Raw genomic sequence first — 61,863 nt, forward strand, 5'->3', positions numbered from 1 at the left:
CCAGCAGACCTGGGCTTTGTGCCCTCCACAGTCCTGGCTGGCACTCCACTAGGAGCCATAGACCACCATCATCCTGGGCACCACTGTCCCGGAGAGGTTCAGTGTTTCTCTGATACATTATCTCATCATCCCGTGGACTCACCAAGTCCGGAGCCCAATGGACCAAGTTCAATTCACAGCATCTCCAGTGAAATGTGTGGCCCCAGCACGCCCTTCACCACTGTTTCTCTCAGTGACAACGGATACACCAACCAGCTGTCACAGCCCTCTTCAGAAATGAGTGAAGGCACTGTTTGGTAATCAGGCTAAGACCGAAATACTACAAATGCAGTTTGAAGGCAAACCCTTAACTTTATTTCATATATCAGCTATTTATTTATAATTATTTATGAATATTTATTTATTTATTTATTTATTGTATTTCATTATGCTTTTTTTATTTTTATGTTGGTTATTTATTGACGGGCCACGTATTAGATAGTTTGGAATAATCTGTGTGAATTGGCTCGTTAATAGGTTCGCAGTGCTGGGCCTCACTGACTAAGCAATAAACAAATACATTAATACTGCTGAATCGTATTTTAGTGTTTACAAAACCTTTTCCGTCATGTACAGTACTGTGCAAAGGTTTTAAGCACATTTAATGCTTATATTCTTTATCCATTATACAAGAATATCAACTGGCCATAAGCCCATTCTGTATTCAGTTTTTTGGCCCATGCTAGCTGGAATAGACAGTTAAGAAGATGGATGTATGGATGGACAAGGCAATGGATATCCCCAAACATTCACACAGAGTCATAAAGAACTTCAGTGACAAGAACTACAAGGAGTTCTGCAAGATGCTATGGCCCACAGAGATCCCTCGTCTCATTGTGCTGTATTTATATCAGTCTAAGATAGCAAGAAGCGATGGAAACAACTGAGACCAGCCTAAATGCAAAGAAGAATTGTGACCATACATTCAAAATGGCTGGGAGAAAGAAAAAAAAGAGTACCCTGATAAGCAATGGTAAGTGCACCCATAAGAATCTGTGCTTTTTAAAGGAAAATGGTCATACTCAGTATTAATTTGAAACTTTTTTTCTGCTTAGTGCACTTTATGCAAAGTTAATTGATAAAATGTCAGATTTCAATGTCATTTCTAAAAACATTCACATTTTGATATGTTTAAAATTTGCACAGCACTGTATATGATGAAACTGACCTTAAAATTCAAATGTGAACTGTGTGATTGTATTTGTTTTATCACCTTTCAGTGTTTCAGCCAACTTACAAATTCCAAGTATGAGTTTGTGTGTAATATTCATGTTCATGTATTACACATGAACCACCCGCTGGTTACAGATCATGAACGTGATACATCTGACCAAAAACATTTCTCAGGACTGCGGAAACATTGCATTGTTTTTTGTTTCGCTACACCTTTCTTATGAATAATTTGCTGTTTAGCATGTGTTTGCCTTCAAAGTATTGCCATTTTAATCTGAACATTTACATGAGTAGAAAATGATTTGACTGTGACATGATATGAGTCCAACCTGACAGTATGTATAATAATGGGCAATAATGGACGGAAGAGTCAATTGTTTATGTGACACTCAAGTGTTCAGAGGGTTGATTTTGAGTTGTTTTAAACATTTTCATTCTGGCATTAAATGAAATGCCAGAATGAAATAAATGAAATTAAATGGCAACCCATTTAATGCTACTATTTCACTATGCTATTTTGCATACCTCAAAAAAAAACTGAAAACACAATAAACTGTTGCCAAATGAAAGGACATCGCAAACCCTGCCATTTCAGTTGTAAAAAAAACAAAAAACACCTCTAAAGACTTAAACGGCTTTTGTCTTTAAAATGTCAAATTATTTATAACGATAGTATTTCACTTTTCCACAGACGACTTTTTTTCCATGAGATACTTGACCTTTCTTATCCGGTTTGTGAAACAGGCATCACAATGCTGTATAATAAAAGTCCTATTGATGATTGTTATTTGTTTATCACTTTTGGGGGAAATGATGGGAATTCCTTTTTCAGTCTTTCCTGATTTTGTGAATGTTTATTGAACAGGGATTTGTTAACATGTATGTAATCTTTTGAGATTTTTAAATAGACCAAAAAGATTACCAGAGGGAATCCTTTTAGTGTACAAATGTGCATTTAAAATATTTTTGTTGTCCTTTAATAAACACACTCTTATGGAGTCTGATGAAGAAGCCAAAGTGTCAGCAACTGCTTAAAAACTGCTGCAAGATTAGAAATAAGTTCTAAATAACATCAGCAACAATGCATAACCGCTAAAAGAGTTCAGCTCAAAAGTACTTGTATATTTATAACAGACATTGTAAATTTGCTTAGCTTAATCTGTTACACTGATTATGAAGAGCTACTCATTGCCATAATTTACTGTTCTGCTAAATCGGGAAAATTATGACTAAGTGAAATTCTAGGAGGAAATACAAAACGTCTCTTTGAAACTTTACTATAGATTCACCAAAATCAGAGCTGTTGTGCTAATGTGTTTATAGCAACATTATCTAATTGGCATTGTCAATATATGAACATCTTCTTTCCCCCGGTTATGTTCAGTGAGCCTAAGCGACATTTCAAAGACACAATGTTTAAGTAGAAAGTTATCAACTCACATTACATACTGTATATATGTTGGTTTTTCCTTGTGTTATGCAAAGGAGCTTCATAAAATCTTTGGCACTTGTTACTTTGCTAGGTGTTTTCTTGATAATTCAAGAGCTGCAAGCACGTATTTGGATTCGCCGGCAATAAACAATGAGCCTTTCTCCAATGCCAGCTAAGTGACATGTTGCAACATTAACAGGCTAACGACAGAGTGACTATTTTCAAGCCAGGGAAAGGTGAGAGCATCATAAAAGGGGACAGGACGCTGCATAGTGGATCAGTAAGCAGTGAAGCGGGAGACTGAAGGAGCAGATCAGTGGAGCTGATTGGGGGAGGGGTAGAGGAGACGAGCAATGTCACAAGGCATAAACTGCAGGAAAACATGTTTATAAGTTGAAGATTAGATTTGACAGTGGCTAACAAATGTCAACCTGATCACAAAATATTATAAAAAGACATATGAGAAAATGTGGAGCTGAAGCTGGAAAAGAGAGTTGCACAATTGTTAATATGGTTTGCATTAGACTGATGTGTTTGAAAAAAACAAGTTCAGTCTCCCTTTTGCGTTACAACTTTGCGAAATGTTACGCTGAATGTTAAAAGAGTGACATTCAGCGTCATTTCCCCCCAAAAATTCATAGCAGGCAACTTGTGCTTTTAAACACTATTAAAACGATGTGATAAAAACTATGGACTTTGACATAACTGGGCATGTTTTTTGCTTAACCAGACACATGTATATACCAGCTTATGATGATGAGCTTAACTTAAGCTGCTAAAAGAGCTAGATAACATCCTAATGTTCAATATTCATCTAGATTTTCTTATAAATACGTGCAACTTGTCAAGGTTAGTATCAGTGTTGCCTGCTGCTAGTTGGTAAAGTTAATGCTAAATGGTATTTTCACTTATGCTTAACTTCCTATTCACCCATAACCCTTTATCAAGTGTAGAACCCCATGTAGTAACTTTATTTGCATCATAACAACGGAGAAAAAAACCCCAAAAGAGTAAAATGTTCATGTGATATCCTCTAATAACACTCAAATTTTGAATTATTCAGTGAAAATCCTATAAAAGATTGAAATTGTTCCAGTCATAACATTTTCTTTAGGTGAAGAAGTTTAGGACACTGATGAAGAGGCAGGTGGTAGCACAAACCTGAGCTCTTGACCTCTCCAGTAATATTAACTGGTGGCAGTGTTATGCTACTGGGGGTTTGTTTTCCTGGTGCTGTTTGAGTTTGTAAAGGGAATTCTCCCTCAGAATCAGCGATTGAATTGACAATGTTCCAGAGGGCAGTAGGGGCTGAAACATATGCTATCCCCAACTGAACACCTGTAGAAGATTGTGGCCCAGTGTACTGTTCACCAAACACTAAAAACACCAAATGAGAGAAGAATAGTGTTGTAGTAAGGATTCTGAGAGTGGCAGAAGCATTGCCAGGTGCACTGAAGCTGCTCTAGCCCAGCACCTTACCTTTAATTTGTTACCTGTCTGTAGAAATGTACAGCTACTTGATATAGAAATGTAATCCTCAGCAGATAATGCTGCAGTGTGAGGGCTCTGAGATGCAATCCAGAGTTTATTTATGTCATTTAAATGTGCTCTCGTGTCATTTCAGCTTAGTATGAGAGATAGTACTGCTGTTCTTGTTGGCCTGCTCTGCTCTCCCTCGTACTGTGTGTGCAAGAAATTCTAATCATGATGGTGAACTTAACATCAGTTGGCCATTCAGTGTAATTTGGTAGAAAGTTTACCACTTAAAGCATGTCTGAAAATGCCCCTAATACACAATATTATATTTTTTGTTAATATTGATCTTTGAATTCTGCTAATTAACTGCAATTTACAACATTTACACGTTCCCGTTTGCTGTAGCAGATAATGTTATGCTGGAAACGTAATCCCTATAATCTCAAAAAAATACCTTGATGAAGAGAAAGATTTGCAAGTCAAACGTGAAACCAGCAAATCAATTTAAATCTCGCTGACAATGAGAGAGAGAGAGAGAGAGAGAGAGAGAGAGAGAGAGGGTGGGGGGGGGGGGGGGGGGGGGGGGAATAAGACTTAATTGACCTCTAAGCATTGATTTGTGCACTTACCTACCAATTTAACTGCTTTCATAAGTGTCCTGAAAAAAATAGCAAATCAAGCAAGCAATCATGGAACCTGGTGTCCAGGAAATCTGAACTGTATTTTATATATCGGGTATGTTTTATGCACAAAAGAGCTGATGGCTAATTAGCTGCCTACCGCTGACTGGATGGACTGTTTGACTCCTATTATGCCCTGACACTTGAGCTGGGTATCAGCAGCTTGGTTAGATGCCTGCAGCTATAGTATCTTTATTGTTCTTCACAAGACTAGACAATGTTCTTAGACATAATTTGTTGGACCAATTACCAAAAGTTTTTTTTAGTCTCTTCTCAAGGAGCATAATACAGTCACCCATGAAGACTTAGCGTGAACAAATATAACTATCTTACATCCTGTGTATCAAAATTTAAACACCTGAAAACCGAGAAAAGAAAAGAAAAACCCAAAACAATAAGATAAATGCTACCATGTACTAATAATCTACTGCAATTTGAGATGAATCCTTCTGGTCCTTATTTGATTTGAACTTAAATTTAGTATTTTTCTCATTGCTGTTCTTTTTAGCCCCTTTCTCAATCTAGCCCAATTCACAAATTTGACTCTTTCTTCACTTTATGCTTGAGGCTTGGTACTCCAGTTTCTGCATGAAAATCATTCACACATAGAATTTTATAATCAATGCCCACAGTAATAGGATTCCTCTGGCCATGGGCAATTAATACAGTTTTCTCCTTTTTTCCCTCCTTGCGCTGATCTCAAAGCTACGAGACATTGGCTTCTCCTCATTTACATATTTATTGCATTGGACTCAAATCTGGCGAGTGATTGATGTGGAGCCTGCCTTCTGAATTTTTAGCGGTCTATTATTATGAAAGACATGGAGGGGGGCTGCAGCACGTCAGTGTAATTTTGATTAAAGTTGAAGAGGACAGAATCACGAGTGTTCCCCACCTACTCTCTTTTCCTACACTGCTTAATCCGTGAGGCCAAGAGCTGATTTCAGCCTGTTATTGAGCCTGAGGAGTCAACCATTCACAAAAAAAAAAGGCAGATTCACTTGTTAAGATTTTAATCAATGTGTCACTTGCTCCTAAAGTTAATGACAATGCGATTATTTTCAGTTATTAATGGGTCTTTGGAAAACTTTTTCTTTCCTCTCTTCTATTTATTTTGGATCATGTATGTGGCTGTATTGTTCAGAATAATGTTACGAGCAGTATCCATCTGTTCATGAATGAAATAATAAAAATTGTTTTGAAAGCATGATTTTCCTCTGCATAGCAAAGGCTTTTGCACACTGAATTCCTTCAGATTGCTTTGCTGCACAATGCAGACTGAGACAAAGACATGACACTGATGGCTGATCAGATGGTAAGCTTGTATGCTCAAGTGTGAAAAACTCTGCTCTGCATATGGTATATGTGCATACGTGCATGTAATGGGGTGCAGTATGGAGGTGACTGTAGAACAGTTCTCCAGCTCCAATGGATCAGTTTCAACGTTTCATCTAATGTTTGAGCAAGTTTGGGAGATAAAATGTTTCTTGTTTAGTGCAAGCTTTAGCAGTTATAATAAAGTAGCTAACATTCACTCCCATTTTTTGATTAAATGTAAACTCAAACCTTATAAAAGTTTCAGTTCAGGCGAATTTGCCTAAAATCAAAAGCTACCCTCCTTCTCTCATCTATACTTACACCAGCACTCATCTGGAGGCCGGACAGATTCTTGAGAACTTAGATGGCTTTTATCAGTCTGATTTAGATGTAGTAAACTAATGCTGATACATGACATTACTACAAGCTAGCTTGTCAAGCACAGGGATTTCACTGGTTGGCTGCCTTTGTCCTTCAGAGCCAAAGGACGTGCATTATGAGATGCGGTAAACCAACAGTTCCATGTGGAGTTGGCTTTCTATGGTCCACTGATATGCCCTTAATGTATGCAATTTAATGTGACACATCTCTCAAATGGACTCATTGCTGGACTGGACTGATCTTTGCATTCAGCTAAACGGTGCATATCATAACCCATAATGAGTGCCACACAATACACTTCAGTGCAGGCTGTCTTTACTTGAACATATTAATTAATGCATCTTCAGTTCTGGCTTGACGGGCTTTCAGATTCTTTGATGGTGCATCTTGTACTAAACTTCATAACGTCAAATTAGCAACAATAAGTACACATTCCCATAGTAATAAGATGAGGTGACTAAGTCACAAGGAACCTACAGTACACATAGTTCTATAAGTATTTCATTAAATGTAATTAAATTACATTAAATGTAAATCTGTAATTGAGTAATTTATACTTTTTAAAATGTATTTACTTATATTAGGCTATCTGTGTGGTGTACCTTTTATAGTGAGGATTAGCTATAGTTGTGCATACTTATTTTGGTTCAGAGTTTCTACTTTATTTTATTTTTTTATTTTTATTTTATTTTATTTTTTTCATTGTTGTTCAGTTTTCCTTTCATTTGATAGCTTGTTGGCAAAAAAACCCACAGGAAAGTAAAAAATAAAAAGAGCTTTATTTCGTATTACAGTGTATTCTATGGAAGCATTAATAATAATAATACATTTTATTTGAAAGCGCCTTTCAAAACACTCAAGGTCACTGTACACGGAATAAAAAGCAACATATAAGCAAGCAATATTGTCAGTCTTGTGCTAAATGGTGTGAAAGGAGAAAACTTTTTACTTTTGCATTTATTTAAAGCTTCTTCAAAACAAAGATTCAAAGAATAATAAAAGCAACAAATATGAAAAGTTAAACTTAAAAATCATAATAACACAAAATAAATTATAAACAGAAAAAAAGAAGGAAAAACTGCCTTAAAAGTGAAAGAAAAAAATGTGATAAAGGCATTAGCAGTTATACAAAGCCAAATGATAAAAATGTGTGGAATTTAGTAATTGTGGTGTCCTGGCTGCAAAGACTCGATCAACTTTAGTGACTAATTCTTCTAAGTCTTTAAAAGTCTGTAGCAGATGGCGGTCTGTGGAATAACTGTACAGATGTTCGACTTTCCAAAAATTCAAATACACCGTGCATCTAAAAGAGAAGCTGGGCATCCAACAATGTGTGACTAATTCATCACCTGGAGAATCTGAATATCTGTACAAATTCAACTGCAATCAACCTAAAAGCTGGTTAGATTTCAGTCTATAGCTCAAAGCGACCGACCAACAGGCTGAGTAGACTACAGAGCCCTGTAGTCAGAATGGCTCAGACAATTATGTTTGTAGTAGCATTTGCTGAGAGACACGGTAACAGTAGATAGCATCTTTTTCCCGTCCCACCCTTACCAACACGTCCAATATACTGTGAGGATCTATCGCTGCTTCCATATTTTCTATACCAGTTGATGACCTACAGTGATAATTGTGATGTATGGCCAAAGGTGCTGGACCTCGGCTGCTGACCTTTCCACAATCTCATACTGGGGAACCTTTACCATCGACCTCCTTTGCCCCTCCCCATTTTCCACAGATCGTATTCCAGGGGCTCCAACCTTCCTCTCCCCTCCTCCTCAGCCATGTACATATTGTAGTTGGCTCAACGTACGAAGCCCGAAACACTCCAGTGGTTCCATGAATGTTAATGCTGGGATAAAGGAGCAGAGGAGAGGGGAGGGAGGCACAGTACAATGGACAACTTTACCTGGCCTGCAATGCACAGCTATATGAAGCTTCTTCCATGTTACGGTTCATATTGATTAAGCCATGTTTTCCTTGTTATAGTATGTGTGTGAAATATTAAGTGTGTGAGCAGCATTTTCAGGACGAGTCGCAATCACACTCCCCAACCATGCGCTGTAATAATTTCACATTTTGTATACAAAATGTAAGGACGACTTTTTGCTATTTGATCTTTGTGTAATTTTGGTGCAATCAAGATTTTAAAAAATTGCTGCTGATGTGTGCCAAAGTTCACTTCAGTCTTTACCAGGCTTGGGTACAGAGGAAATGGCAGCACTATGAAGTGACAATCACAGAGTGTTGCAAGCTTTTACTCCTGCAGAGGGCTGAAGTGCTGCTTTCCTGCCCTCAAAAGAGGTTCACAACCTCTGTATACCCTGCATTTAAGATGCTCTAAATCATTTATTTAAGTATTGATCTATACATGGATTTGCATTTCAGGAACTGAGTTTGCGTTGAGACACTATCAAAGATTACAAACCACAAAACCTGGGATGCATGGGGAAATATCACTATCGTTCTAATCTCACTATCATGAAACTAAATTCAAACAAAGCCACCAGAGTGACAACAATGTTTTACTTTCTGATATAGGTTCAGCTTCACTGGAAGTTTCAAGACTGCATTTATATTCTCATATGCATTATTCACAATATATAGCACTGTGCAAAGTTTGGAGCCACCTCTCATTTCTTTATAGTTTATTAGAAACATGGGAAATATGTGTGATATGAAACAACAAGCATAAATGGAAATACAGTATAAGTGCAAAAAGAGACTGAAAGTCAATATTTGGTGATGCTCATAGTGCTCCATTGTGTGCTTTTGCAAAGCTCAATTCAATTCAATTCAAATCAATTCAATTTTATTTATACAGCTCCAAATCACAACAACAGTTGCCTCAAAGTGCTTTATATTGTAAGGTAGGCTCTACAATAAGTAGCAAAGTATATTCTGAGTGTTTTCACTGGCAGGGATGTAAAAGTATCCAGGTATGCTTACTGCATTAGCAGTGTGCTTGGGATCATTGACATGCATAAAATGAAGCAGCTGCCAATCAATTTTGTATTGCATCATCGTGGGTAAAAATGTGACGGTACTTTAATGATTTCAAAATAAATGGTAAATGGCCTGTATTTATATAGCGCTTTACTAGTCCCTAAGGACCCCAAAGTGCTTTACATATCCAGTCATCCACCCATTCACACACACATTCACACACTGGTGATGGCAGCTACATTGTAGCCACAGCTGCCCTGGGGCGCACTGACAGAGGCGAGGCTGCCGGACACTGGCGCCACCGGGCCCTCTTACCACCACCAGTAGGCAACGGGTGAAGTGTCTTGCCCAAGGACACAACGACCGAGACTGTCCAAGCCGGGGCTCGAACCGGCAACCTTCCGATTACAAGGCGAACTCCCAACTCTTGAGCCACGATCATACCTTAAGTTTTGACAAAATCCTCAACACCGCTGACTGTTTTATAAATGGCTGTAGACACTCACTGCTGGACCGCTCTCCTGAACACTTTTAGACTTAGTGACATTTTTAACTAAAACAAAAACTTTAATCACTCAATAAGATTTGTTGCCACTGATTTTCAGTCCAGTTGTGTCCAGCCTTTCTTCCTTCTCCAAGAATGGCTTCTTGATTGCTACCCTTCAACTGAGATTATTTCCAATTGAGGCTTCACAGAGCAGTAGATGGATCAGCTGAAGGGCCAGATGCATCTCTCAGATCTTGTGTCAGGACATTTCTGGATCTTTTTTCATCATATCACGACTTTTATCTTAGGCCTGTTCCTTCTTTTCTCCTCCACTTGTCCAGCTTCTTAAAACTGCACCCCATGGTGTGCAGTGTCTTTCCAACAGCATTGTATGATAACACACTTTTTAAAATTGCACATGATGCAACGTGAAATTTTTTTTGTTTTCTTTGTCAGTTATTGAAAAAAAATATTTTCCTCAGTGTGCCTTCAGTATATAAGAGAAACAGGTTTGAAGCCAACATTTATTTCAATACCGTAGGGGAAAAATTAATTAAAAAATGACCACATACTCATAAAATTGATAGCATTGTAGTGCCCTGGCCTGTTATAAATTTGCAGTATGTCTGAAATGTAAAAAGACAGGGAGGGACGCAGAGATGAGATGAGCTCTTCAAAATCCTCTGCCTGGAAAAAAGGGGAGAACAGCTGGGACCTGGCACTCCCTCTGTGTCTGTCTACTCTTTGTCATGGCCAAAAGACTCTTGTTTTCAGGCAGTAATCAGACAGCCCTGGGGCTCTGTAAAGACCCTGTTCTCTTTTCATCTCAACTGTTGCATACACCCTGCTAATTGGAATCCTGCAACTGGGTCACAGGCATTGTCTCTCAAGTGCTGTCAAGTCATTGTGACGCGTGAATGTGGAATTATGGTTGTCTCCGATGCATGATTGAGTCTTCTCATCGTAATGCCTCTTTTTCAGTCTCATCACAGATGTGAATTTTTCCCCCTTTCTTTCACTAATATTTCTTTCTGCCCCCTCCTGTTTTTGTCACTTTTTTTGCGTGACACCAGAAGTAACTGGGTCTTGTCATTTGGGTAAAGATGAATATTTAATTCAACTGTAGTAACATTTAAAGTAATCTTCTTTATTTATTTATTTATTTCCAACAAAGCTTATAACTATATGTCAGCAGATCCGGTTTGCATCCTTAACTAGAGAAAGATCATTACAAGTTTCTGTCAGTTTCATCTACTGATCCTCTTCCCTCCAGTGGCTGACGAGGAACCTGATTTCGCAGTTTGTCAGTGATTAAAAGCAGAATTAATCGGCCTAGCATGCCACTACAAATGAGCAAGAACCCTCTGGGAGACCAGCAAGACCAAGCAAGGCACATTTCCAATTATACTACCAAATGAATCATTTCTTTTATTGGGCCGTCTATAATTGTGGTGGGTATTGGGTGCATGCAACTCAATTTGTCTTACATATTTGTTGGTAACATGGTAATAGAGTTGACAGAGCCAAGGGGATGATATGAAAGAAAGAGCCGGAATAAAAAAAAAGAAGAAAAAAGGGGAGGATGAGCTAGATCCCTCAATATTTGTTTGATCTGCTTCATCCTCCTTAATACTGTTGAAGTTTAAAAGCCAGAGAGAAAAATGGCACTTTAATCATCTGTGGATTGAGGAATGGGAAGACTATCATTTTCAAATAATCAGAAAATGTCTCTCCAGAGTCACAGACTTTGTTCTGACTACTGGAATTAACGAGGCTTCCAGTGATGTGATTATCAGTCGCCGGAATCATCGATACAGAAAAATAATTGACAAATTAAATTAGCATAAATTCTTGAAAACAAGACATTTGTTAAAAAAAATAAATCAAAAAACTTTAAACTAAGTTGGGTAAGCTTTATTTAAAGTTGAAGTTACATTTAGAGCACATCGTCATCAGTGGAGATTATTTTCCGTCTTCAATTAGGAAACATCCAGTTACTTAGAAAGCAGCTGGGAAGCTTGTCAGTACAGGTGTCAACACACACACACACACACACACACACACACACACACACACACACACACACACAGAAAAGGCACAGCAATAACTATGAAGCCATTTCACATTGCCAACATTGGTATTCAGCAGGGCATTATAATGACACAATGATCCAAAAGTCTAAATTTAACAATGTAGTGCCCTTTAGCCGTTGTTATTATTAGCATTATGTACTCAGTTCCTAACAACAGGTTGTCTTTCTATCATAACACAAATACAGTCGAATATGTGATTCAGAAGACTGGTTTAAATGGTAAAAATAAAAAACATTTCATACACCAGACGTAAAAACTTCAGCAACAGTTGATTACAGTTAAAATGTAACGTATATGTGAACAGTAGCTTTTATCATTTCACAGACATTTTTAAAAGATTTGGCCATTTGATTGTTAATTCAAATACATCTCTTTAGAAAAAAAAACCAGAAACTCAAACAAATAAAACATAAATTTAGAACAAGCTTAACTTAAGACTCAACAGCTGTTGAGGAAAGAGGAAAAAAGATCTTTCTGAGCAAGCTTACGTTTTAAACTCCGTCTCCATTTCGTATTCAAGCTTTCGTCAACTCTCCGTGCGTTACTGTTTGTTTCCCTTTGTGCATTTATGTTTGCACGTATGCTAGATGCAACATTTCAAATGCAGGCTTGATTCTGGCTGCAATGTAAGGGAACAGTAAGCACTAAAGTGCCTCTAAAGCAGCATTTACTGTGTGAAGGGGACAGCTGTGGTTTTGTTGTGAGGCGAGCTGCCCATTGCTCACTGCAGGGTAACTGTGCAATAGCTGGGGTTTAAAAGGGACCTTTCTGCTGCTCCCTGCTGAGCTCCCCTGTTCAATTCTGTCTTTGTTCAGTAACTAAGTGCTCCATGCTTAGGAGTGTAAAAAAAAAAAACCTTTCTTTCTAACTCCTCTATCAATGTGTCGCCACTGTTGAGCTGGTCATCAAAATGCTTGCAAATCTTAGCAAGCGTATGTCACAAACCTAGGTGTCTTTTTAAGAACAGCGTGTTTAATTTATACTTGGGAACACTCCAGTTGAAAAGCATGGATTATCATGGAAGCATAGACATCCTCTCGAGTCATCTGTGTAAACTCCAAACGTATTATTAAATTAAATTCACTAGATATTTCTACATTGTCATTCTTTTAATTGCTCTTCAGTACAAAACACATGAATTCATCTTAAACACTAGCACATGTGTACTGCCATTTACAAAATGTTATAAATGATGTCAGTCAACTCTTGATCACTGAGAATCATTGCCAGCGGTTCATTAACAACGTGGCTGCTGCCAGCGGTCATCACGCTGGCTCCTCTAGCCTCAATCTCCAGATCAGGTTGAACCAGGCTCTGTTTAGGTCTGACTATGGCCTAAGCTGGGCTTTAAGCCAAGCATGGGCAAAGACAGGCCCCCACTAGGAGGATGCTGATGTCTCCATAGTGGACAGGATACGTACCACTTCTGCTCTCTGAGTAGGTGAGATGTGCTGGGTCATGTGCACAATAGAATCCATGGCAACCTCTGGATTGGCTTGAACAAGGCTGGGAGAAAAAAAAGAGAGGGAAACAAAAGAAAATGAGCCTGTCAGGTGGGCGAATGAAGGTTAAGAAAGGAGAAAATGAGCTATTTAATTCCAGCACTCAGCAGCAGTTTGCGCTGTTGCACAGCTTTGAATGATCACCTGCGAATCTGCTTGAGGATGTGGTCTCTGCGGATGTACTTGATGTTCTCGTCAATGACTGATCTTGCACCCTCTTCTTCAGCTAGCTGCCTCTCCAGCCATGCCACCACTTCTTCATTGTTATCCCACAGATAGGCCTGCAGAACACAGAGAGCGTTAAAGGACAGAAAATGAATCATTGTATGCAGCATTTAAGCATATATAAAGCCTGAAAATCCCACTTTTTTCATGATGCAACAATGAGTGGAAGTAAAAGCAATTAAAAGTTACACACCATATTAAAAGATAAAATTAGCAAAATATCATGAATCAACAAATAAATATCAACATCAACAACAACAAAAAAGATGGACAGGCACAAAGTGGGGGCCTGATGTCTTGCTGACTGGACCTGATGGAAAAATTAGTATTCATGAGTGCTGGCATTTTCTGTTCCCAAACAAAGCCAGGCTGGAGGGCTTAGTGAAGATTTGGGGGTTTAATGGGCTCTTGCCTTTTTATGAACAGTCCTGCTTGAGGTCCACAAGAACATTTAACGCCCTTATTAATCATTTTTAATCTGTTTGCTTTTAATTAAGAAACAGCGTGTTGCTCTCCTATCTGCACGTGCCAGGGCTGTGATTAATTGTGGCTTAAGACAGCCAGTCCTGATTAGGGTAATGTATTAGCTAACAAGAAGGCCACTTCTTAAGAGATCTCAAACACTGAGCCGACTCCTGTCACCCCAGCGGCTGGAGCTCTGAGCCTTAGAAGCAAGGAAGCACAGAAGGAAGGAAGGAAAGATGATGACTTTCACAGAGCGATACACAATGAGACATTACCAAAAAAAAAAAAAAAATCTAACATGAAAGGCACTGAAAAGCAGAAATGTCTACAATCCTGTGTGGTTGTGTGGAAATGATGAAAAGGTTCACTACATGACAGATATTTTGTTATTCCACAATTCTGGTTTCAGTCTACTGTCAAAATAACTAGAATTTACCAGTATTTTAAATATTCAAAGTTTTTATTTTGAATGAATTCTACACGATCCCGTCGCTCTCTAAAGTCAAACTTTTAAATTTATGAACCACCACATCCTTCCATATTATCATACTTTTCACTCAGAGCCAATACATATTGAACGATTTTACAACAAAACCTAAAAACGCCAACAAAATACTTTTTACCTTTACAGCCCCCTCGGCCTCCACAAACCAGCGGCGCAACATCGCCTGGATCTGCCCATCTGTCAGCTCGCTGTTGGCCACCTGGATCTTCCTCTTTACGGTTTCCTCCAGCAGCAGACGCCGCAGACGCCAGTAGAAGAACTGACGGGATGTCTGCCATTCTAGGATATCCTGAAGAGGCAAAAGACAAGCATCTAGCGTTACAAAGAGCTGGTATCATGAAGAGCTACGTTTTAATCCTGCTGAATGCCAATTTTAATGTGGAGCATTGAATTCTGTATCAAGTGAAGCCAAAGGTGTGGCACTCAGGTAGCACTAATTAAGTAGACCACTGTATTACCTGGCTTAAAAACTGTCTGCTTTGACACAAATGTCAATGAATTTATAGGTTTCATTCATAAAATAAAATCTAATTCGACACATTTAAAATGTAATTGTTGTAAAGCGGATTGGTGTGTTAATAACACATGCTGTTCTTCACATTACAGTGAACTGATGGTCTGAGGATGTCTGTTCTCCTTTTCCGTGCTAGTATACTTTAGAATAGGTAATAATCCTCTCCTGTATATAGCATGTAGGGCAGGAAAGAGGGGAAGAGAAAAAAAAAAAAACACCCCGACTGCCATCCATCTGTAAAACACCCCTCTGGTCATGTGAGCAAAGTGTGTATCTGTGTGTATTTGTATGTGAAAGATGGGTCTGTGAAGGCACAGAATGAGATGGGGTCTGCCTAAGGCTGCTCTGTAGTTGCTAAGGTGATAGACCAGGGTCATCAGAAGATAATTATAAGGATGAATCTCGCAGCCTGTTGAGACCAAACATTATTCACTAGGCAGGTGCAGCAGCAGCTAGACTGATACTCCCCTATGGGCTTTTCAGGTTATTCACAGACTACACCTTCATATGTGCACACGTGATAGTGTTAGCTCTCACCGTGATGACCCCCTTCTCTTGCATGCGACCTGGGGTGTCATGGAGGTCCGCAAACTGTACAGCCACCTGATGGTAGATGGGCAAAAGAAACTCCTCACGCTCCTTAAGTTTGGTTTCAAGCTCTTTGCGATCAGGAGGGCTCAGCTCTGGGGTTCCTGTTGGAAGTTTCAGAGTAATAGCATGAAACATATTAGGCATATTTCACTGGATTATTCTAAAAAGTTGAATTTAGGGATCAGCAATCAAAAGTGCATGTGCTTATCTACATTTCTGAGCACGTATAATGTAACTGTATTTTCTGTTTACCTCTGTACTATCAGCCTATATATTTTTTTTTATGCAGGCAGTTGCATGGTAGTCCTGTATTTGCCTTTGGTATGTTATACATAAACACAGGTTCTCTATGAGAATGTAGTTGGGAATCAACTTCTGCTAATAGTGTTTTATTCTAGCACCGCCCCCAAACCCTCACTTCTCTCAGAGCAGACAGATGAGCTCCCAAAACCCTCACAGTAAACCATCACTATGCCGAAAGCTCCAAGCAATTGCAGCATTGGTCCAAAGGGGAAAAAAAAAATCAATAGTCTGCATGGGAGAGACAGTAGAGCTAGTGATTAATCTGGGAAGGTTGTGACCGACATCTCCCAGGGGAATGCAAAAAAGATGACACAAAATCAAGAATGACAGGGAAAGCATAAATGCTCACACCTTTTGCTTCTCCCTTAAATGAAGGTAAGACCAAACAGGGAGGAAGAGAGATAGCCCTAAAGAGGAATACTCAGATTTCAAGTGTGGGGCTTACCCAATTTTTCAGCCAAGCCCATGTAGACTGGATCTACTCTTCTCATGGTCTTGACCAGATCCTTCCTTCTAAACTTGATCTCGACTGTCCCTTCAGGCTCCAACACACCACCTCTGGAAACAGAAAGGATTTAAGTGAGGAAAGACAAGGTATTAAAAAAAATAAAAAATAAAAATCTGCCTCCTTTTCTCCAAAGCTCACCGGCTGTCCTTGTCGGCGTACATCTCCATGTGCCGGGGGTTGATGGTGGGATCTATAACGACCCAGGAGCCTCCTCTCAGCTCAGCCTGCGGGGGGATATAAACCAATACTGGCTGCTTGTACTCTCTCAGCCCATCCACAATGTAGGCCCCGAATTTCAGCACTTGGTCGTACATATCTAAAGAGGATAAAACCATATTAGATGAAGATGGGGTTCAATCACTAATTGGTTGGTGACTGAGGCAGAAGTACCTTTCATCCCTCCAGAAAAGCCCCTCCAATTGGCAAACACAATGAGAGGTAAGCCCTCCCGGTTTAGGTCCTTAATGGCCTGAGCAGTTTTGAAAGCAGAATCTGGGAACCACACCTGTCCTGCCTGTTGGATGAGCTAAATATAAAATAAAAACGAAAGAAGCGGTATCAGTACAAAGGTGTCTGTGAATGTGTTGTGTGCCTGTTCATTCTTGAATATATACACACTCAGTGACCCTTACCTTAGCCTCAGAGTCTAAATTGGCTGGATCAGCTGGGATCGACAGTTCCACTGACCTGGTTTCCACAGCAACAACTCCAGTCGGTATCCCACCGAGTCTGTAAAGAGGCCATCCACTGTTAAAATCTACAAAATACCTTGATATGATTTTTAAAAGCTAATCAATTTTTTTGTTTTGTTTTGTATATCAATAACGTTTAGTGACATGTAACCTGGTTTTATTTGGGACTTACCTGGCTCTGCCTACCACTACACTCTGAGCCCACGGCTGCATGATCTCCATGAAAGAGCCATGGTCGAAGAAGCCAAGCTGCCAGGAACCCTTTGGAGCTTTATTGAGAGAGAGCAGAATACATGCACAGAGTAAATAAAGGCAAAAAGTGAAGTTAATTAATGAAAATTCTAAATGCAACACAATCAGATCCACTTCCAAAAAGCATTCTCTCTTCTTGTGATATTTTTAAAATCCCTAGCTCTCTTCTGTGTGCAGACTCAGCGTGTATATTCGCAGGATCTGTCATCTTGGCACCGCCCGTGATAGATGACTGTATAAGCAGACTTGCTCAGCTCTTTTTCTGCCTGTACACCCCAAGAAACATGCCCAGCCTAAGAGGTTACCATTCAATTAAGCTTGGCCACTCATCACTACCAGACGTTGACTGGCTTCCCACACGGTTCCCCGATCTCTTTGCCATCCCAAGCAGTAATTACACTGATGTGGAACCTGCTCAGTCCTGACCTGCAGTGTAAAACACACTGCATCAATTTTGGTGCTGATCTGGCCTTTGGCGGCATGGTGTTAGGCTTCACTGTTTCTTGCTTAGTTTCTTAATAGCCTTTCTCTTGTAATGAATTATTTCAACCTTTAACTCTTAGGCTATCAGGCTGAAATAATAAATCTTTATATTTACTTTAAATAACACAAAAGAAAATGTGGCTTGACTTTTTAACAACTGCTGATGAAGCAATATTGATGATCATTAGGGGAAAAGTGAAGTGTATACATTATTTTTATAGTCAAAGCTTAGATTTGAGAGCTTAGATGCTAAACAAATCACTACAGCTTTTTTTTGACTATGTTCAGAATTATAACATCAATAGCATTAATAATTAATAGGATGATTTCTAGTAAATAAAACTGGGCATTTAATACAGAGTAACAAAGAAGCTACAGTGAATAGAAGGTCTGCATTTTTTTTTAATACACACTCTTCAAATATTACTCGAGAATCGATTTGCTAGTCCAAACATTTTCATAATCAAATTTAAATACGTCCACATTAGGCACTCACTCTGACTGGGGCGTCCTGCCAACATCCAGCGAGGGTCATAAGGAGCCTTGGTAGGTACAAACTCTACCAGTCGATCTATGGGATCCTTGGCATTGAGGATGGGCACTGGGCTAGATTTACACTGAGGAAAAGATCACTCATTATGATCATGATATCACATTATTAAATGAAATTGTACATTACATTATTATATTTACATACGTTCTAAACATCGAGCTGTTACCTTGGGCATGTAGGACAGCCACTGCAAAAGAGTGAAGACTCCCTCAAAGTCATCGCAAACAGTGCAGTGAGTGACACCATTGTTGTGCATGATCTGAACTCCACCGAGTTGGTTGTTGGATGTATACACTTCTCTGCCCAGCACCTAATGTAGGAAAAGGACAAATGTATGGATTTGTGGGGAAATGTTTGACAAAGGTATTTTATTTTAGATCAGGCAACTAATGAAGGCAATGTTTCAAAACCTGAAGCATTAGTTTCCCGCTTAATTGAACAGAATGTGGATTTACCCTTTAAAAACTAGTTTCAAACTAAGTCAGAATACTGTTGCGCAACACTGGCTGACAACAGGAAGTGTTGTAAACAAGTTTCTAGTCTGTGTATCCAGGTTACGGCAGCCTTGTCGATACCCCTCTTTCACAGTAGTCACATTTTTGGGGACAGCGCCTGCTTCTCTTCATAGCCGATTTCCTAACACATTGCATGAATTAACACGTCCCTTTCTTAACAAGAAAAGCTAATTCATTATACTGGCTTACATCCATTTCTGGTGTGCAACAAAAACCAATGTATCTGTATACATTTAGAGCCACCAAACTTATTTTATCTTCATGTTGTTCCTTTGCCAACCTGAAGCCATAAAATCTCACTTCCAGCCCACCCTATTTTCATAAGCATCTCAGAACAGGTGGCAGGGCCCTGACATGCTTCTATAAAAATCAGAGAGGAGCTCAATCCCTACCCTCAGCTCTCACCTTTTCAGCCATCATTTACTTTTTTTATTACCATTAATGGTTATGTATCTGGCTACAAATCTAGGGCACTCTCCTAAAGCTGTCAGGAAAGCTGGCTGCCCCAAGAAACATTGCAGTCACCTTGACATACACAAAACCCCTGTGCCTCTGGCCATCGCCAGATTCATTAAGATTCCACTGCGGAGAGAAGAGGAGGAGACAAAGGAGGAGGAACGAAGGGAGATGATTGGAAGGAAGAAAACGAGGCACCAAGTGGTAGCAACAGCTCGCTGGGGTATTTGTGCTAGTAGTTACTATCCATTCCCCATGAAAATAGGAGTTCTTTCCAGCAGTTAATGAAATGATGATCTCTGGGTGGTAGCCTCCTGCTCTCTATTAAGTTTCAGTTAATAGCCAGGAAGTCACATGATAAATGAGCAGGCCAAAAAAAAAAAAAAAAAAAAATCTTAAATCAGTGTTGCTGGTTAAAATCATTTTCTCCAAATAAAAAACAAAAAAATGTGTTGCTATTCATCACCTCTATATTGTGGACATTTGTCAGTAACCATTATTGTGATGCTGCTCCTACAAATGGAGCAAAACAGTGGGACAATCTAAAAACAATTGAGCTTCCAGCAAATAGATATACCATCATTGGGCCATTTGCATGGTTTGTCATGTTGTGAACTGTCATCCAATTTGAAATGAAATCATCTTAATGCACTGACAAGGACAGACAATGGGTAGCAAGCCAAAAGGAGGCAGCGATGCGTGCAGACACGCACACAGACACACACTAATCAAGTGTATACAGGCGAGAAAAAAACCAAAAAACAATCTGCATCAGCAAAACTTTTCATTCTGATTAAAAACAAATGATATGGGTGTCCTGCACTGCAGCCTCTGGCATGTCACTCTATTTCTATGCAAATACAACTTCATGGTGCGCTTTCAATTATTCCACTTTGAGTGGCAGCCAGGCCTGTGGCTGGGATTGGAAAGGGAATCCCAGTAGAACACAGCGAGGTGGAGGGAATGAGCTTCAAAATTGCTCAAACAGGGAGGGGGGAACAAGCCATATAAACCGAAAAATAAAAATAAAATCATCAAAGCACACACCGTTTTCTGTTACATTTTTTTCATAATTCAAAAAACAAACAAACAAACAAAAAAAGGACGAAAAACATAAAAGACCCATTTGACCTTCCTGCCATATTAGCTGAAAAATTTAAAAGTCAACTAATGAATATATATTGGTTTGCTCATTAAAGCGCAGATGCATTAATTATATGAATTTAGAAACAGCTCATTTGGTGTTCACTCCCCATTACAGGAGAAGCAGAGTGCACATGTGTACAACACAATCATGTTTTTCTTCTACAACAGCAGAAAGGCACCATCACTGTATTCTACTGTATCTAAATTACACAAAAATGACCCATTTCACCTTATTGAGGGCTCCAGCTCCAGTAAGGATGATGTGGGAGTTGTCCACTTGTATGGTCCTCTGTCCAAGCCTCACCAGATAGGCTCCAATACCTATGGCTCGGCATGTGACCTAGAGGAGTGCAAGATTTCCAATAAGCAACCATCCAGCTTTTCACGTCTTTACATACAGCAAGTCTTTCTTCTTAACAGAACATACAAACTCAAGGCAAAGCAGCAGACTACATATATGAATGTGTGTTTTCACACAAGTGCGCACTTGAATCTTACCAGATTCATCGTGATGATCTCCTCGTAAGCCAGAGAGGATTCTCCGGCAATCATTCCCGACCCTCTCAGATTCTCCACACCCAGCCCCTCATCTTTACCTATAATGTCAGTGATCTTGTACCTGCGTGACAACACATACATTCACTCAAATCCAGATGCGATGACCCCCTCTTACCTTTGTCTCAATCTGTCACATCTTGTGTTTGAAGCTTGAAGATTACAAGCTTATAAAATCATATCCTCACATACAAAATTAACTATTAATGCATACTTAAAAAAAAAAAATTACCTCGATTCACCCTCATCCTCCACATGTTCGCAATGCACTGAGTTTAGAGCTGAAACCTTCTTGTAATCCTGAGGTGTGAGGTAGAGATACTTGAAACCCTGTAGGAAAAACAAAACATGCAACTGAAATAATGTTGACAGCTTAAAAATTGACAAAAATGAAGATGCAGCAGACAAAAAGTCAGGAAACTTTTTTTTTAAAGACAGAAAAAAAGGAACAAAAAAAATAATTGAGAGAACAGATTAGTCTCAGAATTTATATACTACACCTTTAGTAAAAAAACAAAACAAAACTTAATACATAATAATAAACCTTCAAATGCAAATACACTGAGATAATGACAGCAATTCTGAAACAAAAAAATCTTTTAGAATTATGGAAAACTAAATAACTAAAACTTACTAAAATAAGTATTAGGAATATTACGATATTCTCAATAATTATCTACAAATAGTGATTAGTGGATTTCACTTAAAAAAAAAAAAAAAAAAATTCTATACAAATTTAAATTAAAGTTTAAGTATAGCCTAATGTCTCTGAGACTCTGCTGGCTGACCTTGTAAGGATCAGCTGGATCTTGCCAGGCCACATGAAACATATGTCTGATTTCCTCTGCCAGACCGATGCGTGCACCGCTGTTGGCCGCAATATAGAGTCGGGGGATGCCACTTTCCCGAGCCATCTCTGAGGCTCGCAGGAACAGCATGTCCTCCTGGGGCCCAAAGGAGCCTATCTTGTGTGTGATGTCATTGCTTATGACAATGATCTCACGTCCTGCTGGGTACTCTGGGGTTCGCAGGGTCATCCGCCATGCCACCATGCCAATCTGGAGAGATCAAATAGGGAAACTTTAACCCAATAAATACAGAATATCTGTAAGTATTAGACAATAAATAATCCACATTAGCTGCATAGTTGTTTTTCTGATTTTGACCATGTTTGCTCAACGGTGGAATAAAAAGTGTGAAATCCTCCATATTTGTTGAATCAAGACAGAATCAGAACGCAGCTTTACATCTTTGGAATAAATAGAAGTATAATATAGACAGTCATCTATTTATCTATACTACCGTCTTTATTGCATCAGAGCAAAAGAAAATGTGTACATTCTGAAATAAGAGGCGAGTGTGTCAAAAAATGTCAATGTCAAAAATTCCTGCTTTTCAAGGTTTGTTTTCATGCTTCAAGCTTAAACACGGACCTCGTTGCCCCCTGGCAGTCGATTCATCTGTACCAGCTGACCTTGAGCATCAAGAACCAGCTCTGTGAAGGTGAGCAGCTCAGAAGGAAGAGGACACTGAGGTAAGTCGGCAAAAGCCTGACATGAATGCCAAAGCTTTTTCAGAGCCTGAAGATAGGATAAAATAGGCAGCATGTTAATATGTTATTATTTAGTACATCTAAGCAGAAGCTAAATATAATAGGCACGTTTTTGTACAGTACCTGTCTGAACATTTCTGGAAAGTCATAGACATAGGTGGTGCCCAGAGATTGTGCTTGGAAGCGTTTAGACTGCAACAGGTCTTTGGTAACATATGGTGTATTGATGAGCATGCCATGCAAGGGGCCCTGCTTGTCTCCATATGCTTGGAACATAATCTGGAAAAAGGCCAGAAGTGGTCACTTTAGTGATACAATGATCTCTTCAACAACCTTGGCATTAAGATGAAATCAAGATGAAAACACATGACAGGAAAAAAACAACAACTAAAAAAACGTGATAATGATTAAAAGCACTTCTCATAGTTACTGGACATCAAAAGAATTCCTCTCATGTAGCGCTCTCACTATGTTGCAACTTTAGTATGTGTTATTACTTCATTATTTATCCTCCCAACAATATTACATTTTAATGCATGAAATGAGTACAGCTAAAACACTTCGAGCTGTCACTTTTGTTGGTAACCATATAACAGTCTTCACATAAAAAACAAACTGTGAATCTCTTATATTATGGAACCATTAAAGCCACCACAGAGCAAACATGGGAAAAAGACAAAAATAAGACATGAAATGTGTTGAAGATGACAGAAATCTTCCTTCATTGCTTCATGTAGCTTTCATCTCTTCAGCACTGCCTTACTACTGAATGGATGGCCGTGACCACTGAAAGATGAATGGACGGCTGGATTGATGAATCTCGCATATCTTACCTGAGTTACCTGAGTTTAGAAAAAAGATATTGCTAAAAGAACTGTCCAATGGGCTATGGGCAAGACACCATACTGGATCTCTACTCCAAATAATAAAAACTTGAAGTTTCTATTATGATATATACAACTACGAAATTTACAACAGAGTCTGGTAAATTGTACTCTACAAGCTGAGGTTTCCAGGAAGGAGCTGATGCCCTTTACCAGTGAATGGACAATAAGGAGATGAGATGGATGATGTATGAGTGCCCCACCTGTCGGTCTTTGGGCCCCACCTGTCCCGTTCGGGCATCAGTGACCTCCTTGTAGAGGCTGATATCCAGGTAGTAGCCAGATTCATTTGTAAGGAAGAGGCGGATGGGAATTTGCTTCCCCGTTGGAGTCAAGCGGATGTTAATCTTCAACTCGGCCTGCAGGACTCGAAGCTTCCACAGACGGCTGCCGTAACGCATCACCATGGAGCGCACAGATTCCTCGATCTGAAGTTCACAGGAAAAGATTAGCAGGAAGCAAACACAGTGGCAGTAATTTACTCTGTCAATCAGATATTTGTGGGTAATATTTTCCCAGACCTTTGATGGGTCCATGATGACTGTAGGGACAAAGTTGAGGAAGATATGGTTACAGTCAGTTCGCACAGTTGTGTTGTTGAAAGCCACCTCCAGTTCATCCATAGCTTCCAGCAGCAGGCGCTCTGCTTCATTGTGAAGGTATTCAAAGGAGGCCTCCTAATAAAAGAGGAGGAAAAAATAAATCTCAACAGCATCGAACACGGCAGAATTTGGGGGCTAAAAATTAAAGGCAAAAAATAGAAAGTTTCTCATCCAAAACCAAGCTTGTAATCTTACCTTTGTTACCAGATCAGAGTGGCGGATAATGGCACGGACAAAGAAACGGTAGTCCGTAACTTCTGTGCCCACCTCCACTCGGGCTGCACCCAGATACAGGTGCATCTTGTGATTGGCACATGGAATGGCAGTGAGAGCAAAATTCCGCATGCGGTTGAGCTCCAGCTGGAATGCTAATGCAGGCTCTAAATGACGATAGATCCGGTCCTCCTCAAACTATTGAGACACAGACAGGATACAATAACAAACAGTAACACAGTCCTGCAGAGACAAGTTTGTTTCAATATTTTACTGAGCACCTCAGTTTTTTTCTTAACTAGCACCTCTAACATTAACAGACACAGTTTAAATTGGCAATTTCACGATTGCTCAGTTGGTTTAAGTGTAAAAAGACGCCCATGAGCCACACACTGTATTAAGTAAATTAAGTCATGGGCAATATCAATCTCAGAAAGCTGCTAATGGGTGTCATTTCTCTTAAATGGGGGACATAATTAAAGAGTTCATTAGTTTAATGAGTTTTAGTCATGTCATTGTAGTGAAACTATCAGGAGTAGCAGAAATGAAGAGCCATCACTGACTGCAACTGAATGAAAATTAACACTGCTTGGAACGGGTGGTCAGTCTGTTTTTTTTTCCCTAAACAGGCTGTTTCATTGTCATGGGAATAATCCGACATACATGTGCATTAAATACACAGTATATTCATCTTTCCAATAGAGGTCCCTTCTCCATAGGCTCAACATTAACTTGACATTTAAGCAAAAATACATTTTATATGACAGTGATGATTTGGATTTGTGTTATGTGAGCACCTACCTTGTCCCTGGCACGGAATGTGAAAAATTTAGGAAATTCCCTCTGTGTAAATAATCATAAGACAAAGAAATAAATTAATCAAAATGTTGTACATAACAGATTACATTTTCTATAAAGACAGCAATTCGGTGTTAAGAATGACAAATTAATTAGACTTTCACCAACTGTGCCTAATTACAGCAGCTCAAAAAAAGCCATTATGATCTTTGCTGAAATAGCTATATGGAAAGGAACAGTCACAATTAGGACCTTAATCGACACGCAGGGGGCCCTGTGTTCTTTTACTGCGATAATTTACCTATCAAGAAATCACTATGTATTCACCAAAGCAGAGGGCTAACATAATAATAGCAATGGGCTCAACATATAAGCACCCATTACATTCTAATGCATAAAACATGTCCTCCTTTCAGAGATCCAGTGATTCTCTGAATAATGCCTGGTAGGCCTGTCTGATGTTATCACATGAAGTCTCCCACTTGCCAAAATAATGCCAGATGGATTGGAGACGCCCTCATCACACCACAAGCTACATAATAATCAGATGACTGCAAAAGTATACACAGTGTAAACCTTCATAGCTATGATTTAACACTGATTGCAAATGACCCACTGCAATATAGTGAACTGAAGAAAAATCTTTTCAGAGTGAGCATGCATAAAACAGTAGCGGCCACAATGATAGGGACATCTGTTATTATGACAATGACTTTGTCTTTTCTATTCAAATCCCTGTCATCTAAATGCAACTGGTCTCTTGATAATATGTCAAACTCTGAAAGACAAATGGTACATCACAAAACTTCTACATCTGGGGGTTCAAACTCTTATGTGGCTAAAATGTGTGGTCCCATCACTAATAGGGCATTTCCATCTAAAAATGATGAGCTCACAATCTGTGTGATTTATTTAAGCTGGTATAACCGAGCTGTAAAAAAACAAACAAACAAACAAACAAAAAAAAAAAAAGCAGCTGCAGGATGGCAAAGATTAAAAAAGTCTGTGCTAAACAGAATTAGTGTATGCATGTTAATACACTATCATTAATCTACCTCCTGTAGGTGGCGTTTCCAACAACATCTACAGTGATATTTTGCACTTTCTATGTAATTTGTGTTGGTTGTGAAACAAATGCACTGTTGATGACAGAATTCTTCTGCCTTCCATTACTTACATGAAACCTTTGGTCCACCTCACAGTTGACTTGCTTCCTGAAATCCTGTCATCAAAAATGCAGCAAAATCAAGGCATGCAGAAGGAGATACAGAGACAAAAGAGGAAAACCAGCTAAATTTCAAATGCAAATTATTACCACAATTACTACAGTATTGCCACACATAACAAATTAATAAAATATTAGTGATAACAAAAAGGTCAGATGCAAGCTCAGTTTATTTCTGATATTTTGGTACATGCGGTTCAGTAGTGCCGAACTGATGGCATGCAAGGCAGCTGATGGTGAAGATAGATGGTTTTCTGAGTTTTAAGTTTTAAATCAGAAGCCTCACCTTTTGAGCCACGAGGAAAGTCAACCTTCGGATGCCGTGTTCAAACAGCAGAGATTTCTGGAATAAGAAAAAAATTTTGTTAAAAAAAAATTAAAATAAATATATATATTTATAGTCAGGATGATAAGAACAAGCTAAGTCATCTCATATATTCTAATCCATTTTCTTAACTGACAAGATACAAGGTTTTTGCTGTAGATGTCTCCCACCTTTGACTGAGTGAATTCCCGGAACATAGCTGCCAGGCCATCATCATCAATGTCGCTGTCAGTCTTTATAGCAACATTCAGGATATGGATAGGCTCATCCTGGATACTCTGGGTAACAAAGCAAATACACATCTAATTCGAATCCTTAGTTATAGGGGTCAGTGACAGGCTAGTGACTAGTACAAGTCTGCCCTCTTCACCTTGTTGTCCTCTTCACCGTACAGCACGGGATTGCCTCCTTCTGGGAAGGTTGGACTTTGTGGAGGAGAGTCAGAGAAGCAGCTCAACATATCCGTTATGTTCCTATAAAATATTTAAAAAATATATAAAAACGATTAGTGATACTTTTACCTCCCAATAAAAACCACTCAAGTTTAGAATTTTTTTACACAAGGACTGACTTGGTGAACTCCTGGAAGCTGCGGAAAGCCACCATGGCTCCCATGCGCTGGCAGGGTGGTGTAAAAGACGTGTCAAGCAGAACGTCGCTCACACTGGCCATGTGCACCATGCCGTAGTGATTCAGGTTGGATGAGAATGACATCCTAAGGTGTAGACAGAGAAATATTAAAAAAGGCTTGAATGTTAAAAAACAAACAAACAAAACAAACAAAAAAAAACAAGTAGTAACAAAACACCACCAAGGAATGAACATAGGAAAAGAGCTATACCGTAGGCAAGGACATTTAGATATATCCTGTTACGATAACACCGCTTTGCAGTGAACAAGACCACGTAAAACCACCAGAATGACCCCTCAAGTATCCAAGTTTCATTTTGATGTGTGTTAGTCCTTTGATTGTAAGCAGGCAACCCCAAAGTTACAGCTTGTATAAGCACTCGAGAGGTCTTATGTGTCAAACCTGTCCACAGTATCCAAATCTGATGCATTTTTCTTCTCAGCATTATCATCCTGTGATTCATTTTCTGGTGCTTTAGGGTCCTGGGGTTTAGTTTCCTCTAATTTAGTGTCCATGACTTTAAGATTTTCCAGGACTGAAGGAAACATTTTCCTGGCAGGACAGTCAGAGGTTTCAGTTTTGGAGATGCGTACTAGTATATGATTTCTACCAAAATTTTATGTGATCATCTTAAACTATATGACATACATAAGTTATCTTAAACTTGCACAATACTGAAGCACATACACACAGCAGTTAGATACAGAGCAGTCATTTCAACAGAAACAGGCACCCATCAGTAAAGACATTTTTTGGCAGAAAGGTTGAATGCCATAGGCCATGCAGATGTCAGTAAAATTAAATTACTCTGCAATTATCAACCAGACTAGACCAAAGTTACTAAATCTAAACAAATAAAACAGCTTTATAACCAACAACTAGATAATTTATCTCAACTTGAATTACAGCTTTATTCATCCAGCTAGCTAGTCACCGGTAGTGGATGCAATTAAAAGAATGTTTTACCTGTTTAGAGTGGGGATGTTCCCTCTGCAATCAAATAACATTGATTATCAAGTGGTTAGTGACAGGCATCAGAAGGAAGACATTTAAGGTGTAGCAATGTGTGCATGTGATTATATGTGTCCCTTAACATATTTTTGCACCAGGAACAACCAAATTATTCTGTGACTTCACACATAAAAAGATTAACGAGAAACACATCTGATGTAAATGCAACCAATTACATTTGTATCCTTGGTGCTCTGTATGTGTGTGTGTGTTTGGGAAGGGGGGGGGGGGGGACTGGAAAATTTCATGGGTGGAGTTTCAGAATCTTGTATGCATCCACTGCATATAGAAATGGATGTAATGAATGGTAAAATTATGGTAAATAACTCTTTCTCACAATAAACACACATTTTGCTACTTAACTGCTTCCTCTACACATGCATCACGTGATCCAAAAAGAAACAAACAAACCCTGTTCAGAGGCTAACTCTGAACAAAGAGCGGATCACGTCACACTCTCATGCCGTTCCGTATGTCACAAATTATGATGCAAAAATGAAGGTTAATTTATACACAGTAAAACACAAGCATGCGGATGGATGAGTGCAAGGATTTCAAAAAAATAAGCACTACTTAGTAACCACAAGCAAATGCATTGAAACAAACAAAAAATACACAAAACATGCAATCACACATGGACGAACTGAACCCAGCTGCTGAAACTGAGTGAGTGCAACAGAAATGCCACAGTACTGTGTCTGTTAAAAACCTTTTCAAATACTGAGCACGTACAATAACTTCTGACTTTTTTTGTGCCAGATGGTTTTTTTTTCCCCCTCAGAACTTAAGCAAGAGCACGTGACCTGAAACTCTTGATTCTCAATTGCTTAATTGCTCAGTCCTGTTTTAACAAACCAAGAAAAGTATTTTCAGTGGTGAAAAATACCTTCTTTTTTTGCACATGACAACATTTACAGGAAAAACAATGGCGAACAGTGACACAGAGGTAGGAAAAAACCCCCCCCCCCAAAAAAAACAGGGACCGTGGATATAAAAAGTGCACACATCCCTGCTGGGGGAAAAATAATGAGACAACAATAAATCATTATAAAAATTCTTCCCACCTTTATTGTGACCTATAACTTGTACGACTCAAGAGAAAAACAAACCAATCTGTTATGGGGAAAAAAATGTAAACATAAAAAATAAGCTGGCTGCATAAAAATGCACACCTCTAAAACTAGTACATTACTGGAGCACCTTTTAATTTAAACGTGGCATTCAGTTTTCTTGAGTACACAGTTGTCATCAATTAGAGACTCTCGTTAACCTCGCATAAAGTTCAGCTGTCCTAATAAGATTTTGCTGACATTTACACCATGTCTAGACTATGGGCTAGTGTTGCAAGACTGAAGCCTATTCTGACAAAGAAAACATCCATACACAAGTCTCCTAAAAGCTTGTGGGAAAATGTGATACGGTCTGAAGGTTGAACTTTTTGGCACAATTTCATACAGAACGTTTGGTGCTAAAACCACTCTATGCATGACCGTACTTAAAGTGAAGCACGGTGTTGGCAGTATCATGCTTTGGAGCTGCTTTTCTTTAGCTGGAAACTTAAGTGTTAGTGGAGTGGACAGAACTCGAAACATTTCTACCACCAGTCACAAGAAACCCTTCAAGTTTCTTGCAGACAGCTGAATTAAAGGTTGTGCACATTTATGCAACCAGCTTATTATGCTGATTTGTTTCTTCAATTGAATTGTACAGGTTATAGGTCACATTAAAGGTACCAAAAGTTGAGAATTATTTATTGTGGTTTTAATTTTTATTTCTCAGATGCTTGGCATTTTAACTAGGGTGAGTATGCTATTTATATCCACTGTACTTAATAATAAGTATTCTTTATCTTTTAACAGTTACAGTATAATAGGTCATGAAAATTTTATGCAGCCATGCTACACCTTGAGTTGGGATGTCAAAAAAATAAATAAAATAAATAAAATGTTGTAGAAAACTGTAAGACAGGAAAAAATTCAGGTTCCTCTATTTAGAAACACAGGCATAAGCAGCAACTGCAGCACATCATTGCAGGTCCCGCTGCTAACACGCAGACTAATATTATTATTGTTGTGTTGTCACCTTGCAAGCAATTTTGATAAAAGCTAACTTTTAATGAAAAATTCAACATGAGAGTAAGAGTAGAATTACTGATGGCACAGCGTCCTGGGGAAAGGAGGGGGTCAGGACAGCAGAATAGTAATGCACATGTACGCGTTTCAGCTATTTTCATGAGCAATACCTGTTGGGATGTGAAGTGGGAAGCATGAACTGAAACTCTACTATACATGTGTTGTCCTTCAGTTGTCGATGCTGAACACTGTTGAGCTCGTAGGCGATGTATGCTCTCCGAACATACACCTGACATTATTGAAGACAGGCAATGCTGGTCAGATATGTGAAGTGCTTGTAAAGTTTGTTCAACTTAAATTCAGAGAAACTGATTAATAAACAAGACTCTTATTCCTCTCACCTCCAGGGCGGCCATCCTGACTACCTGATTACTGTGGTAGAAGAAGTTGGGGAGAACGTCAAAGATGGATGTCTCTGAAAGGATCAGTTTCTAGAGAAAGAAAAATAACAAAGAAAAAAAAAAAAAGTATAATCATACACCTTGGACATTTTGTCTGTTGTTGTGAAACACATGCACAGCCACAACTACTGCTCTTGCCCTTTAATGCTCACCTGAAGGTTCTCAATGCAGAACTGGTGCCCATACATATCGATGGCAGAGAGAAAGATTGACTCCACCTGGTTGTGTCGTAGCTCATAAGAGGGAAGGTGGGAAGCTATCAACACCTGGAAGAATAAGATAAATGTGCTCTTCAGGTATAGCACAGCAAACACTACTTAATTATGCTTTCCTTTACATTTTCTGACAGTGTCAACCTTTACACTGTTTCAGCTACACACTTTGTTGTGCTAATGTGTCACATGTTTTACTTTATATTTATATTTATTTTTAAAGAAATGGAGAGCATATAGTGACATCTGGTGGGAAAATACTAAATAAATAAAGTCTGGTAGTGAGTTACATTCATAGTTGTGTTGGTGTTTCTGTATTGCTCAGCGATCACAGGTGATTCTGAGCTTTGATGTTGCACTTTGACAAACAGTTACTTTTAATAAAACAGCAAAGAGAAAAAACTTCTCTCTACACAGACTGTCAGAGATGTATGGATGAATATTAGCTATTGCATTACTAAAATGAGCAAGCTAGATACAACTACAAACTATGACATTTTGTTTCATGCTGTGCTTACAGGGCACATTACTGCTCAACAGAACAATCACAGAGTTTAAGGCCCATGTTGCTGCAAATTATCTTAAAAGTGCATGTCAGGCTACGCCAGAGGTTAAAAAATCCACAGTCCTACCAATTAGGCATCACCTGAGCCAATCCACAGCCTCTGCCACTTCAAAAGCTTTTCAGCTAAACAATCAGGCTTTTAGATCTTTTTTTTTTTTTTTCAACTAACTTCTTTTAGTTTCCGAATAGTACTTCTTCATTGCTGTACAGTTTTGTTTTGTTTTTTTAAATTCTGTTATTTCATTGTAGTATGTCAAACAAGATTAGGAGTTCAATTCTGACCTGCCGAGCACGCAGCGCCACCTTTGCATTGGTTGTCTTGCTGAGCTGGGTGAGTTCAGTCAAAATGGCCATCAATTCATCAGTTAGTGTTGGATCACGGCCACAGAGCTGGTCCTGCATGGAGAAGAAGAGGAAGAAGAAGAATATGATAAAAGGCACGACTGCTGAAAATCACTTTTTTATAGAGATTTCTAAATCAGTAAGAATGGATACTTACAATCAGCATAGTAACAAGTAGATTCTTCTTGGTGACTTGAGCATGGGAAAAGATATAATTGAGCACATTGGCCATGTCACCCTTGTTTTCCTCACGCAGTGCAAAGACACACTTATCGTAGTGTCCTGTTGACAGATAGATAAGAGCGTTGGTAAAAACTGGACAGGAAACTTGAGGTTTAAGAGCACCATCAAGTGGTGAGAATATGCTAATGCAATGTTTCTGCTATCCAAGCAAGAAAGTGTCAAGTCACTGTTTCTCACCATTCTGAAACTGGATCTCTACTTTTAGATATTGTCTAAGCAAGTCCATCACGACAGCCTTCATGTGACCTCTGATGCCGCTGCGGTACCTGTTAGACACAAAAACATTCTGGTCTTACAAGAAAAATGTATGCTGTTGTGCAGATAAAGCACACAGACAAAACATTTACTTTAAACCCTAGGATTAAAACTTGGTGATATTTAGATAAAAAGTATGTTGCTCACTTCTGCACCAGCTGAACAATGCTTTGTGTGTTCATAAAGAAGACTTCTCTCTCTGATTTCTTGTTAAGAGTAGCTGCATGGCTGTCCAGTATGTTTGCAATCTGGAAACAAAGGAAGAAACAATAAGCATTTAATCCCACCAGCAGTGGAGACTGATAAGCATTTAATCCCTTTGGCACTGACAACGCGTTCCTTAACAAGTGTGTGTTACAGGCTATGTAAAGAAATTTAAAAGCTACATGAAATTCTGGACCACAAATCTATTTGTCACTCACACACATCCGCACCTAGATATGGCACTTTCATTCTGCATGAAGCCACTGGGTTCATTGTTTTCAAAATACATTTTTAAAAAATGGTCACATGAAAGTGGGCTGTAACTGTATAAGGAGCTCAGGTCTGAAAAGCTGATAAGGTATGTGTAGTAAGAAATATGTGGTTCATGTGCAAGTGTCTGTGATGCACCTGCTGGCTGGGGAACTGGCAAAGCACAGAAGTTATGTTGCTGGCATACTGAGCCATCTCCTTCTTGATGGCCTTCTCCACAGCAGGGGGGATGCGACCTGAAACACTCGTCATGATGTCTTGAAGCTCCAACAGTGGTAAAGAAGGATCGCGCATGGTTTTCATTACCCTTTCCACCCATTCTTTCAACTAGGAGAGACACAAGAAGTGTGTTCAAGACTAAGCAAAGTAATGCTGGTGTGCACACTGGTGTACATGAATTCTTACCTTAGCACTGAAGAAAGGCTCAGGTAGACAATAGCCATTCATCATGTGGACAAGATGACCCAGTGTGTTATGGAAAACTCTGTGCAGCTTCTCTCCTCTCAAAGCTACTGCCTGGATAGAAGGCAGGGTCCCTGTGTAGAGCTCAGCCTGTGAGACAATACAAATACCGATTACTAATAAGTCACTGGATTTTTAAAATACATCAGCGTGTCAATGGTATGTTCTAGTAGGAGGTAGAGGTTATGGTGTGAAATAAGCAATTCTTAATCCACTGCTTAGTTTATTCTCTGCTTAATTGTTGTGTTAAGTTTTATATTTTTTTAATTTATTCAATTTGGTAATTTTACAATTTCTTGGGAACTCAACTGCTGTTTTGCTCTTTGCTTCACCATATGGGTGCAATATAGACTCATGATGATGGTGAGCTCAACCTCATTTTGGTTCATTTGGTTCCTCATAGATAATGATATGTAATTATAATACAATGGTAGAGCAGATAAATGCTTATAGGCTGGATGTGTGTGTGTGTGTGTGTGTGTGTGTGTGTGTGCGTGCGTGCGTGCTCTCATGTCTGGGGGTTATTCAGGTATGGCTTGTAGAAAGCAAGCATATGTGTCAGTGACGTATCTATTCGATTCGTCTTAGTTTGAGACGCTTGTGCTGGAGTTTAACATCCGTTAGATTTAATTGTCTGTCTGTCTCTTCTTGCACATTGGTTCCCCTCATATATCTGAACATAAAGCGATTAATCATTAAACGCAACACATGCATATTTAAACTAATACTCAGTGTTACCAAGATACCTGCTAAGATACTTTTTATGGGCAAATGACATCAAAGTTAAAACCGATGCTCTAATTTAACCTGATGTAAACAAAAATATTACGTTAACCGTCATTTTGCATTATACAAAATCCTACTTGCTGCACAGCAAATACTGCATCTGTGACAACAATAAAGTGGAATGATGAGACATAATGTACCTGCTGCACTCTGCTTGGGTCATCCAGTTGCAACTTGGCAATGACACAGCCAGGCTCCAATGCTGCTCCAGCCCTCTTCACATAGTGAATACAACCAGACTCTGCTGCAGTGAGGGTCATGACCATCTTCATCACCTGTTTATTTGCAAATAACCATATGTATATTTACAGATTCCATCTTTATAGTGGACTGCACACAACTAACCATTAAACCAGAGGTGGGACCAAGTCATTGTTTTGCAAGTCTCAAGTAAGTCTCAAGTCTTTATCCTCAAGTCTCAAGTCAAGTCTCAAGTAATGTCAGGCAAGTCAGAGTCGAGTCTCAAGTCACTGGTGTAAAAGTCCGAGTCAAGTCACAAGTCTGAAACTTTGAATTTCAAGTCCTTTCGAGTCTTTAAAAAAAACAACAAAAAAACGAAAAAAATAATGTTGCAGTTATATGCTAAATGTAAATATTAGACCATGTAATTTTTAAATCTGTGTTTTTCTCAACACATGACAAAATAGTGAACTTAGAAAATATACACAAATTGTGAAATTGCACCTCTTTAAAATGCAGCTCAATTAAACCTAGCTCCAAGAATAATTTTCACCGACAGTTCTGAGATAAGCTGCATGTTATTCTTGGATGCGGTTGTAGGACCAGCTTTAAAATCGCATGACAAAAATATCATACATATTAAAAAAAACTGTATCACCAACGTAGCCTGTACAACATTTGCTAGTTAGATGAAGTCAGCTATCTCATCTTAGCATATTTATATGCATATTTATAATTATACGGTTCTTGGAGTGAGTGCATACACTCATGAAGTTTAGTAACTTCAGGTCACTGCAACAAGCCCAGGTACAGTTTACCGACGGATGGGTACAGGACCTTGAAATGCACCGTGTAGAACGAAAGACCATCGTACGTATCATAAGTTTACCAGTCTCACAAATTGTCGTCATAAATACACATTCGTTAACCGTTTATTAATAGGACCTTTGAGCTCAACGGTAATTAATTAGTAGTGGAAATAATTTCTGGTACGCGTTACAGAAATGTAGCAGTGACAATAATACTGTATGCTGTAATCATACTGGGCAATTAGTGATACAAAACAACTGTTTTATCCTGTGAATAAAAGTATATGTTTTTGTCAATGTACCATAATAACAGAGGCGAAACGCAATATTGTGTCAGGACAATTCACTATTTATGCACAATAAACAAAGGAGCATAGCGCGACAATTTCTGTTCAGCACCAGACTTGCTTGTAACCTATATCACTAATTATGTTATGAAAATGACGTATTAACTACTAAAAAACACTGACCTTCGTGTAAATGCTTGGAGCAGACTAACCTGTGAGCTGGAGTGTTCTGGGACGTTATATTTGATCTTTGAATGGCTGCAATCCAGTCGCGTCTTTGTTACTTCGGAAACATGGCTTGAACAATTTCTCTTCAATGACGTAATCCGATAACAACCGATCTCTTTACCCGTCGGCTTCCCGTGGCTGTCATGCGACCGGCTATTGCAGTTAATAATACAATGGCTTCTTGACATTTTTGTGTTTCTTTTTATCGCTGTATAACTGATTTTAATTGAAAGCCTGCGTGCGCTAGTACCGCTTGCCACGAGTTCCCAGAATCCTTTGCGGTTCTACCCGTGAATGACGTCACATTTTCAATCTCTATATAATATGCATGTTAAATTTTATATTTGGGGTAAAATATCAAGTCTTTTCAAGTAAACCGGTTCAAGTCCAATTCAAGTCCCAAGTCATTGGTGTAAAAGTCCAAGTCAAGTCACAAGTCTTAGAACATTTTTTCAAGTCAAGTCTAAAGTCATAAAATTAATGACTCGAGTCTGACTCGAGTCCAAGTCATGTGACTCGAGTCCACACCTCTGCATTAAACTAATGTACCTCTATTTCAGCGTAGCACTGGCCAGCAAACACATGCCCGCCATCCTCAATAGTGTACTGAATGAGTTTTCCTGCTGAAGGAGACCGCAGCAGCGAGGGATCATTTTCTTTCTCAAAAACACACGTCTTGTTCCCAATTGTGATGCGATACCTGACAACAAAAAAACAAAACAAAAACAGTGTTAACAAACCAGAAATTAGAAGATTTCAGTGTCATGTTTTATCTGAAGATCTTAAATCAGGGGTCTCAAACTCGCGGCCCACAGGCCATTTGCGGCCCACGTCACCTCCGCTTGCGGGCCGCATATTGATGTGAACATTTTTTTTTAATTATTATACAAAAAATTATTTAATACGACGCCAGAGTGTTACAGGGATGGCCTTTTAAGACTGTATGAGCGTGAGGGAGGGAGAAAAAGGAAAGTCGAAAAGTACGAGGTGCTACCGAGCAGAAATGGGAGATGGAAGCATGTAAATATAAAAATAACCACTGCAGCCAAAAAGAGTGCCTGACGAGCCCAGTAAGCTATTAAGACTCGACTTTACAATGTGTTCGTTTTTTCCTCAATAATGTTCTGCTTTATTTATTTATTTATTTTTTTTAAATTGTTGTCATGTGGTAAACTTACAGTTACAATAGTAACAATTCTTTCATACAGTTAATGGTTTTGTTTACCTGTCCACCTCTTCTTTCATGTACGTAGTGTAGCTGCTTCCATCATATGAAAGCAAAAGACCTCCATCACTAAGCCGATGGACATCCACCTCAGCAGAAGAATTGTTCATGATGACCACATAGGAATTGGGAGACTGACGAGTCACTGTCAGAACGTACTTAGTACCTTCATAGATCAACTCCACATCCACAGTGTTGAGCAGCGTGTGTGGTGGTAGCACCTGCCCCCTGGTCAGAGAGTACAGAGTGTCTCATGTTATCTATTCAAAATGCTGTTTTTTCAAATGATTGTTTCTACTGCGGCTTACAACAGATTACAACTCATTTGTTTGTTTACATATTAAATAATGGCCAAAACGAATTTACGGGGGTGGCCGTAGCTCAGGTGACAGAGCAGGTCAGCCACTAATCAGAAGGTCGGTGGTTCAATCCCAGGCTGCATCCTGGCTGCATGCCAAATATCCTTGGGCAAGATACTAACCCCATGTTTGCCTACTGGTGGTGGTCAGAGGGCCCGGTGGCGCCTGTGTCCGGCAGCCTCGCCTCTGTCAGTGCGCCCCAGGGCAGCTGTGGCTACAATGTAGCTTGCCATCGCCAGTGTGTGAATGTGTGTGTGAATGGGTGAATGACTGAATGTAGTGTAAAGCGCTTTGGGGTCCTATGGACTAGAAAAGCGCTATACAAATGCAGGCCATTTACCATTTACTAGTAATGCTTCTACACATAAGAAACAGTTTAGCAAAGAAACAAGTTCAAATTGTATCTCTGTTGTTAGCAGCCCATCTCAAAAACAAATCATCATTTCCCATTTCTTTAGCCAAATCTATGGAAAATACCAACAGTATACAGTGTGCCCTTAAAAAAAATGAAGAAACTGGACAAATGGTGGGCCTAAAACAATTATACAATATATTATATTTAACATCAAATGATCCTCTACAGTTCTCTAAAGCCTCATCAGAAAGTGTCTCGGCATTGTGATGATCCCAAAGACACTGTCAAAGCAATAACACCATACGTGGATAGAAAATGCACACAGGGGTACACCTTTAGTCATTGACTATCATCTCGACAGAGAATGGAACCAGTCTGGAGAACTATTCCTGAAGACTACTTCAAGAAATGAAAAGAAAGCTTGCCTCAGTGTGGGCAGGCTGTGTTGAAGACTTAAAGGTAGTGATGCCAAATATTCACTTTCAAGCTCATTAGAATAATTTTTGCCTTATATACTGCATTCCTATGTATGTTTAAAAAAAAAACACTGCACACATTTCCCACATTCCTAGCAATATATAAAGGATTGAGGCTAGAGAATTTGCGCAGTACTGTATTTGACCATATATTATTTGCATTAGATTTTTACCTTTCCAGAGAGTGCAAAAAGTTGGAAACACTGTTCCTGAGATTAACATCTGCCACATGCAGTGCACCGCTCACAATTCCCAGCATGGTATCAGGACGCTCCGCCTGCATGTAAATTACACTTTACAACTTACACAAAAACAGTCATGCATTATATGCTGTGGATATCAGGAGGATAAACCAAAGAGACTATCATCCCAACATTTGGTTTTATTGTGGTTTCAGTGCAGACACTAACATATAGGTCAAACATTAAATAACCTGTCGTTACAGTTAAGAACATCCATTGGCAACAGCTGCATAATCTCCACATACCTGCATCTTCTCTGAGATAAGTCTGTCCAGCCAGCCTGTGTCGATACTATTGTGCTGGAAGCTTTCTGTCTCCAGCAGCTTAATGAGGTATTCCACTGTTGTCCTGAAGTCACCCCTGATAGACAGCTCCTTAAGCGCAACCACCATGTTTCTAAAAGAAGCCATAACCTCTGTTTAGACATTGTACAGAAATAATCCATATTGGTAAGTGTATATAATAAAATGGAGTAAAAATAATAAGATCAATGTTTCTTAATTCTGAGTATACTCACGAGATGGCTTCTTCACGATTCTCTCCCCATGAGAAGCAGTGCCCAAACTGGGAGTCGGCAAACTCATGCAGCCCTCCAGCCGCTGCAACGCTGAAGTAGCCCCATACATTCTTATTGCTGCGGAAATTCAGCTCTTGCACTGTTCCAGAGCTTGGCTTGAAACCCTGCAATCACACAGCATAAACACAGTGATGCAAAGTGGACATTCAAACAGTAGTGATAATAGTACTTGTTGTTTTTAAAAAAAAAAAAAGAAGAAGACTGAAAAGTAATATGAGTCACACAATAACGTCAGCAGATATGAATCGTTGGGTAACCTTTGGCTGGAAAACTTTTGCACAGCAGGAATGAGTGAATCTTACCTCATCTGGGTTCTCACTGGTGATACGAGCAGCAATGACATGGCCCCGTGGGGAAGGGGCAGTTGACAGAGCCTCAAAATCAATGGGAGAATCCCCCCAGGGCTGAACGCCATAAAGCATTCTAATGTCTTTGATCCGATGAAGAGGAATGCCCATAGCAATCTAACAAAGAAAGAAAAAAAAGGGAAAAAAAAAAAAGAAAAGAAAAAGAGTATTATTAACGTAACACATGGTGATCATAAACTAGCATGGAAAAATGATAACAGTCTGACTAAATAGCATATATTAGACCATGATTACTTTCCCCCCATTTTTTAATAAAGAACCCCCAAAAGATTTCTTTGTCGTGCCTATTTGAAGCTTATCAATCCATCTTTCAACCAACCAAGATAATGAGCACTGAATCAGATAGTGTGTCACTCCCAAGTAGCACCCAATCAGCTTGCCTACAATGCCCTCGCAGTCCTTCAGCTTCATTGCCACTGACCTATTTACACACAATCCTAAACACTGCAGAGCAGACCACGTGACCCATCACTGCTACTCCGTGATCTGCTTCAGTGTTTCTGCACATTGCGCATTTGCCGTTGGTTGCCATAGCAACCAGAGGCCCCATCATAGCATCGACCATGGTGAAGCATGCTTATTTTTAGAGTCTGTGACTGGCCTGTAGTGGACAATGTGTATGATGTAACTGTGAGCTACTGAATAAGTGAGACCAACCTGCAGCTGGGCAGCAGGCAAGTTGACATCAGCCACCATCTCAGTGCACGGGTGTTCCACCTGTAGACGAGGGTTGAGCTCCAGGAAATAGAAGCTGCCATCCTGGCTGTAGAGGTACTCAACTGTACCAGCACTTACATAACCCACCAACTTAGCCAGCTTTACTGCACACTGAAAGGCGAGAACAGTTCAGGTTAATTTAAGCTTGAAATTTGTTGGTACCAATTTCCATTTATCAGTGCAAGTGATGCTAGAGGGGGAATACCTTTTCCATATCCTCAAACACATCAGAAGTGGCGATGGTAGCAGGAGCCTCTTCTATAATTTTCTGGTGTCGCCGCTGCACAGAACAGTCTCTGCCAAACAGGGAAATGGCATTGCCATACTGATCAGCCAAAATCTGAACCTCCAAGTGACGGGCATGCTTGGCTAGCTGCATGACAAAAATGGGCGATCCTGGGACTTCTGCCTGGACCTGGAAAAGATAAAATATATTCTTGAAATCGTTGAATACATAAAATACCACCGTACCAAAAAGCAGGAAAAGCTGTACATGTTCACTTACCTGTCTGAACAGGTTAGGGAAATCATCAGCAGAGTTGACTTTACGGATCCCTTTTCCTCCACCACCTTCGGAGGCCTTCACCATTATAGGGTAGCCAATTTTCTCTGCAGCCTTGTGATAGAAAGAGATGTTAGAAAGAGTGCATGCAACACTCATTTTCCATTATACAGCATTAGGTGAATTGCTTACTTTCATGCCATGCTCTACATCCTGGACGCAGCCGAGCTCATACAAGTCGTGAGGAATGTTGACGACCTTCTTCTTTTGGTTATTCTCTGGCCAGTCCACTATCAGACCTGAAAAAGAAGATCCCAAAATGTACTCAGCATAGAAACTTGTCAGTGTCCCTGTGCATTGTTAATATTTTATTTCATCTGAAATGTTGACCAGCTACAATATTCAGACACCAGAATCTATGACCTACCTGTTCCGCTCCAGGGCAGTGTTGGAATTCCAGCTGTCTGAGCCACGATGGAGGAAGCAATCTTATCTCCAAGCGCCCACATAGCCTGACTTGGTGGACCTAAGAAAAGAGAGAAGAATTTTAACACTTTACTCTTACGTTACTCTGGCAAATGAAGACCAGGTGATGGTCAACAAAGTGACCCTCACTCCTCACCCATGAAAGCAATGCCATGCTTTTGAAGGAGCTCTGGGAGTTTGGGGTTTTCTGAGGCATGCCCCCATCCAGCCCACACTGCCTATAATACATAAAACAATACAACACCAGATGATAAATAAAAAAGAAAAAAAAGAAAAGAAAGAAAGGTAATTACAGAAGAAACTATTGAAAAATATTCTGGTGATACCTGAACTGGTATGCGTTTAGCAATGTCTAGAATGAGCTCAACATTGGCATAGTTGTTGTTATTAGTCCCCCCGGGTACAGGCACATAATGATCTGCCATCTTAATGTACTCTGTAAGCACAAAAAATATGACAAAACATGAACAATTATTCTCAGTCCTTTCAATAATACCAAAAAAGGCCAGTCATATTAGCTATAAGATAGTTAAAATGTAAAATTTTTGAATGTAAAATTTTAGAATCATCAGAATCAACATACTTATTAATCCCTAGGGAAATCATGTTGAAATGTTGTATGTAGAAATCATGAAGTCAATATACCTGTCTCAAAAGCCTCAAAATATGCTGAAGGTGGTACCACATACAATGAGTCTACTGTTTGGGGAAACCAAACTTTAGCTCACCTGCATTGGCCTTCAGGTCTTCTGGGGTCACCATGACGACAAAACGGATTGCCCTTTCATTGCGAAACATTTCATAGGCCCAGCGGCGGATGGAGCGCATGCATTTCACTGCTGCAATGCCATTGTTTGCAATGAGCACCTGAAAAAGGAGATCAGTTACTATTGTTAACATAGTCTAATCACAATATAGCAGGAAAGTTATGAAATGCACATACAGTCAATCATTTGACTGACATAATATCACAATTTGAACTTGAATCTTTTAATGTTTTTTGTTATTATTGCAGAGTTTATAAATTAGATTATTGTATAGAATTATTGTCCCTATATAACACGTTGGGGTTTTTTGGAGTTTTTTTTTTTTTTTTAAATCAGAATTTCTTACCTTTTCAATGACCCTGTTACCACCAAAGCGTGTGACAAATTCAGCAGGAGAAGCAACAGTGAAGTCCCTCTGGAGGTCAATACGCCTGCGATCTCGTCCTTGTTTCACCAGGTGCAGGCCTGACATGCTTGATCTGTTTTAATTTAAAAAAAAAAACCAAAGAATATCAATATAATGTCCCTTTGGTTATACAGCTTCTGGATAAGTTGGTGAAATGGTCAGAATGTCTAACCATAAATAAAAATCTATGACAACAGTAGGAAAAAAACAAACAAAAAACCAACAACCTAGAAATAAAATAATGGAAGAAATTGTTAAAAAGAGTAGAATTTCTTGTTCAAACACATTTACATGTTGGGGCAAGTGCTTCCAACAGAAACTGCCGAGCCCTGTAAATCAAAGCTCCACCCAAAGAGGAAGAGTTGGGACAGTTGGGTACTATGGGTGGAGGAACGTGACAGGGTGTGGCAGAGCCTGGGCCCGTTTAGCTGGCTGGCTTCTATATGACATGACACTGGATGGTTGCATCACTGTAAAGATCTTGACGTGGATCAACTCTGTCCAGATGTGGAAGAGATTGTGTGTGTGGGGGGAGTGGGGAGACGGGGCGGCATAACCCCCGTTCATCCAGTATTTCCAGTTCTGACAACGGTAGTGCCGCCCAGTGTCTTTCGGTTTACCCTCATTGAAACTGATCACATCAAAACCAGCCACAAATAAAAGTAAACTTGCTGATTATGGCACAAAGAAAGTCAGCATGCAAGAAATGATAATAATTAATGTCCCAAGTGTTTTTGCAAGTAATTATACTTAGAGGTCAAATACACATAAAAACACACACGCACTGTTTTTTTTTTACTTAAATTTAAAACAAAAACTTTAAATAACAAAACACAGGAGATCAGGGAGCCCAGTAGGAAAAAAAAACAACCCCACCCCCACCAAAAAAACAGGATTGGCAGAGAGGCTAAAAACTACTATCATGAATAGCTCCTTTCAAAAGTTTGGGAATTCCTGTCTGTAAAAAATCATTTGACCATTTTTCCACAAAAACATTCTGCAGTCAAGATGACTGCTCTCCGGGACAATCTCACACAGTGAGGGCACAGAGGAACCTTTAGGTAGAGTGCAACTAGAAAAACCGCATTTTTCACAAGTTGCTCAAAGGGTTATGAAGCCAAGGAAAACTACATAATCTGAGCAGAGCATGCTGCGTGTTATTTTAGACTACAGATGTTGGCTAGTTTCACAAAGACAGCACAGAAAGTTGCAGGATCCCTATCCCTATCTCTCATTTGCTATATATAGCTTTTAGAAGGACATTTACAAATGTTTGAATAAAATGTATATTTCTGTTGCATTACCATTTAGAAGCCAGACAGACAAAGAAGGTTTACAGGCTAACCTTAAATTGTGCATAGGACCATCGATGTGGTCGAAGCCTATTTCATAGGTGCTGTCCGAACTCCCGGAAGATGGAGACAAGGAGCGAGTCTCCTTCTCGTCCAGCTGTATGTCCACCTTTCCTTGGTTTTCATCCTCTGAGTTCTCCTCTGACACAGATCCCACAATGAAGCGAGAGTGCAATTCCGCAACAGCCGGAATCTTCTTGGCAGCACCGTCCTGTTGTGCCATGGTCGGGCGACAGGAGCAGGCTCCAAACACTGACAAGAAGCAGAGCAGTGGTTGCAACAGTTATAAAGGAGCCACAGAGTACAGTGTGACACAGATTGCTTTGGCTGGAACACAAGGCTGTTTGTCATTATTGCAAAAGTGGGTTACATGAACTTAAGTTTCTTGATAGTGCAATTGATATTGCATCATTTTTGTGCACACTCTGGAAAAAAATGCCACTTTATGATCTGCCAAAACAGTTGCTTAGAATAAAATATTAATAACAAAATATTAAACAATAACACCTGAATGTAATGAGTGCTATATTGTCACCAGTAATCATATAGACAGAACCAATGAAGCATTATTTAGGCAGACAGCCATATAATCAAATTTGCTATTTGCCAGAGTTGCACTGTAATCATCAGTTGTCCTGTGTACACTTTGCATCTGCTATTTAAAAGAGTGGACAAAAGCAAAACAATTAAGACAATTGCTTGATTAAAACTCCTGTTTTTCCTCAAAACCCTAGCATCTGCTACAGTAATACTGACATTCCCTTTCTTCTCCCCCTTGTTAATTTACCATGAAGCCTCGAAAAAACGTTAATTAACAGCCACGTGCGGAAACGATAAGACGTTACTTAACTGCTATGTTGCTGTCGCCCTACCTGTCTAGTTGCCACAACTGTTAAAAAAAAACCCACCTGTCAGAGCAACTGGAAAGAGTAGACTCTCGGGTAAGGCACACCTTACCTCTCGGCAGGCGCTTGCGGGACCAGAAAAACAAGCCGAGCACCGCAAACAGGCACGCTGTAAAAGTGAGCCAGGAGAACATCACGAAATGATAGCTGTGTTTAGCTTGTTAATAGACCCATATTTCTGTTTTCCGCAATGAACATTATTTAATGAGATAACTTTAGAACCGCCTTCTAGAAAAAGAAAAATTAAGGGGGGGAAAAAACAAGAACTAAGGCTGAGTCGACTAGTTAAGGTTACCTGTCCGGTGAAGGCTAGCTTCTTTACCCAGCAACCCCAGATAAGCTGAGGCGCAGGTGCTAATAACGCTAGCTTACCGGCAGGCGCTAATACAATTATAATTCCACAGTAACGGCACTAATACAATAGCACGGACTGTACTGTACTGGCTACCGTTGTACTGTACTGCAGTGTGGGTGAAAACCTGGGTGCAGACGCGAAGTAATAAGAGATAAACCCTTGCAGGTATGCTAGCGACTCACCGGTGGAGATAAACCGACACGTAATCCTGAAAAAAAGTTGAATTAAAAAGATCGATAAATTAATTGTATCTGCCAGACATCTCTCTTTCGAGTGATGATGAAAACATCACATCATGATGAGGTCACACATCACCATCAGATGCTTAAACAGCAGAGAGTGGGGTGATGTGATGATGCGCAGGCAGGTTATTCCTGGGCATTGACCTCTGACTGCAGCTTCCGCTATAGAACTAGTTTAGATAGTAAAGACATCACACCCAAGCCGGTATATTAACGACTTCAGCATTATGTGTTCAGGCTGTCTATCTATTCTTCCGTTTATAAGGGAATGACGTAAAAAAAAACAGAAAATATATTGTATGTTGGACGTTATGAACAACTTGTAATTATACAGTTAATTACAAGTTGTACATAACGTCTAAAATACAATATATTTAATATAATAATATAATTTTAAAAAAGAAAGAAAACTGTGGAGTCAAGATAACCACAGCTGCTACACCAGCTGAAATCAAACGAAACGCTAGTGTTTTTGTAACATCCATCCAAGGTGCTCGATATTATATCTGCTGAATTCTTATGATTAAAAATATATATGAACATTCCAAAAGCAGAAAAAAAAAGAAAAGAAATAATGTTTTTTTTGCTTTTGTTTTGTTTTTTCTTCTATCCAGTCAATGTAATAAGGTCTTAGTAATCAAATATCAGTAAAAGACACGTTAACGCTGAATCCTTTCTGTCTAGTTCAGCTAGATCTATGCTGATTTCGCTCGCAAAGCTCCAATCAAATTGCAGTTAATCTGTGTGGGCGTGTTTAAGGCGGTAGAGGGCCGGGAGACACCCGGAAGAGGTGGTGCTTGAGCATGTGCTGTCAATGTACACAGCTACATATATGTAGCAGAACTGAACTTCGGTGTGCGGAATCTGTGACGAGCACACAGTTTCGCGGTTGCAGGTCTTCGTCGTTGTTGAGTAGACTGCGTGCAGCTGAAGCATGCTGTGAGCCCGCTAACATCAGACTACATTTAACAAGTCTGTTGTACACTATTTTCACGACGGGTAGTTTGAGGACTACGTATGCAAACTGGGAATGTCAAAAATCAGGGGCGATTTTAGCCCATTTTTGGGGGTGCTTCAGCACCCCTAACATGAATCAAAGCACCCCCAAAGATTTCTTACTTTTTTGACAATATTTGCTGTTTGTGTGACACACTACTAAAAATATAAAAAGCATACAGTACTGTACTTGTGTGAGACGTAACATTTTAACAACAAAAGTATAGATAATCCCCCCTCCCAAAGTGATTTGTTCCAGCTCGCCTCTCCCCTGCTCTGGCTCTAGGATGGTGGCTGAGACGCAACGGAGCGGAGGTGTTAGTGTCTGGCTTAAAACAGGACATATTAGCTGCATTTAACCTTCAGTTACTCTTTATATAGTTAGGTAGGAGTCAGACCATGTTTCTTTTTAGCTGAAAAATATTACACCAGGTAACCTGCTGTGTTGAAAACGTGTTTTCTGGCAATGTTTGCTACTCTACAATCCGTCCTGCTCTGTAGTAAAATCAGCGACATCTGACCGTCCTGTTGCTCCCATTGAAATATATACAGCCTATTTAAAATCTAAAACTTTAAATTGTCCGTAGCCTGCTGTTGTTACCACTGTCCTGCTTGAAATGGATACTAACTAGCTAACTGACTGGATGCCCATTAGCCTTATAACTCCTGTTGTGTGTGTGTGTGTGTGTGTGTGTGTGTGTGTGTGTGTGTGTGTACAGAGAGACAGTCAGGTTCATAATGGATATAAGGAAGTTTTTTCAAAAAAAGGAGCCACATTCAGGTAAAAGTGTAAAATCAAATTATCCATCAATCAAGAATAATATTGGATCAGTGTTTCAATGTTTATATCTTTTATTGGTTGTTCATGTGGTTTGGTTATTTACCTTTTGGTTGAAAGTACACTGAGAGAGGACTTTTTGTTAGCGATCTTAATAGAATTTTTTTCATATTAATGTAATTTTTCATCTAATTGAATACAATCTATTTGTGTATGATTGTCAGTCCAAAGAGGGAGAGAGGAAAGAGGGAACGTGAAGAGAAAGTACAAGGTCAGGAAGAACCAGGTAAGAAAACAGACAGGGAACAGTGACAGGCACAACACAAACTGTTAAACTGACAAAGAGAAAAAACCTGATTTTACTCACACAATCTGGAAGTTGCGTTCTCCCTATATTAAAGCTGCTATAAAGAATCTGCAAAACAAACTGGGTTGAAACATTTTTGACCCTCTTTAACAACATTCCAACATAACATTATAATGGATTGGGGAGATTAAAATTAATAATATATTTTTATGTGGTTCAGCCACAACTCTACTAAAACCTCAGCCAGTAATAGGTAGGCCAACTTTTGGACCGTCCAGTTGTCTGTATGACTGCCGCAGTACGTACATCACATTTGCACACTATCAGAAAGTGCCAAACGATGCCCTGGTGGAGTGAGGAGCTGTAAAGAGAAGCAGATGCTCTGTTTATATTCTAAAAATGTTTTAAGCTTGTTTCAAAGATTCTGTACTGCAGCTTTAAATGTTTTCCAAAAGCACACACACACTTATCAGTGTTTCTCAAACTTTTTACAGTGTGTACCACCTGAGAAAAATGTCAAGCTCTCCTAAGTGCCACTATGAAAGCATGAAACTCATAAATCTTACAACACAAAATTAGTATCTGCAGTAAAGATTTTTTCATACATTGTATACATTCTACCACAGGCAAAGTTGCCTCCATTTTTATATTCTTTTTTTTTATATTTTGTAATAATTTATTTGTAATAATTTATTCTGTTTTGGGAGTGTTTTTATGTATCTGTATTATATTATACAAACACATTAAAAGTGAATCTCTGTCCAAAAAATGCACTCAGTTTACTTTTTACTCACTATGAGCATCATTCATTATTCTTCCCCAGTAATTAAGGTTAGGATATGTATTTTTTTTATTCCAATCCATTCTTCTTTTGCAGCATTTAAATAACCTTGATCAGATTTGATGGTTTTGTTACAGACTTTTCAAAAAAGTGTTTTGCTTTTCTTTCACAAATGTGGGGATTAAATTGTGTTAAAATGTACAAAACAGTGATGTCATGTTTTGTGACGAGGACCCAGGCACAGAGAGACTTGATTAATTTAAGAATCTTATGATTTAATAAAGAGATTTGCAGACTTGCACAGAGATGGTAAAATTATGATGACTGATAACGGAGACTAAGACAACAGACGATGAGGACAGGGAGGAACAGGGGTTTAAATGCACCAAAGTGACAGTCAGAGAGAACTCGGGACAACATTTAAGGATGCAGGGACTGACAGAGACAGGTTTATCTTGCCTGGCTGGGCAGCTCTCTGGGTGCTCAGCACCCCCAAAGCTCTGATCCTAGAATCGCCCCTGTCAAAAATTAAGAAAAAAATGCATCCAGTGTGCAGTATATTAAAGATGTTTATTCATCACTTCAGTGCAGGCAAGTGGAGTATATAGACTGCAGACGATGTAGTCAACGGAAGACTTATTTCATATCCCGTTTGGCTCACGTTAGCTGTGTCGTTTGAAAGCTGAGAAACTGGCCTGTCTGCATTCAAACTGGTTCCGGCGAAATCCCACTTCTAATCACAAACGAGAAGCAATTAGGATTGATCGTATTTAAATAAAGAGACTTGAATTCATATATTCTCTCTGTGAAACTGTTTTACAAAGACAGTTATTCAAAGTAATGTTCATACTTAATGTGACGAATTAAACATTGATTTTTTTTTTTTACCGTACTCGTGTGCATGTAGGACAGATGGATAGCCATGTAAAAACGCTTAAAACTTTGTCTATTCATGTGTAGACAGTAACAGCTTGCTGAGGTTTCTGATGATATGAAAGTGTAAATGCAGGTCGTCAGGCTAAGAGTCCTAAAGCTAAGCCCTAAAAGACTGAAAGAGAATGAAATCAAATTACAATATACCAGTGTTGAATTAAATACCAGCTCATTCAAAACATGATTTGGTTCATTAAATGTACATCTTTTAGTTAGAGCCTACACCACTTTAACCCAGTTGTTAAAATAAAACAGGATACCTGTGATAAACTATGACAGTTAACCTTAGTGAAATACCCTCGATTACCAGTTTACATCAAAGGTGTAAATATATTATTATTGCACCTTAGATCCACTAGGTGGCTTCAGAGGCCTTAATGTGCAGAACCACTCAAAGTGGTTCTGAATTTATGGGATTTCAGCAGGAGCAACTTTGTCTTTCTATTTCTTGACTTTAACATAAAGATACATGCCAAAAGCTTAATTTACATTAACAAAAGCTTTTAAATTGTTTCCATGTTAAGTGAATGACTGCATCAAGGCGATCTCATCTATTTAAGCCATCTGTGTTAACATTTTTATCTTAGCTCATAGTGATGATAAGGATTGATTTAAAAATCCAATCATAGAGCCTGCATTGCCTTCTCTTGACACAGTGATGTTGAAAAACTGAAGTATTTGCAAGTTAACAGTCTTTTAACTAATATTCTGCACACTGTGAAGTGTGAAATAGATGCTTCCCTCCCAGTGTTCAGAGTAGGTTAGCACATGCCTGCAGAAACTTGATATTTCAGTGCACTGTTGGTCTATTTTAACACAACCAAAATTATTATTTTAAGTATTAGTAGAATTAATTAGTGTAATACTAAACATGCAAGTGACAGGAATAAATATTGACACTATCGCAATCACAAAAGAGATTTAGGATTTAAAAAAAACTTTCTTTTTTCTTTCTATGCTTTAATAACTTAGGTTTGCAGAAGACAAAGAAGCTCTAAACATTCACTAACACACAAATGTATTAAGAAGACTTAAGTATTCATTTTTTAAGTCTCAAGACAACTAGTGACAACATTTATTTTGCCATTTGTCAGTGTGCCCCAGCAAACCTCAAAGTAAAAACAGTGTGAATCATCTTGTTTGAATACACAGTCAGCTATCTACATTTGTTTGTATACATGCAAATGGGTGTGTCCTACACTGATATGACCTTTTTTACACTCTCCCAGTATGATTTAGTGTCTTCAAATTTGTCCCTGTCATTAAACGCCAACTTTACTGTCACCAAGTGACAGTGGTTCAACTTTATGCCATAGCTTTATGACTATTGTAATGCTGTGTGCGGACAGATGTAAAATATGCAGGCAGTAAAATGAGGGCACTGCAGCTAACGGTCCAATTTAAAATCTGTCTCTTGTCTTGCCAGTGTTTGTTCCTGGAAAGGTGTGGGTGTTGGATGAGGGGAGCAAAAGTGCCAAGATGTGTTGCCACAAGAATTTGTTTAGAATTAAGATCATAAGTTCAAGAGCTCCCCTTTTCTTCTAATGCATTTGACTGTGACTTAAAATAGAAGATGACAAAAATGTTCTATAAGGTCTAAAGGGCAACCAAAGCCACAGTTGCCTAGAAATCAGTACAAAGATGGGTCATAAGGAGCAGCCACATAGGCTGACCTTTTCTGAAATAGAAAACAGAAGTAGAGAAATAAAATGTAAAGCTTTTTTTTAAAAATAAAGTAACTACATAAATAAAACTGATCACCATTAGAGAAAAAAATAAGGGAAAAATCCCTTCTTAAATCAATATTAAATATCCTGGCATTTAAAAACAGTGATAGACAGCGCCACATCCAAAAGTTTTTTTTTTTTTGTTTGTTGTTGGTTTATTTTTACGAAATGTAGGGTTGCAATGCACAACAACTCACCAAAAGATGACCCCGCCCAAAAAAAGAACAAACAAAATAAGCAAAATTAACGTTAAATAATTCAGTCAAATATTACAGATTAGAACATCTTTATGTAAATTGTGAAAACACACACACAACACACAATATACTTGCATAATTCCATACACAACATCACATCTCCTGGAGATTTCTCAAGTGCTGGTTTAAAAGAAGATAAACAAAAAGTCCTGAGTTTTTCCAAGCTCACTGCACATTTTTGGTATATCAGAATGTGAAAGTGTGAAACAAATATAAAACATTCTGAAAAAAGGCTTCATTTAGTCACTTTCTTGTGAAAAAAAATGCAAGAGAAAAACTATTTACACATTTACATAGAATAAAGCAGTAAAAATGTGTTTTTAGTTATGTTTAAAGCACATTACATCATATCATCCTCTAAAGAATTTCACCCCGGGCACCGACTTTTGCATAGCACATGTTCTGGAATTCCATTGAGTAGCTTTTAGTAGAATCTAGTACAATATTTATTTGAATCATTAAATTAAACATGCATATCCAAGTCTAGTATAATATACTGACTGTCATTGGACCACCAAGTCTGTCTTTATTAAATTTATGATAATATGATCGATTTAATGAGAAGCAAAAATATAGACTTTCTGCCAAAACATTTTAAATGATTGTCATATGTGACTTCACTTGTAGAATAGTCTATTATGGAGGATTTGGTTTATTAGGTCTTATGATTAGATAGCTGTTATTGTCAAACACCAGAGTTGACTCTCGCTCAGATTGTAAATATGATCTACCAGGCAGTCTGGATGTTAGCAGATTTTGGCTTGAGGTGATCGATGTGGGAATCTGATAAGGGCTGAATCGCACCCATGGTCGAGAGTTGCTGTAACGTTGGCTTCTGGAGTGCGACGAGGCTGCAGTGCAGAATGAAAGGGCTGGTGTGACTGAACCTGGTGCTGCCATGTAGCGGTATGGATATGAGAAAAGTCCTCCATAGGGTGATGGTGAAATCCCCTGCATTAAAAAGTAGAGTTGTTAAGATTTGTAGTACAGATCATGTCATCTTCCTTTATATAAACAGCTCTGTAAAATTAAACTTTATTAACCAGCAACTGAATACATCCGATTTGTTTTGTCTTTAACTCATATTATGGAGGAAATCCAAGGCATTAGGAAAGGAAGTCAGTAAAGGTAATCAATCCAGTCCCATTAAACAACAAGAGGATTGACACCTATGCTTTACTTTACACTGAAAATGACCTGCACACTATAAAGATCTCTAAGCCATTCATAAAGAATTCACAAAGGCTTATAATGAAGTACAACTACTCAAGTAATACATTCCAACTATTGTTTTACTTTATTCAGTAGTTGTTTAATGAAAAACTAGACATTCATTGTTTTTCATATTGTATATATTCATTTAATGCTTTTATATTTTGTTTCCACACATAATACACCAAATAGTGATCAAAGGTTTTTCTGTTTTTTAGTGGAAAATCGGTTTACAAAGAACCTTTGGGTTTTTTTTAATTATAACATGAAGGCTTGTAGGATTGCACAAACAGTAGGACGAAACATGAAGTAAGATCTAAAAGTATGTTCTCCAAATTACAAACAGAGCTTGCTATGAAACATATTGGCACGAAACATATAACGTATTTCAGCTTTACTCGCTGAGAGTTTCTTTAACTGTAAAAATTCTGCAGCTGCCCAGTGTGAAGTCCTTTGTTAGTGCTCAAAGACTTTAAAGATGCTACTGAAGTTAAGTAACTGTTACTGCTGTATACAGCACTTACAATTAAATGAATGGATGAAAATATATTCAATAACTTAATATAGTGAACCTGGGGAAGCGTACCTGAGATGCTAGCATTTGCTGTGACAGTTGACGTTTGAACGGAGCTGAAGAGGTGATGCTTTCAGAAAACAGGCTTCCATTTCTTAATTCATTTATACCAGATGAAGTGGGAAACATATTCTCCATAGCCATATTGGAAAAAACCTCTGGCTTCATTGATAGCTGTCCAGATTGAAATGACAAAGGTGTCCCAAGCCTACTAGAGAATTGGCTGTGTGCACTTGAGAAATCCAAAGTGGGTTGCTGACCAGCACTGAAGGATGATGCGCTCCATGACTGTAACATCATAGGCACGACCCCATCTTTGATTTCACTCATTTGCTCTTCTAAACCCATACCTATAGAATGTCTATCACGTGAAGCGCTGCTTGATGTTCTTGCTTTTGTTGCATCTTGTTTGTTCTTTCTGAGATCACACTTGTTCCACAGTATCTCTTCACTTCTCAGACTTAAACCCAATGTGTGTTCTCTCCTGGAGCAGCTGCCTTCAGCGTTGCAGTCATCTAGTGGATCAACGTCTGAATCACTGACAACGTTGGTCTCGTCTGTAAGGAAAAAAACAAACACTTGAAACATTTTTAACCATGAAGAAAACACTGTCAGACAGTGTGTCATGGAATACTTTGCAGTCAAATTGAATGAGCCATCATATTATTAACCCATGTTCTTTTGAAACACAGTTTAAAATGATTTGTTAATTTTGCATCAAATAAATATTTTTTTAAAGTAAAAACAAAAGCAGATCCCCAAACTACAAACAGCAATTATTGGCTTGAGAATATGTCATTAAAAGGAAAACACGTACTAAAAACAAAAAAAAATATATGCAAGCTGTTTCAGTGTAGTGACTATGCAGTAGATCTTAAGTTAGATTATCACTTCATGAACACAGGTCAACAGTGGCTGCCTAATAACATAATGAACTCTAAATGAACCCACCTTGACAAGTTGATGTGGGCATCAGAGGGCTGCTTATTAGTTGTGGGGAATAAAAAGGCTCACTGGTACTGGGCTGCTCATAGGAATCATCAGAATCAGCAAAGTCCTGGTCTGCTTTGCTTTGGTTTCCATTCAGTGAAGAAATGTTTAACTGTTTATTTCTGGGGATCACAAATCGAGATTGCATGAGACCATGCACATATGGCCTAAAGATGTATTCTGTTTTCAAAATGTATACCTCTTTTCACGTCTCCCATTTCCTGTATCTCTGAATCCTTTGGCAAAGGGATTGTTGTCAATTTTTAGTTGTGTAATCTTGATGGAAAAGAAGGAAAGATCTGCAGATTAATCAATCCAAAGTTCATTGTGCAGTGACAAACAGGCACAACAGTAGTACACACTGTATAATCCATGTGGATATTTGTCATTTGTGTATGAGGGGCTAAAGGATGATGTTACCTTTTCATTTTGATAAGCAGTGACAGCGATGAATTCTGTCTCTGGGAAAACATAAGTCCGGAAGGTGCTATAAGGAAGCTTCATTATGTCATTCGCCTTCACAATATGAAATCTGGGTTGGTACTTGTGCATGGAATTCAAAATTGTCTGCAAATTAGAAAAATAGAGTTGGAATTACTGGTATTTGGGTAATTAATTACTACAACTACAACCATAATAAAAGCTTTAAAGCAGTGCACCCAGTCACCCAGCATAACCATGCGTAATGAGGAACAAAAGCAACTTTTCAGTGAGTGTTACTTACAAACCCATGTTTATCGGACATGTTATTGGTGAGTTTGAGTTTATGAAAGGCAACAGGCTTGCTCATCCATTGTTCTCCTTTAGACGGACTGTCCGGGTGGATGTACATGCGCTTTGGCATCTCTGGGTCAGCTTTTCCAGCCATCATCCAGCGGGAGTTGTGAAACTTGTAGCGACAGTCGTCGACAGCGACAATGTCCATCAGCAAGATGTACTTGGCTGTATCATTCAGCCCTTCTACTTGCACTTTGAAAGGGGGAAACATCCTCCTGATAGTTAATGAAGAAAAAAAGAAATTGTTGTATATGTCATAATTAACAGTGTTATTTTTGTTTTTCATCACTTTTTTCTCATAGAGCTTCTATTTGTCTATGGAGGTCCCCCCCCCCCCCCCCCCCCCCCCTTGTGGCATTTTTTAAACTTCCGATCATCAGCAAAACTAGATTATTCGCTGTTTTTCCCCGTTAAAGCGTGAACATAGCATTTGTGCGCGCTTTTACAGGCTATTTACAAATTTGAAACGACAAAGACACTACACAAATTCTCAGTAGACTACTTAAATGCGCATTGCACTTGCCTTCCTGATTTTGTGATAACCATTTCAGTTCCTATTTTGTGAAATTCACTCCACAAGTTCTTTGATTCCAGCGTAACTTTCGGGTCCTCGTCCAACCATTCTTCTGGCTCAAGTCTCTTCAAGGAACGTTGCTGAACGGCCTCATTTTGGCACCCCAGACCTGCGTGCAGCCCCGCGTCAGGGGGTGCTTGCTCTGACAGAGACTTGGAGAAGGACGCGGCGTCCGGAAAAGTCGGCGCGGCGGGAAAAGAAGGCTGTGCGCTGGTAAGGAAGGCTGACAAGGACAAGGCACCTGGTCCGCGAATTTGGAAAGGATAATAAGCCATGGGAACAATGGCGCCAACTGCATTTCTCAGCACAGCATCCGATCAGAAAAGTCCCAGCCAGCCCGCGCAGGTTGCAGGCGCATGGCGTACATCCAGACAGCAACTCCGATTTTAAAAGTTTATGAATTGTGTGGCATGATTGGTCTTACGAGGGAATGCAAAATTCCCCACTCTTAAAATACTGAGAAAGAGGTAAGAATCCGCTTGTAAATCGCAAACGGGGAGAGAGCAGCTGTGAACGCTGTGACTGCACAAGCTTGTTGAAAACAACTGGTACCGAGGATGAGAACAGAGGGAGGGAAAGAGACTGTGTTTGCGCTGTCACACGTCTGTTTTCCCTTGCACAAGGTACACTAACGAGCCAAATATTTTCGACAGGGCTTCGTTACACGTAGCTTACCAATTACCAAACACGCATAATGATAATAACAATAATAATAATGTAAAAATGTTCAAATATTCTATGATATGTCAAAAAAATAAAATAAAATTACAAATCAGCGCGTGTTACTGATAACAGAAATACATCATTTACACAGTTCAGGATGTCTGGAGTCACTTTACCTTCTTGAATAAACTAGTTACGAAAAGTGGAAGTGTTGCACACACACACACACACACACACACACACACACACACACACACACACACACACACAAAGAGAGAAACAGATTCCAAACGTGATGTTCAAAAGGTTTAAGTACTGTCTGGTGTGTTTTACTTTATTGAATTTATTGAATCAGCAGTCTTGTCACACCTACAAGCCAGTGGACACTATTTCAGTGATGAGGATGTACACATCCTGGATAGGGAGGAATGCCTTGAGCGGGGATTCGAGGAGGTCATTTATGTGAAAAGGGAAAGACCATCTCTAAATCAAGGAGGGGGGCTAAGGGTACATCTTTCTCCATCTTGCAATGCTGTGATTGCAGTCATTACCCAACTATCTGTGAATGTTACTCATGGCCATTGATCAATGGTCTTTGATCAGTGGTTGTTGATCAATGGTAATGACAATCTGCATATTAATGAAGAAAGAAGATATTTGCTTTCAGTTAAAATTATTTCAAAGGGGTACAAAACCACAGAGGCATGTTCATCTCAAAGAGGTTCACTCTTAAAGAGGTTCACCAACTCTGTCCAGTAAACAAGGTCTTTCCTAATCTTGTGGTTTAGCAGCATGAAATTAGCTTTGTGCAGGTCAAAGAAGGAGAGGGTAATTTGTATACCTGGTGAAGTAAAAAGTGACAGGGACTAGCTAAATGGATCAGAGCAGGTTGAAGTCCGGGATACATTAGGTCGAGGGCGTTGCCTCAGACTTAGAGTAATTAATCTCGTAAAGTGGAATTTCACCAAAGGACCAACTGTCCCAATAATAGAATCCTCAAGGTGGCTTAAATAAAGCAGAACATTTTCCATAGAGACGTTATGTATCAGTGAAGCTACCTCTATGCAATCACAAACAAGTAAATTCAAATGTTTTAGCCTGCACAGTGGGCCTGGAGCCATGACCCACCATGATTCGGGACACTTCAGGCCAGCTGTGATGAGTGGAGTAAGAGGGAGAGATGCAAGGCCTTTCAGTCCTGTCAAATGACTTATTGGTGTGGAAAGAGATTCTTGGATATACCTAAATCTGTTTTTTCTTTTAATTTGCAGAAAAGTGTACAGAAAAGAGACTAGAACAGAAAAGAATAATGATAATGAGACAATAATGATAAAATCAACAAACTGTTCTGTAAGTTACAGGTTTGTGCTGGATTTCTCAGTAATTAAAAAACAAAGGCCACCACAGAGGATTTTACAATCCACTCTGAGAAGAGGAAAAACTAAGTGTTGACAGTGTCTTTTAGTTGAATACAGCATTTTCTGAGATCCATCCAGAATACACAACGGGTATGACGCCAGTCTGTCGTAGGTCTAAAACAGAGAGAAAGACAACCATTCACACTCACATTCATACCTATGGGCAATTTAGAATCACTAATTAACGTAGCTCTACAAACTGCATGTCTTTGGACTGTGGGTGGAAGGCAGAGTACCCAGAGAGAAACTATGCAAAGTAGCAGAGAGAACATGCAAACTCCACAAGAAGCGCCAGATGGTGTATTCAAATCCAGGACCTTCTTGCTGTGTGGCTCAATTTTGGTTACTAGAAACTTGATGCAGTTCTCAACTATCTCCTAGTTTGGGAGCCTTAAGTATTGTTAAGCCCAGAAAAAACTGATGATTCCTCTTTTTATGTGGGATGAAGGCTCTTCCCAAAATCTACCGTCATACCAAAATCCATCTTAATCAGGCTGAAAATAGAAATCAAGTCCCACTGGTTATTGATATGGTTTATATAACATAGGATTTGTGTGACGTATAATGTGAATGACTTGTGAATATACCCACTTACTTCTGACACAGACACTTTGTAACCCTAATGCGCAGTAATTAATTATAGGTTACATTAACCCATTTACAGGGGTGCTTCAAGCACAGACTCTGGGATTCCAACTTAATCTAATGATCTTAAACTAGAGACACAAACAGGTATAAAGAGAGGCCAAGTTATTGTTTTTGCTGTAGAGGCTATAAATGTTTTGCCCACAAATTTAATTAAAGCCTAACAGACATATGCTAACAGACAACTATTTTAGTCTCACGAACCTCTACATCAAAGTGGCAGTAGCTGCGAAATCTCTAATGGGCACTCTAAAAAGCTTGTTCATTCAATAGAATTAAGAATTAATTTTACTTTCTACACAAATTAAATGAGTGGCATGGCAGGAAGACTTCTTATGTTAGAATTCCTAGCAGAATTGACTCCCTGTTGAGGCACTGTCACACCATTTTGTTTATTTAGACTTGATTAGCAGTAAGCTCTGCTTTCCTACAAATTCATTTAGGGGGCTTTCAGAGAGACTTTCAGCCTAACTAGCAAATTACTACTACAGTGGACTATTTTTAATCCTGAGAATTTCAGTTATAGCTTTTATGATTTGGCTTTCTCACTTTGGTGTTACATCAAAGACATCACTAGTTTTATATTACACTAAACTGTCCACTTTGTTTTAGTCTGGAATTGAATTGCCTTTAAAATCTTCTACAGAGAAGCTTATATTTGTAGCTCTTAGTTGTTCTTTGGAGTTCTAGACCAGCAAATTGACGAAACGTCTGCTTTATGGAGGTGCTCACACAATCAAGTGATTAGCAGCACCTGGCTGCTACTTACCTACTTAATTTCTATTGAAGCCTTAAGAGTGTGCTTTGTTTTTCATAGGACTGTATAACATTTCATTGCATAATGTTGCATCAGTGTCCATGCAGCTATTATGTGTTAAGGTTAAGCATGGTCCTCCCTTTACTGATGGGTAAACATGTCTTAGGTGTGTCAAAAACAAGCAAGCACTGGCCACTTTAAATAACCCTTATCCGGCTGCACAGCTTGACAGTGTAAATCTAACACACAGCAGTGATTGGCTCATTGATGGCCTTTCTATGGCACTGAAGTAACTGGTTTTTAATTGAGAAACCACTGTTTTACTGTCACAACTCTGAAAATTGGAGGGCAGTGCATTTCCAGAGTGAAACGAACTACACTCGAATTCTCATCTTAGATAAAAATATAACTTATGATAATGATACTTCAGGGTTGTATAGTCAAAAACAGGTCATATTTGAGCAAGTTACAAAGGGCTGGTCCTTTTTGCATTCTGGAGTTTTCGTATTGCCTTGCTGTGTTAACTTGGCTGTTAAATCATTAACCCCTCATCTCGTCAAGCCTGCCACTCTTGTGCATTTTCTGGGATCCGTAAGTGTCACAAATCCCATAAGAGGAAGACAGCAGAAGGCTAGAGCTGTATTTTAACTTATCTCTATTCTGCTTCAGGTTGGTCCAACCTTATCTTCCAGTTCTTTTAGAACTCTTAGTGTGATCTGTGTAAAATATTTTCAACTGTTTCTCCATGTGTGTGTTTTTTAAATTTGATTATTTTTGTTGTTGTGTTGTTTTGTCTCTAAAGCAGGGAACTTTCATAGCTACATAAGCTTCCCTATGTGCTTATGACAGAGGTAGATGGAACCTGACAGGACAAGAGGTCGCAACGGTACTCAATATTACATGACAATGCTGTGCGGTACCCAAGTGCTTAGAATAGCTACAGTGTTGCAGCCTCTGATTGTTCTGTACATTTGGCAATATTAATGCATTTAATTGTTGTACATTTAGACGTTATTAGTGACTTACAGAGCCTGCGTTGACAGAATTTGTACAAATACAACAATATGACAAAGGAAGTGTTAGCTAAAAAAAAACTGCAGACGTGCAAAAACTCCCAACGAAGAGGTTCAAACCCTTACCGTGACCAGATATGTATTTTTGGTCAGTTTTATGATCATCATTTATATATCCACAATTGGGTAGCTCTTAAAGAAGTCCAGACACTTTTCTTTCCAAGATCATTCGACTAACTCTATGGTCTACTTTCCAGGTTAATAAATGCTGGTTTATAGTATACTAGTATACAGTATATAAGTGACAGCATGAGTGAAAGTGGGAACTGGTGGGTTGGTAAACCTACAATCATGTGTAGGACTGGATGAAATAACTCACTTAGAAACAGCATCAGTGTTTTTACTAATAATGTATTACACAAAATCCTCGCTTTTTTGTAAGTATTGTGTTAAATTACTTATTTACTCCCTGTAGAAGGTAATTTGTTACGTTATTTTTGAGGTAATTGCAACACGGCCTGAGATGCACTGTCATATAATGTCAATTAACAATACAACCAAAGGAAAGTCAAATATATTAACACAAATCTCTAATGGGAACACACAAGTGTTAAAGACAAAAAAGCTTGACAGTAAAGTTGGTGAAATTCAGTCCAAAGCGCACTTCACAGTAAAATGTTCAGATTCTACTGTGGAAACAGGTAGAAGCAGAATGGAGGCTAATGCTACAAGACTGCCTCGTAATCACTGCTTTTGTGATGCCTGTTTGTGATGCCTTCTTAGCTAGGCAGACAACATCTGCATACATAAACCTATGATAGACTCTGGGTGAGTTACAGTGTTAAGAGTGTAAAAGAGCATCGGATGACACTGATTTCAACAGGTAATATCTCTATGGCATTACCTCAAAGCAGTGCATATAAAAAAGAAACTGGTTAAACAGCATAACAAATGCAATGACTTATTAATAGATGGTGTCAGACTTGCATTCAGGGTTGTCTCAGTCCTCGTCAACCCCTGATCTACAGAATATTTACCTCTGACAGAAATAGGAATATGTAAAATAGCTAAATGAATTGAGGAAAGGGTGCACTGAATGCAAACACCAGCTCTATAGTTCTATTTATGTCATTAGTTCCATTATTTTCTGTTTTAAGTTGGAGGTCCAAGTAATATTTGGTTATTCTTAAGCCTTTCATAAATGTTTTTGGATCAGCATTCTGCTACCAAACAGGAGGAAAAGATTAGGGTCGTGAGGAATTAGGGGTCTTTTTTCTACCTTTGTGAGGGATTTTCTGTCAGACCTTATTATTGACTGGTTGGGGTGAGAGAAGGAAGACAGGATAGAAGACATGCTGTGGAAGAGAAACAGAGATTAATAACAAGTATGATTTAATGCAGAGAGGTCTATTAACACACAGTGAGTGAAAAAGGTGACTAAAAAGGAAAAACTCAATGCATCATGGGAGTCCCCCAGCAGCCTACACCTATTGCAGCATAACTAAGGGAGGATTCAGGGTCACCTGATCCAGCCCTAACTATATGCTTTAGCAAAAAGGAAAGTTTTAAGCCTAATTTTAAAAGTAGAGATAGTGTCTGTCTCCCGAATCCAAACTGGAAGCTGGTTCCACAAGAGTGGCCTGAAAACTGAAGGCTCTCCCTCCCATTCTACTTTTAAATACTCTAGGAACAACAAGTAAGCCTGCAGTGTGAGAGCGAAGAGCTCTAATGGGTTGATATGGTACTACAAAGTCATTAAGATAAGATGGGGCCTGATTATTTAACACCTTGTATGTGAGGAGCAGGATTTTGAATTCAATTCTGGATTTAAAATGGATCCAATGAAGGGAAGCCAATACAGGACAAATATTGCGCAATGGAAGAAAGCAGTCCTACGTATTTGTTTAATATGTGCATTGAAGGACATATCCTGGTCAAAAATGACTCCAAGGTTCCTCACAGTGTTACTGGAGGCCACAGTAATGCCATCCAGACTATTTTTACATGGCAAAAATACTCTGCACTCTACCAAGTTTACCATGGCAATTTATCATAACAAAAAGTGAAATGATTATGACCTCATTAAAGCCATAGACTGGAACAAAGTGTATGTGTGTATGAAATATTAGGTATAATATTAAGTAACTGGTAGATTATAGACATATTTATTAATGCATGCTTTGTCCTTTATCAATATTTTTACTGCACTAAAGTTCTA

The 61,863-nt window shown here is 39.0% G+C and overlaps 3 protein-coding genes across 9 annotated transcripts in view; 1 reads left to right on the forward strand and 2 right to left on the reverse strand.

Annotated features, from left to right (window-relative positions):
- LOC146623886 (LIM/homeobox protein Lhx1-like) overlaps positions 1 to 300 on the forward strand; it is a 2,852-nt gene extending 2,552 nt beyond the window's left edge. Inside the window, exon 5 of the mRNA XM_085363408.1 lies at positions 1 to 300. This exon is cut by the window's left edge and continues 77 nt beyond it. Coding sequence (XP_085219534.1) covers positions 1 to 300 — 300 coding nt within the window.
- A 12,190-nt stretch (positions 301 to 12,490) lies between these two features.
- On the reverse strand, positions 12,491 to 45,270 carry acaca (acetyl-CoA carboxylase alpha). Of its 7 annotated transcripts, XM_085364373.1 has the most exons (55): positions 45,184 to 45,270; positions 43,735 to 43,993; positions 42,330 to 42,462; positions 41,945 to 42,083; positions 41,543 to 41,652; positions 41,353 to 41,434; positions 41,158 to 41,256; positions 40,923 to 41,029; positions 40,734 to 40,844; positions 40,434 to 40,643; positions 40,169 to 40,339; positions 39,446 to 39,607; positions 39,084 to 39,247; positions 38,812 to 38,962; positions 38,498 to 38,601; positions 37,135 to 37,362; positions 36,459 to 36,609; positions 34,546 to 34,680; positions 33,563 to 33,709; positions 33,296 to 33,484; positions 32,831 to 32,931; positions 32,606 to 32,694; positions 32,343 to 32,467; positions 32,126 to 32,239; positions 31,219 to 31,332; positions 31,007 to 31,096; positions 30,776 to 30,894; positions 28,489 to 28,512; positions 27,925 to 28,074; positions 27,463 to 27,606; positions 27,262 to 27,364; positions 27,062 to 27,169; positions 26,853 to 26,909; positions 26,519 to 26,563; positions 25,345 to 25,386; positions 24,526 to 24,741; positions 24,250 to 24,405; positions 23,932 to 24,156; positions 22,968 to 23,123; positions 22,726 to 22,872; positions 22,081 to 22,350; positions 21,525 to 21,622; positions 21,236 to 21,356; positions 20,967 to 21,077; positions 18,787 to 18,930; positions 18,564 to 18,684; positions 17,505 to 17,601; positions 17,273 to 17,369; positions 17,031 to 17,166; positions 16,779 to 16,956; positions 16,578 to 16,690; positions 15,776 to 15,930; positions 14,843 to 15,013; positions 13,674 to 13,810; positions 12,491 to 13,533 (listed from the first exon to the last, which is right to left on the reverse strand). In XM_085364373.1, exons 2-55 carry the CDS (start codon positions 43,962 to 43,964, stop codon positions 13,407 to 13,409), a joined length of 7,224 nt encoding a protein of 2,407 aa, XP_085220499.1. In that variant the 5' UTR covers positions 43,965 to 43,993; positions 45,184 to 45,270; the 3' UTR covers positions 12,491 to 13,406. The 7 variants fall into 7 exon arrangements, with proteins under 7 accessions (XP_085220499.1, XP_085220494.1, XP_085220493.1 ...); XM_085364368.1 differs by lacking the exon at positions 27,925 to 28,074 and having other exon boundaries at positions 45,184 to 45,242; XM_085364367.1 differs by lacking the exons at positions 27,925 to 28,074; positions 45,184 to 45,270 and adding an exon at positions 44,699 to 44,757.
- A 6,388-nt stretch (positions 45,271 to 51,658) lies between these two features.
- Positions 51,659 to 55,424, reverse strand: LOC146623888 (T-box transcription factor TBX3-like). Its single transcript, XM_085363409.1, has 7 exons — positions 55,099 to 55,424; positions 54,523 to 54,790; positions 54,219 to 54,365; positions 53,998 to 54,074; positions 53,760 to 53,920; positions 52,821 to 53,365; positions 51,659 to 51,973 (listed from the first exon to the last, which is right to left on the reverse strand). The coding sequence occupies exons 1-7, from the start codon at positions 55,422 to 55,424 to the stop codon at positions 51,659 to 51,661; spliced, it is 1,839 nt and encodes a 612-aa protein (XP_085219535.1).
- Between the last annotated feature and the right edge of the window lie 6,439 nt (positions 55,425 to 61,863).

This window comes from Diplotaxodon limnothrissa, linkage group LG10 (genome assembly GCF_057381915.1).
Source record: "Diplotaxodon limnothrissa isolate DT_005_m linkage group LG10, D_limnothrissa_male_GT1.1, whole genome shotgun sequence".
Taxonomy (NCBI): domain Eukaryota; kingdom Metazoa; phylum Chordata; class Actinopteri; order Cichliformes; family Cichlidae; genus Diplotaxodon; species Diplotaxodon limnothrissa.

Coding starts and splice junctions, on each gene's coding strand:
- acaca (XM_085364373.1), bottom strand. CDS start 43,964: ATGGCACAACAGGACGGTGCTGCCAAGAAGATTCCGGCTGTTGCGGAA. Junction 26,564..26,852: donor CTTTCCTCGTGGCTCAAAAG/GTGAGGCTTCTG, acceptor TTTTGATGACAG/GATTTCAGGAAGCAAGTCAA. Junction 15,931..16,577: donor GGGCTTGGCTGAAAAATTGG/GTAAGCCCCACA, acceptor AACTTCCAACAG/GAACCCCAGAGCTGAGCCCT.
- LOC146623888 (XM_085363409.1), bottom strand. CDS start 55,424: ATGGCTTATTATCCTTTCCAAATTCGCGGACCAGGTGCCTTGTCCTTG. Junction 54,075..54,218: donor CTGCTTATCAAAATGAAAAG/GTAACATCATCC, acceptor TTTTCCATCAAG/ATTACACAACTAAAAATTGA. Junction 53,366..53,759: donor GCCCACATCAACTTGTCAAG/GTGGGTTCATTT, acceptor TTTTCCTTACAG/ACGAGACCAACGTTGTCAGT.